The 70,309-nt window shown below is 51.0% G+C and overlaps 1 long non-coding RNA gene across 1 annotated transcript; it reads right to left on the bottom strand.

Moving 5' to 3' along the window:
* Positions 1-48,201: 48,201 nt before the first annotated feature.
* LOC309841066 lies at positions 48,202-66,920 on the bottom strand. Its single transcript, XR_014298917.1, has 3 exons — positions 66,834-66,920; positions 60,901-61,015; positions 48,202-50,452 (listed from the first exon to the last, which is right to left on the bottom strand). It is a non-coding gene; the product is annotated as an uncharacterized lncRNA (long non-coding RNA).
* Positions 66,921-70,309: the final 3,389 nt, after the last annotated feature.

Below are 70,309 nucleotides of genomic sequence, written 5' to 3'. Positions count from 1 at the left end.
AAAGTGGATTGTCACTTTATTACTGAGTTGTAAGAATTTTTATGTAAAAGTCCCTTATCAGATAAACGATTTGCAAAAATGTTATCCCATACTATGGGTTGTCTTCACCTTCTTGAAAGTGTCCCTTGAAGCTGAAAAGTTTTTGATTGTGATGATACACAATTTACCCATTTTCTTTTTTGTTACTTGTGGTTTTGGTGTCATATGTAAGAAACCATGGTCTAACCCAAGGTCACAAAGATTCATACCCATGTTTTCTTTTAAGAGTTTTCTATTTTTAACTGTTACATTTAGATCTTTGATCCATTTTGGGGTGCCCAGGTGGCTCAGTTGGTTAAGTGTCTGCCTTTGGCTCAGGTCATGATCTCAGGGTCCTGGGTTTGAGCCCTGCATTGGGCTCCCTGCTCAGCGGGGACTTTGGTTCTTCCTCTGTCCCTCACTCCACTCATGCTCTCTTTCTCTCTTTCACTCACTCACTTTCTCTCAAATAAACAAATCTTTAAAAATCTTATAAAATCTTGTCTTAAATCTTAAAAAAAAAAATAAAGAGGCAAGTCTTTGATCCACTTTGAGTTAATTTTTGCATATGGTGTGAGGTAGAGAGCCAACTTCATTCTTTTACATGAAGACATGGAGCTGTCCCAGCACTATTTGTTGAAAAGCTCCCTTCCTCTCTGCGTTTCCCTTCGCCTCTCCTCTGCCCACATCTCCATTCCTGAGAAAGGAATATGGGGTCTTTAATTCGCCATGTGACCTTGGCCAGGTCACCCATGTCTCAAAGTCTTAGTTTTCTCCTTCCTAAAAATTTGTAAGGTGAGCATCTTTGCAACTCCTGTCTCAAAGAATATTCTGTGAGGAGTCAACCAGATGATAGAGTAAGTTGGGGGACAAATTTTATAAGCACTTACTATCAGGTGCAGAACCCTGCATTTGTTGGAATGAAAAGATCTCTTCTTTCTTTGTCACATCCACTCCTTGGGATTTTATGTTCACATCCTTGGATACTTGGTCCCTTCCACTTTTAACTGTTTAGTACCCCCTCTCCCTGCCCTCAACAATAGAACGTCCTAAAGCTTGAGGTCAGGCAATCTTTTGTCTTTTCTTTCTTTCTTTCTTTCTTTCTTTCTTTCTTTCTTTCTTTCTTTCTTCTTTTCTTTTCTTAGGCATCTCCAATGTGTTGGGATTGTTTTAGGCTCAGAGTGACTGTCAGCATGCTGAAACATCTCTTTTATGAATAGGGCAGTTGCACTATATTCCGAAAGACAAGGACAGGTAAAGAGTTCAGGCAGAGACATCTGCTTTATGAAGTCTGGAGGTGAGTCCTGGGGATTCCTTGGGCCATGATTCCTCTATCTACCTTCTTCCCTTCACCCATCCATCAGTCAATTAATTAATCAGATTATTTTTATCACTTGCTCTGAATTGTTCAAATACAACCTACTATGTAGCAGGGGAGCTGAAACCCTCTGGACCTCTGGATTTGTGGTGGATTGAGAAGGGAAGATACAAGGATGACTGCCAGTTTCCTTGCTTGTCTCTAAGAAGGGGCTTTGGAACTTCCCTGTCTTTGTCTGAGGAGGTCTGTATATAGATGCAAGGTTGAAAATGGACATCGGGTCAAGTACTGGTCTCACCATCTTTCTGTTAGTTATGGGCCTTGGCCAAGCCATTCAATCTCCCTAAGCTTCAGTTTCCTGGTCTGTAAAATGAAGATAATGTGATAAATTCCTTCACAGGTAGTTGTGAGGATTAACAAAACAGAGTCTATAAAGCACTTGGATGATACCTTGAATAAAATAAATGTTTCAATCAATGTTGAACCTTTTATTTTTATGTCCTTTATTTGTCTGGATTACTCTTCTGGGAGCTTTCTTGTGATGACCTACCTGTCTCTGATGCAATGATATTACTTGTCTGGCTGACAAGTAGGTGGTTCTACACTCAGGCTAGGAATATGGAGGAGGACAGGGGTTCTCACTCAGGGGTTCTCAGGGCTGGACTGAGAACTCAGAGGAGATGGGAAGGAAGGGAAGAGCTCATCCTTGGGACTTCTTTAGAAGTAAAGAGTTGACTCTTTTCTCCTAGCTGGCATCGCCCCTTAGCACTTCTTCCAAAGCAGGTATGATATCCCTTCAAGCCCTTTCTAAAGATGAAGGGCAAGTGATTGGTTGTAGTCTTAGCTGAACTTGGCCTCCATGGTGACCTCTAGGTCATGATAGGACTTGAGAAAGGCTACAAGTAGCCCATATGGTGTCTCCCTGTGAATTTCAAGAGGGTAAATTTCAACCCTCTCTGGTCCAATGAGGCCTAAGCCAAATTTACCACTTAACTGGTGCTTTTTCACAGTTTATAACCTGTACATTAGTAATTGCCCTACTTAGAGGACAAGGGAATCCAGCTTTAACACTTCCTAAAGTATTCGTGAACTCCTGATCCTGTGAGTTTCAACCACAGCTTCATGCTGTAGGAGCCCCTCATGAAAGTGGAGGGAGAGAGTTACAGCTTCATGATCACTGAAGCTGCTTGGGGAGGGGAACTTGAAGGCAAGGAATGAGGGTGTTTCTGAAGGACACCCTGAATTCTAGGGAAAAGTCCAGTGGTGCCTAGAATCCCCCATCTGTACCCCACAGGGTAGTTTCTGATCCTAATGCTGTAGTGCTATAAGTGGGGCTGATTCTTTGTTTTGGGGGATGGCAGAGGGCTCTTGCTAGAAAAATGCAATGAATGACTGGTGGGGGGGTTGCTGCAACATTCTTTCTGAGTTCTTATGTAATAGCTTTCTCTATTTGTTTGGAATGGTGCATAAATTTTGCCCTTTCTCTCAGGAAAGAAAGAAATCACCCAATCACCCACTGCACATCTGCTTCCAGTCATGCCTCTCCCGACACTAGCTCTGCCCACCATCAGTGTGTGTGGTGTGGTGCCATTTTGTCCTGAGATGCCACCACTCTAGCCCTCACCTCCAAGATGAAGATGACGCCCAGTGATCTCTGCGTTGTGGCCTCCACCTCCTTGTTTAGTCCCCTCCCCTGGAGTGTGGGCAGAAACTGCAACCCAACTCCTAGTGAAAGGAATACAGTAAAGGTGGTAGAATGTCACTTCCTGCTTTCATTACATAAGAGGTAACTCCCCTCTTCTAGCTTCTGTCTATTGCCTTCTTGGGTGGCACGGATGCAAGTGGCCATCTTGTGGAGACCCACGTGACAAAGAACTGAGGGCTACTTCAGACCAACAGCCTGCAAGGAACTGAACCCCAACAACAATTGTTTTTGGAAGTGGATCCTTCCCCAGTTGAGCTTCAGATGAGACCCTAGCCCAGACCAACAAGTTGAAGGCAGCTTTGTAAGAAACCCTGAACCAGAGGACCCAGCTAAGCTCTGCCTAAATTCCTGGCCCACAGAAACCATGAGATAATAAATGTTTGTCACTTTAAACCCCTGAGGTTGTAGTGATTTGTTATACAGCAATAGACAACTAATACATCTTCTATGTAAGTCCTTCCTGATGCTACATCATTCTGTCAAAAGGATGTTCTTCCCAGAAAATGGAGTACACTCTTAGATTCTAATGGCTCTAATGGCTGCCTATTATTGTCTGCAGAAGTATACATCTTAGCCTGGGAGTTGTCTGAGGGAGGCTTGAACTAGCTGAGCTTCTCAACCATCCTGGAAAATGTGGCCATCTGGAAACCACTTTATTGGAGGGGATAACACCTAGGAATTGAGAGACAGTAAAGGACAAAAGAACACACATCCCCCAATTGTCTAGGCCCCTACTCACAGTAAAGACTATTTGTATTCTTTGCTAGCCCCCCTGTCTCTAGCATGTAGATGAACATTTCGTAGTTACTCAGTGTTTGCTGACTTACTTGATCCAATTCCTGACAAAGAAGTTCCAGACACCATCAAGGACATCTATTACCTAAATTCTCGGACATCCAGCACAAAGGGCGGGAGCAACGTTGGGTCTTTGAAGACTGTGGTGCCGAGAATGTAAAGGGAGGTATCTGAGCTGAAGAATCCAGATAGGAGGCTACCTGAGAAGGCATCCCACACTGCAAGGGGAAAAAATCTGCCTCATCTGTCTAAAGCTTTCACGAGTCTTCACCTTGACTCAAAAGCCTGAAGGAAACATCAGAATAGTTTTGAAGAGACATTTCACTGATTTCCCAGGGTCCTCCCTTCTCCCTGGAAGAAGATAAGAATAAATCAGACTGGGGGATTGGAAATCTCGGCTGCTGCGCTGTGAGATTTGTTCATATTGGTAAAATTTTCCATTTCCTTCCTCAAAAATTAGAATTGGATGAACAGATCTCAGACATCGGAAGCCCAACAATCTGATTAGGTAGGGGAGGTGAACAGATTCATGCAAGGTTGTACTGTCAATTGTTGCAAGTCTGGTCTAGAACCCAGTGCCCTCTCCGTGTCACTCCTGTGCTGCTCTGCCTCATGAACGGGGCGATTTATAGCCATAGGAGCCAGGGCATTCTAGCAACCACAGCCAGGGACTTCCCACACTCAGGGTGAAGCCCAGCTGAGAACAAATATGGGAGTGCCTGGGACAGTGGCCCATCTCCCTGGCTTCCCTGGAGCTGTAAGAGTTGGGAGTTCATTGGCGGCATGAAGCATCTTGTTCATATTTTCTCGGCTGGGCGGTCCTGGCAACAGCTCTTCATTTCCTGTAAGGGAATGAGTTTTTAATCTCTGAGCTCAGCCTCACTTAGGATGGGGTGGGGGACAGGAAAACGAAATCCTCAAAAATAAGCCTTCTCCCTGTCCTGGGGCACTTGGAGGAGCTGGTGGTGTTGGCATCGCGAACAAGGTACCCTGTCCTCACTGGCATTGGGCAGAGACCTGGGAGGCCTGGAGGAGCCCAGGCAGAGGGAGGCCACCCCCCTGAGAACTTCTGCCCAGGCTTGGGCTCACAGTAGAGAGCCTGGGTCTTTCCTCTTCCATTTTAGGACCGGCTGGAGGTTCAAAATCATTTTCCCCACCCTAGCCATGCTCCATGTTGGATCTCAGTTCAGAGTATGTCTCCTGGGAAGCCTCTTTGACCCCCCAAGTGTGGATAAGGTTCACCTCTTAGGCACGTCCATCGTACCCTGCGCCCTATTCCCAGTTCCATCCATTATGAGAGTTGCCTGCTTGCTTGTCTGCCTTCACTCATGGGCCAGACTCCAATGGCAAGACATCCCTGTAAGAAAATGGTGAACGGTGGGATTGAGCAGAGAGAGACTGATCCTGTCATCACCTCATTTGGTCCCACAAGGCTCTCTGGAGCTGGGACGGACCTTCAGAGTTGCTCCTGATGTGGCAAGATGGCCAACTCTTCTTTCCCCACATGAGCTCCACCCCGCACGTCAGGTGGGGCAATTGCCGGTGAGGGACAGCATGCGAGCCACCCGTGCCCCACATTGCCAGTAGCTGGGGGTGGGTCTGGCAGCCACAAAGGGGGGACGTGGGTCAAGCACAAGAGGATCATTGTGAAGATAGAGACTTTTTGATTGCCATGGTAACATAGATATTACCTTGACATTTAAGGAGCATTCCATAAATATTTGAATGTAAATGAAAGATGGCATTTTGGGGGTCTTTTTTCTTCTCTGGGCTAAAAATTCCAGAGCCTTCAAACATTCATCCTGTAACATGATTTTCACTGTTTGCATCATCCTTGTGTCTACTTGGAGTATATGCTTTTTCATGTAACACCCAGAACTTCTAGCAAGACCCATGGAACAGGGCTGCATTAGCACATTCTTTAGTCTACATGCTGCTTTTCTACATACAGTGCAACCTGAGATTTTTAGCAGCAGCCTCCTTTTGTTCTTGCAGCCTACTAAAATCCAGAAGTTCTTCTTTCCAAGTATGTTCTGCTGGCTTCCATGTCTCACCCTTAGAAGTTTCTGTGGTGTGTGTGTGTGTGGTGTGTGTATGTAGTACGTGTGGTGTATGTGTAGTATGTACATGGTGTGTGTGTGTGCTTCAGTGTATTTGGTGCATGTGTGTGGTTTGCGTATATGTGTGTGTGTGTGTATGGCATATATATATAGTATGTGTGGTGTGTGTGTGTGCTATGTGTATGTATGTATGTATATGTGTGTGTGATGTGTATGTGTGGTATATGCTGTGTATGTATATGTGTGTGTGGTGGGGTATATGTGGGGTGTGTATGGTATATGGTGCGTGTATGTGTACATGGCATGTGTGTGTGTGTGGTGTGTGCATGTGTGTGTTGTGTGGCGTGTGTGTCGTGGGGATGCTTGGGGGTGTGGGTTATTTGTGTATGTGTGTGTGTGGTGTGCATATGTGTGGTATGTGGGGTGTGGGAGTGGTGTGTGTTTGGGGTTTGGGGGGTGTGGTGTGTGTGTGTGGTATGTGATGTTTGTGTGGGGTGTAGTGTGTATGTGTGGTACGTATGTGTGGTGTATGCATGTAAATGGTGTGTTCGGTGGTGTGTGTGTGTGTAAGAGAGAGAACGAGACCTAATTCTGGATCTTGTATTTATTCCTATTAAATTTCATCTTGCCTGATTGGCCCTCTGGGTCGCCTGACTGAGATCTGGGTTTTCTTGACGGAGTTTTCAGTTTCTCAGGCTCATCTGAGAGTCCGACTCTCTCTAAAACAGCCAACACAGACTGTGGTCTCAGCCCTCGCCAGCACTAATCTGACACATTACATGGAAATTTCCCCTTAATCCTCACAGCGACCTATGAGGTAGGCCTTCTTATTTGCCCCATTTTGCAGATAGAGCAACTGAGGATTGGAGAGACGAATTCCTTTTCCCAAAGTTACAAGAGTTAATACATTGTGCAAAAGGGATTCGAACTCATCTATCTGATTCCAACACATGCTTTTAACTACTACAATATACAATCCCTATGTCTTCATCCAAATCATTTAATTATGGAAGGAATAACACAGGGATGATATTATTGAGGAGATAGCATGAAGAAGCATATGGAAGAAGGGATCTCCCAGGGTCAGAGTGAAAATTCTAGAATGTGAGGTGAGGTGACATCATCTATCCCAGCGATATCTTGTTACATATACCAGTTTGCAAGGGACCCAGGAACCCCATGAAGAATAATTCAGATATTTACATATATATCGGTATCCATCTGCAAACCTGAAATTGCAGGGAGGCAAAAGGGAGCAAAAAAAAATTTTAAATGAAAAAAAAAAATCTCAAAGTCAGTACATTGACCAGGGACTTCGTTCATACATTTCCCTTTACCTAGACAGCTCTTTACACTCCCAGCCTCCCCCTCCCACCCTCACCTTTCCACAGCCCTTTGCCTAGCAAATTCCAATCGATCCTTCATTCTCACCTTCAATATCACTGCCTCTAGAAAGCTTTCCCAGATTACCCAGACCCATTAATGTCAGTTGGCGTGTGTTCCTGGAGCACGGTACCCATCTCCCTAATCTTACCACCGCTGTAGTGACGCAGTTTCTCATCAGATTTCTGCTAGACCAGAAGTTCCATGAAAGCAGGGGCCTCATCGGTCATGTTCTCCACTACAACCCTGCCCCTGGCCTGGGCCCGAGCCGGCTGTTCAACGATCGGCGGACAGATTTTGAAAACAGGAGGCGGAAGGAAGAGGCAGCTATCGAGTCTTTCCTAAACTACTCTGCCGCGAGCTGCTCCTCGTTTTATGTCGTCCGTCAATCGCTAGAGCTCACCCCACCTTACCCCCACAACCTGGCTTGGCTTTGCTCGGTGTTCATTTGGACTGGTTTCCACCACCACCTAGCATTGGCAGGAAGGGAGGGTCTGCAGGGCTCAGGTCAGCTTCCCCCCAGGGCATGGCCCTGCCCGTGGATGTGCAGTGGGATATCCAGAGCCCGGGGCCTCCAGCTACACCAGCTCTGTCCTGCTGTGACTCTGGGATATGTTTTTGTCTGCCACAGAGAGTCAGTGTTGGAAGGATTTTTTAAAGATGACAGTCGGCGGGGCGCCTGGGTGGCTCAGTGGGATAAAGCCTCTGCCTACCGCTCAGGTCATGATCCCACGGCCCTGATATCCCTGATATCGAGCCCCACATCCGGCTCTCTGCTCAGCAGGGAGCCTGCTTTCTCCACACTCTCTCTCTGCCTACCTGTGATCTCTGTCTGTCAAATAAATAAATAAAATCTTAAAAAAAAAAAAAAAAAAGATGACAGTCAAGCCACCGCCTTGCCCCGTGACTCTGACAGTGAGGTCAGACCTGGCGAATGGAGGAAGTCACTGCACTAGGCAGTCATCACCAGGGCTCTGTATCTCCATGATGGTCGCACTGGGATCACAGTGCCAGGACAAGGGCTCTCCAGCTGCTCTCCAGGAGCCGGCTGCTGACTTACGTACCCATGGAACGCAGAGACTTCTGGAGTTCTGACCTTACGATTGCTTTCTTAGCCAGTCAGTGCTGACTCTTGGCTGTGTGACAGACGTTACGCTGTGTGCCATCTCATTCATCCTTACAATGCTATTGCAGATAGAGCAGGATCCTATCTCCATCTTGCAAGTGAGAAAAATCACAGCTCGGGGACCTCATACAGCTTCGCCGGTGGAAAATCCAGCCCAAACATCTAGACCTCCTGATCTCAATCTCTCTCTCTCTCTTTCTCTCTCTCTTTTTTTTTTTTTTTTTAATTCAGGTGTTTTATTCTTTTTTTTTTATTTTTTAAAAAAAATTATTTATTTATTTATTTGACAGAGAGAGAGATCACAGGTAGACAGAGAGGCAGGCAGAGGAGGGGGTGGCGGCGGGGGGAGCAGATTCCTCGCTGAGCAGAGAGCCTGATGCAGGGCTCAATCCCAGGACCCTGGGATCACGACCTGAGCCGAAGGCAGAGGCCCCAACCCACTGAGCCAACCAGGTGCCCCCCAGGAGTTTTATTCTTTTTTTTTTTTTTTAAGATTTTATTTATTTGACAGAGAGGGAAATCACAAGTAGGCAGAGAGGCAGGCAGAGAGAAGGGGAAGCAGGCTCCCTGCTGAGCAGAGAGCCCAATGCGGGGCTTGATCCCAGGACCCTGGGATCATGACCTGAGCCGAAGGCAGAGGCTTTAACCCTCTGAGCCACCCAGGCGCCCCCAGGAGTTTTATTCTTAATGGTCTCTGAGATCAACCTCCTTTTTGTCCTTCTTTTTAAGAGAGCCAGGGAGGGGCAGAGGGAGGGACAGAGAGAATCCTTTTTCTTTTTTTTTTTTTAAGACTTTATTTATGTATTTGACAGAGAGAGAGAGAGCATAAGCAAGGGGGGCAGCAGGCAGAGGGAGAGGGAGCAGGGAGCCCGTTGAGGGGCTTGATCTTAGAACCCTGGGATCATGACCTGCACTGAAGGCAGACACTTAACTGACTGAGCCACCCAGGAGGGAGCCACTAGGCCTTCAGGTCGTTTTGAGGTCCTGTGTTCTTCCCACGACAGCCACTACCAGCTCAGGGAAGGCATTATTTCCCGCCATGAGCCTCGGGGGCCACTGGGTATGGAATGTCTTTCTGCCTGGGATGACACGTAGAAGCCAGCAAGATCACCACCCGGCGCACAAGTGAGTCTGGGAGCTGGCAGTTTCCTTCCTCAGCCATGTGAAACTTTTCCAAATATGGGGAGCCATCTGTTGGTGATGTGAGGACTGGGCAGCTTCCCCTCTCATCATTAGCTTGGCAGCGATGGAAAGTGAGTCCAGAAAGCGCCCTTGTGTATCATAAAGGAAATTTAAGCCGTATGTTTCTCATTCATTTACTCTTAAGTCATCAAAATGTTGGTTTTAAAGGGGCTTTTGATGTCCAACTTGCTTTCTGTTTTTTTCATGGGGGAGAGAGAGAGGAAGTCACGATTCTCTAGCTATAAACTGTCCAGTTTGGGGAAAGCTGGAGATGATACAGTACCCCTAAACACTGGAAGGATAGAGGAAGCTCCAGGCAGGGCTCTGCTTTAGGAACCCTGATGGAGGGTTCATTTTCACCCAAAACAAACCAAAAAGCATAGGTTGGACACCATGATGAAGAAACCGTGGCTTTGACGGCATATGACATGCTGGAGATAGCGGATACAGTCCTGGAGCTGGGGTTTGAATCTAAGTGCCCTTCTCTAGAGCTCTTAACCTCTACTGCCTCTTGGAGAAGAAGGGAGGGCATTCCTCAGGCAGGGAGAAAGGGTAATAACTCTCCAAGTAGAGGATACAACCTCTGAGAAGACCCTAAGAAGGGAAGGGCTTGGCACATGTAAGGGACAGAAAGGACAGTGTGGAGAGGTAAGGCTGGCCTGGCTGGCAAGAGTCTTGGGGTCAAGGCAAGGATGTGTTTCCTAAGCTAAGAACAGAGGGAAACTGCTGGAAGGTGGAAAAGCTCTCCAGGGGGCACATGAGGTCAGGGCTGAGAATCACAGGCAGTTGAAGAAAGGAAAAGTGGACACAAGAGAATCCTTGAGGCCAATCCTTGGAAGTTCATCTAATTCACTGTCATGTCCTTAGGGGGTACCAGATCTAAACTGCCATGGACACATGAGCAGATGTCCTGTGTTTGCAGCATCTCAAAGAAGGAGCTCCTATAACCTCACGGGGTCCTCCATTGGCTGGTCCAGGAGCCCTCATCCTAATTCTTTCCCCTACAGTTTCAACTTATTTTTGTTGAGTCTCAAAGGACTGAAAACAGTCAGCATTTGCTCTAATGCAACTTGCCCACACTCTTAGGCAATCGCCAATGGAAAACACTTACGGGACTCGCACTATGTGAAAGGTTCTATGAAGATGGGAATATAAAGAATCCGAAGACATTCTTTGGCTGCAAGTTGCTCTTATCTGGAGAGTAAGGAAAGAAAAAAGAAAACTAGGAACACAAGGCATGGTGTGCTAAGTGCCAAATAAAATCTTCCTCTGGTTCTGCCTTAGGCAGCCCTAGATCGTTCTTTGCCTGTATGCCCATTACTCCTGGGACTTACATCACCTCCACACAGCGATCGTCCCATGAGATGTGGTCACTTGCTTCCATTCTGTCTCCCGTGCTTCTTCAGGCCCAACTGAGTCCCTTCCCTCTCTGTGTGAAGCCCTCACCCCTACCTCAGTACGTAACTTATAACATGTGCTCAATAAGTGTTAGATGATTTATTCAATCAATGGTAGACAGTAAGTTTCTCTTAAGGATTCAGAAGATATTAAAAAAAAAAATTGAACAAAGGTAGTAAAGCACTTACTCTAGGCCTAACATTTCATGGTGGCCAAAGAGAAGCAAAATGATGAAGCAGAAAGTGGTTGGAAGAAGGTCTCTCATAACCAAACTCCAGCTAATTTTTTCCAGGTTGTAGCCATGGCCTCTAACTTGAAACACAATGGATTCTGGGAAAATTGACGAGCAAACTGTTCTAATCTGTGGATAAGTGCTGAGTCATGGAGATCCCAAGTCCATCCTGAGCATTGTCTTGGGTGCGGGAGCACCAGATGTTGTTCTGGTCTTTTGGAGTTTCTTGGGACCCCATTCTTTCCTCTAGAGACTGTGCCCCCTTCTGAGTTAGTCCCTTTCCCTCTTGCTCAAATTAAAACAGCTAATTTTAGATGTTTCCTGATTACTCCTAGCTGGGTCTCATTAGCAGAATTAAAACAGTTGGAACCTCAGCTGGAGAAGGAGCAGCTTTCAGGGGTCCTGGTCTGTTTTTCATCTCCACATTGCTGTTGATGTTGGCTGCCTTGGAGAAAAGCAAAATGAACTCTCTCCTAAGAGAGTGGACCACAGGCTGTTGGCTGAGTGCCTGAACCAGTGGGTGAGGGGTGAAGGAACACATGTCCAAGGGAATGTGACCACCTCTGGTGGCAGACACATGTTTTGCTCCTAACACAACTGGAAAGTGCACAGGCATTCATTTTTTCATCTATATATTCATTCAACATTTAAATGATCACTTCGCCTACACCAGGCTCTCAACTAGTCCCCATCCCTGGTTCTTAGGATACAGAAGCGTTTAATGAATGATTCCTGCTGGCTGTGAGCTCACTGTCAGGTGGGTGTAATAGACAAGCGTATGACTACCAGCCCACGGATCCGTGTAGAGGTATGCAGAGGGCATTGTGGTCATACAATAATAATAACCAGTCATCTTGGAGTGTTGTGTTCCAGGTTCTGTCCAAGGATTTTATATCAGTTCATTCACTGAATCCTCACAATAACCCTGTGAGCAGCGAGGAGAACCACCAAACTTAGTGGAGGGTGGGAAGCAAAGAAGAGGCATGTAAAGGAGGGGAGGCATTGCCAGCAGGTGGAAAGCCATATATAAAGGTGTGGAGGCCCCACGTGCAGGTGGAGTCTGGGGATGTATGTACTTCTTCCTGCAATTTTTTTTTCCTCTGTCACAAAGAAAAAAAAAAGTCAATACAAATATCTTAAGGTTCAACATACTCGTTGAGTCATGAGCTGGATTTTGAACATCTCCAGGGTGTTTTTGTGGTTCCACTGAAGACCATCTCTTGCCATAGCTCTGGTTTCCTGCTGGATTTGCACCTTCTCTAACAGGACAGGACTGTGACTGGGAGCCTCTTAACGGCCCACCTCAGCATCATTGCTTCCCTCTTTCTTGCCCCTTTCCATGTTCCCGTAAGACCCCAGAAACGTTCTTCTCACTTTTGGTCAAGAACCTCTTAGGAGGGCTCCTTTCCCTCCACTAACACAGTTCATCTCCTAATGTCACTGGTCCCTGGGGCCTCTCTCATCTCTTCTCCTAGTGTCCCAGTCATTCTGGGACTGTCCCTAAGCAGAATGAATAGCAAGGAGACTTTGACACGGCTCGTGCGGGCCACCCGAGAGCTCAGTGTCTTCCTGTCCAACAATCTGATGTCCAAAGGGAGATTTCTGTGGAATCTGAACCAAAGGATTGACAGGAAGCCCAAATCCAAGCGTGGACAGTGCAAAAAGATGTTGTAGAGAGAAAGGAAAAGACAGAACCATTTGGGTCACACAAGAGATACTTCTGGAACAACTGAGAAAAGTGAACCTGGAGAGAGAGCAAGGCTGCAAATAGTGACTTTTCCCATCCTGAGTTGGTGGCCCGAGAATCTTGGCACATCTGACCCTCACTCCCACTTTTCAAGAACCTGAAGCTCCTTCTCGGGTTCAAGGACTTTTCCCTCTCTTCTGCATGTCCTTTGTCCCAAGTCATAGAAGGAGATTCTGAGCCCCAGCCTCGGACAAGGGGTCAGGGAGCCCTGAATCTGGCCTCAGAGGGGACAGGACAGTGACTCTCCAGAAAGTCAGCTTTCTTTCTGCCTTGTGTCTTGGCTCTGGGTGATGATCCTCTCCAGAGCACTTCAGGCCTAGAGTCTCTTTTAATGGAAACAAGAGACTCGTAAATCCCCAGGCCAGACTCCCTTGGAAGCTCCTGGCTCAGCCCTGGCCTCCCGGGCTCCCTGCCATGGGGAGCGTCTCCCAATCTCCTCTCCCTCTCCCCAAACAGACTTCACACATTGACTTTTGGCTCTGGTGCAGCATCCTCTACTCATCTGGCTGGAGGCCTTGGATCTGCTCTGGTCACGATGGTTGAACATCTTTGGGATGGACTGAAACTTGGGGTTGCTGGATCTGGAGATGCTGACCCAGCATCCTGGGGACCGGCTTATAGATGAGTCTTTGGAGAAGTTCCAGAGAGCTAGCAAACCAAGAAAAGTTTAAGTGAAATCTACCTACTACCCAGCGCCGAAGTCCCTCCTTTCCTTTTGTGGCCCCATGCCAGGATGCTGCTCCCCACAGCTCCAGCCTGCTGTCCGGGAGTCTGTCTCTCTTCCACTTTGATGAGGGGGCTCTTGGCCCCTCCCCTCCCCTCTTCCTTTTCCAGTCAACCTTGTCCTTCGTCTAGAGGTCATGAGCAGAGACCTCCAGGTGCAGCCAGGGCTGGGATAAGAGGAGTCAATCCCACACTGTCAGGCAGATCTGTCAAGAGGGTTTTAGGGTTTGTAATTAGGAGGGCCAGCTGGGCTCCTTCTTTAGTCTCCCCCCTCCCCCCACCCCCAGTCTGGCTGGTAACTGGACTTCTTAAGATGGAACCAAAAATGAAAGGAAGGAAGAAAGAAAGAAAGACAGAGAAAGAAAGAAGGAAGGAAAAAAAGGGAAAGAAAGAGAGAGAAAAAGAAAGAGAAAGAGAAAGGAAGGAAGGAAGGAGAGAAAGAAGGAAGAAAGAAAGAAGGAAGGAGAGGGAGGGAGGAAGGAAAGAAACGAAAACCACTAACCATCACTTCTTCCCTATGTTCTCAAAATCACCTTGTCCTGGGTTTCTCTTCTTGAATCTTGGGTCTTGGGTCTTTTCTGACAGAGGAAACTGATTCCTGGAAGTTGTCAGAGGAGGGAAATGTCTTTCCTTTGTGTTACAGCAGGTCAGCCGTGGGGCCAGGGCTGGAAACCCAGCTCCCCACGCTCTATCCTTGACTGGAGCCAACGGGGTGGGGTGGAAATCATCTGGAAGGCCCTGGAGGCTGGTCAGGCTCAGGCCCTAACTTGCAGGGTGACCTTGGACCCTCTGGGGTCTCAGTTTTGTCACAGGGATAGGAGAATTCCTCTGCTTTTGAGGTACTCCAGAAAAGCAACTGCAAGAAAAGAAGAGATTATTACCTGCAGCAATGTGTGTCAGGCCAGTTCAGAGGAAACTGGGTTCTAGAAAAGTGTTTCTTGCCGGTTAGGACAAATCTGAAGTCCCCTGGGGAGGAGGTGGGGGGGATGGGAGGTCTTTCTCCACCTGCTCTCCCTTGCTGCTACAACTCTCTGTCTGCCCCTCCTGGGCCTCACTGTCTTTAGATCTCACTGTCTCTGTGGGAAACTCCTGCTTCGGGCCCCAATTACTGGAACCTTCAGGAAAGTTTAATTGAATATTTGTATTGAAAACAGGAGCCAGGGCCCATGGCCCCAATTCGAGGAAGCCTGGGGACAAGAGGAGAGCTGTGTTGGCTTTTCCTTCCAGATTAGAGACCTTCCATTGTTCTGAGAGCAAGAGTGGGGCTGGGGGATCTTTCACTGGCTCTGCAGAGCAGAAGTTAGGGTGCTCTGGACTCTGGGGCCCAGCCTGGATCTTGGGAGCCGGGGATGACCGGCTGCTCGGCCCAGCAGTGGGGCGGACGGCTTGGGTTCGCATGTATGCACAAGGCACAGTGACAAGCACCTCTGTGCAAGGCCCTTGGCCAAGTGTGTGTGCCTCTGGGCATGTGAGACAGAAGCATCATTAGTGACCCCAGGGCCATGTGACTGTGCATTTTTATTGAGGCCTAAGAAAAGCCATCCACCTCTGTCTCCCTGGAAGGCACAAGATGCCTCTCTGGTGAGCCGTTGGCCTCCAGCCTCCTCACAGCTGGGACCTGCCTTTCTGGGCCTGGCTCGCCTGGGGAGGAGTTGGAACAGGGAATCGAAGGGGCTCCCTCTTCTCTCACGGTGAGAGCTACAATGACTCCAAACCCTGGCGTCCTCTGGTCCTGCTCCTCACCTTGACTATAATAAATATGACTATTCATTATCTGAGCGGATTCGAGAGGCGGGGCGACTTGCCCTGGGTCGGGGTGGGGGGGTGGTGTCTCCTGTCCCTCAGGTGCACTCATGTGTAGGGTCTTGCCAGGTAAGAGTTACCACAGGCCATGATTTCATAGCCAAGGACGGTTTGGTCATATTATTTGCTTTCTCAAGGCCCCGCAGCCGGCTCCAGCTGGAACTTGAACACGCGTTCCAAACCCCACGTTCCCCTTATGCCATACTGAGAGGCAGAACCAGGGGGTGGGGGGCAGAGGCTTTGGGGCTGGGCTAGACACCTGAAAATTTGGTCCTTCTACTTCTTTTTCTGAAGAAAGATTGTGAAATGAGGTGTAAATTCCTCAGTCAAACCTCCCCTTCCCCTCCCTATCCATCCTCGGAGGCCAGGCGGGAGTTGAGATAACCACAGCTGTCATCACTGAGGGCCTACTATGCGCCAAGCCCACTGTCCATGCTTCATATGGGTAACACATGTGGTCCTCGTCACAGCCATTGGAAGGGCGTCCTTCACCCGATTTTAAGAGGGAAGCAGAGGCACGGAGATGTGGGGTGGTACTCACTCAGGGAGCGAGGGGCCTCCCTCCAGGGACCTGGAGGTCACTGCCAAGCAGCCCAAGTCAGCTTCCCCTCCACCTCACTGTCTCTCCAAGGCGGCCTCTGCTGTGGTCAGAGGGAGAGAGAAGGGGAGGGCTGCCATTCTCTGGTCCCCAGGCTGTGCCACTTCCCTTAGCTCCTGGCAACCCAGAGATGAGAAGAGGCAAGATTCGACTTGCTTTGGACGCAGAGGCATCTCCCTCTTCTGGTGCCTGGCTGGCCAGGGTTCCAGGGCAGTGAGCTTCCTTAGTGCAGTCCTGGGAGAGGGGGGTGGGGGTGGGGGAGGGTGTAGGCAGTGGCCTTGGTGGGAGGAGCACACTCACGGGGCAGGATGTGGGCAGCTCTCGTGTGTTACTGGACCTGGAAGGGAGGTGACAACACACGGAGACACCAGCATATCCTATGTAGTCCCTTTGCCTCCTTGTCGGAGAGGACCTGGGGTTCAAGGGGGATGGGAACACGGGAGGAGCCTGAGTAACGGACCCGGGAGTTCGGGTCCCCACCTGTGATGTTCCCCACGCATGGGCTACGCAGCAGCACGAGCTTAAATCCACTCCAGAAGCCAAGCAGACCTGGGAGGGTGCTGAGGCGGGCTCCCTTTGCAGTAAGAAATGCCGCGGTTTCTGTATCAGCTGAGACTTGTGACTGTCCTGGAAGCGTCTGGCTCAGGACCCACAGGCTTGGAGCAGAGAACACGGTGGAGAGAAAAACCACGTGTGAACCGTGGCCGCGGGGGCGCTCAACCATTCTGCTGCCCCCTCGCCCTCCTCCACCCTCTGGACCTGCCCTGCTGCCCTCCCCTCACTCCTGCCAGAGCCCAATACACAGCCCAGCTGCAGGACCGTCAGCCTGTCCTCGTGTCCTCCAGCTCCTGCACAGACGGACCCTGGCCATCCACGGGGACCCAGAGGGCGGGGTGGGGCGGGAGGAAACAGAAGCTGGAATTTAAATAGAGTCAAGGCCACTCTGCAGAGGGGGTGGGGGTGGATGGAAGGGGAGGAGAAGCTGGGGGGGCTCTGGGGAGAAGAGGCTGGGGATGAGGGCCTTTGGGCCATTTGGGCAAGGGGGGGTTATGTAAATAACATGCAAATGGACCCTTTATTGTGTTTGATCAATAGCCAGGCATTTTTTATCTTAGACTGGAAGCTTTGGTCTCCATGGGTCCCAGCAGGTCACCAGGTGGGAGGGGGCTGTGGGCTCCACAAAAGAAGGATGGGAAGGGAGGAATCATCACTTTTGTCTGCCCAGGAGCTGTCACACCGAAGGGACTAACTCAGGGGGGACTGGCGGCAGATAGACCCCGGGGAGCCCCTCCCGGTGGGCCGGCTGCCGGCAGCACTGACATTTACAGGCTGGGTGTGCTGGGGGCTGGTGGGGAGGGCAGGTTGGGCTGGCCTGATGGATAGGGCTGGCAGCAGCTCTAGCCACCCTGCTGGGGGTCGGGGGCCCAGGCTCTACGGAGCAAGGTCAGGCTGAGGGCGGAGGGAGCTCCTGTAGCCAAAATGTTGGGGGGGGCAGTAGGGTGGGGGGCGCGTTAGGAAGGACTGGCAATGGGAGGTGGGTGTCTGGGTATTTCCGAGCACAGAAGCTGGCAGGTGGAGGGAAGAGCAGGTCCCTTGCGGGGGCAATTAAGCTACACTCTGGGGGGACTTGGCCAGAGAGGACCAGGTTGGGCTGTGGTTTTAGTCCCGAAGGACTAATGTGCCCATATTTGGTGTAGCTATTAGGGTGCCTGTGCTGGGGTGTAAATGCAAAATATAGGCAAAGCAGATATTGCTATTCTTGTCAGGATCTTCTGCTCTACCCCCAAACACACACACACACACACACTCTTCCTTCCATTAGAAAAGGAATCTGGTTTCCATGGAAACCTGGCCACATAACTAAAGTGTCTGAATTTACATCCTAGAACATAAAATAAAGTCTCTCCTCCCACCTGTATACTTTCCAGTGTTCCAGAATGCGATGCCCGAATTCGCCCCTGCTCAGTCCCAGAAAGTTCACCCTCTCCTTTCATGCCTGCTCAGGGCCCTCATTATATCTGAGAATTGCAGGGTGGGACTGGGGGGCGGTCTGCCGGTTCCTGCCTTGTGCTTGCAAAACTGGGGCCCACTTGCATGTCGTCAGAAGTAGGAGACCACCACAAGCCCTACCAGAGGCGGTCCCGTAGCTCAGGCTGTCTGTCCAGAGCTGGGGGAGATCTGTGAGTCTGAGCTGCAAAGAGCTGGGAGGTGTGCGGTGGGTGGTTCCGGACTTCTGTAGGAACACAGGAAGTAGTGGTCATTGTCGTCTCCCTTTCCAGCCCATTTTACAACCTGTGTTGTTGCATCAGCATCATCTCCCAGAAGGTGGACGGGAATCCTGGGCATTTGCTCTACTTGCTGGCAAGAAGCTTGCTTCATCAAGGTTGAATGCTCTCTGGGACGGTTTAGGGTTTGAGGCAATAGAGCTGGGGCGGGGGCCAGCAGCCAGCTGTCCAACCAGCCACCTCCTCACTTCATAAATTCCCCTGCCACTTCCCCGGGATACCTTGAGTTTGACCTGGGTGTGGGGAGCCAAGTCCTTTCTTTGTCCCCTAATAAACAGCCTCAGCCACTGCTGGCCTCCAGCTGTTCTGCAGCCTTTTGGGCCCCTCCCCCACTCACCCTAGAGGTTCTTTCTCCCTGTGAAGTCTCATTAACTGGAGGCTTGGGGCCAAGGCAGCGTTCCTGCAGACCACCTTTCTCCTTATTAGTGCAATCATTTCTGTTCCATGTGATGGCCCGAGCTTCTCCTGGAAGCCCGTCTGCACAGAGGCTCCTCTGAGGCTTCTAGAAAGCACTGCCTGTGTTCTTAGAGTGACCAGAGCATTTCTCCCTTGCTGGGGGCATGGGGAGAATTTGCTAGGTCTTCTCAGGGCCCACGGAAGGCAGCTACTTTTGGATCAGCTCCGAGATGGGTTGGTCTCTCAACACCTCCAAAAGATGCCTCTGCCCTTCTTTGCAAAGAAATCTCTTTCCTCACAGCATTTGCCCACGGGAGACCTGGAAGCTCAGTTTGCCCAGAAGGTATGTCTCTGTGTGCCCAGGTTCCATTCCTTGTCACAGCTCTTTTCCTCCCTAAAATTCAGTGCAAAACCTGAGCTGGGTGAGAAAAATCTCAAGAGGAGACTTGGGATGATCTTTGCAGGTGGTGTTAAAAAGAAAACCGCAGGGAGGCCTGGGTGGCTCAGTTGATTAAGCCGCTGCCTTCAGCTCAGGTCATGATTCCAAGGTCCTGGGATCGAGTCCCTCATCGGGCTCCTTGCTCGGCAGGGAGCCTGCTTCTCTCGCTGCCTCTGCCTGCCTTTCTGCCTGCTTGTGTGTACTCTCTCTATATATATCTGACAAATAAATAAAATCTTTAAAAAAAAAAAAAAGAAAGAAAACCGCAGGCCCAAGATGGCGTCGCTTAGGCCAAGTCACCAAACTGAGGCTTAATTAAAGTAATTGCCATTTCAACCTTCCCTAGAATCCTAAGTCTTAACCAGTCAGTTAGGAATTTTCTGATCAGCACCAATGAGGTAATCTGCACATGGACCCTCTCCATGCCTCAAAGATGAGGTAATAATTTACCTACTAAGACCTCCCTGCCCACCCACCTCCCCACCACCACCAAAGGAAGGTGATCTGGTCCCGGCCAGATCAAGAAAAATCCTTTCTTTTCTTCTGCTAATAACTTTTTTGCCCAGCCTCCTTTCTATAAAAACCTTCTATTTTGTACAGGTCCTCAGACCTCCCCTTCACTAGCTAGATGGGGTACTGTCTGATTCATGCATTGCTTAATAAAGCCAATCTGGGGGGTGCCTGGGTAGCCCGCTGAGTGGGTTAAGCATCGGCCTTCAGCTCAGGTCGTGATCCCAGGGTCCTGGGATCGGGTCCTGCACTGGGCTCTCTGCTCAGTGAGGGGCCTGCTTCTCCCTCTGCCAGCTGCTCTCTCTGCTTATGCTCTCTCTCTTTCTCTCTAACAAATAAATAAAATCTAAAAAACCCAGAACAGAAGAAGCCATTCAGATCTTCAGATTTGCTCAGTTAAACTTGTGTTCTCCCAGGACATCTAAGCGGAGACTGGACTTTAGGCTCTCATGTGCATGGCTTCCTAACTCCCCCCCGCCCCCCTCAAGACTTCAGTCTCCAAAATCCAAAGTGCTGTTCTACCTCCTTTTCCTAGAAATAGATGGGTGGTGGTAAAGAGTTAAAGATGTGCTGTCAGACAGGCCTGGGTTCAAATCCCGATACTGTCACTTACTGGCTGGGTGTCTGGGGGATGTTTCTGAACCTCTCGGAGCCTCAGTTTCTACATCCGGAAATGGAGTAACATGGCCCATAAGGTTGCCGTGAGCATCACAAGAGAGAATGGACGTCAGGCACACAAGGTAGCTGTTATCCCAAGGACAAGGCTCGGGCATGTGTCTGTGGAGTCCCAGGGAGGATTTTGCTGCTATTCTACATGCGCCGGGAATGAATGTATTTCCCCCTCTTGCTCCCACGCAGGGAAGTCCCAGAACCCGGAAGTTGGTTTCAACAGAAAAGTTATTTGTCTTCTAAAGAAGACATGCTGGGAGGCAGTCTCTGAGAGGATCCACAGGCACTGGGAATATTGGTTATCCCGGGAGCAGGAAGGGGAGCTCAGGGTGAGACGTGGGATGGGAGGGATGATTTCCATCGTATGTCCTTTTGCCTCTTTTGTTCTATGCCTACCTCATATAAAACCTATTTTAAAGAATTAATAACGTTCAAAATTGAAATGTTAGAAAAATTAAAAAGGAGACATAGTGAGGGGCGCCTGGGTGACTCAGTCGTTAAGCGTCTGCCTTCGGCTTGGGTCATGATCCCAGGGTCCTGGGATGGAGCCCTTCATCGGGCTCCCTGCTCTGTGGGGACCCTGCTTCTCCCTCTCCCACTCCCCCTGCTTGTGTTCCCTCTCTTGCTGTTTCTGTCAAATAAATAAATAAAATCTTTTTAAAAATTTAAAAAAAAAAAAAAAAAAAAGGAGACATTGTGGGAGAGAAACTCCCCAAGCTTTCTTAATTCCAGATACTTGGCTGTTGGAGTTAAGCAAAGGGCTCATTGTGAGGGGTTCTTACAGAGGAGAAAAGAGGTGAGCACCGGGGATACAGGGTCTAGGGCCCTGGGAGGTCCTGGGGACCTGTGTGGAGTAATTTCCTCAGTGGGTTTTTTTTTTTAATTTTTATTTTTTATCTAAGCGTCTTGTCCCGGCGGCTCCTCCGGGCACTGGACACAGGCCCTCGGTGTCAGTGGGTACCCTGTGCTGTACTATGCCAGGGCTCAGAGGAACAGCAACCACATACTCTGGAGGCCGCCTTAGTGAACCCTCTCACTGCCAGCTGCCCTTGTTGGCTTTGTGTTTCCTCAAGGCTTAGCCCAGATCCTGCCTCCACCTCCGGGAAGCCCTCCTGTTCCCACCTAGTCAGAATCCACCCATGCCCTCACACTTGATCCCCTTTTCTAATTCTTTCTCTGATCTTGTTTTATGTTATCCTTAGCCATTTGGGTGCCAGTCCTGGCTATACGCTTCGAAGCCACTTGAGGACATAGGGCAAGGCTCATACAAGTTCTAGAATTCCCAACCCAGTGCCTGGAATCTGAGAAGCTCTCCCCCATGCTTGTGAAGGTGAGGGAAGGAGGGAGGTGGGGAGTAGCTCTTAGGCCTTAGGACCTCCCAGACAGGTCCCGATATGTCCTGATTCTTTGAGCCTCAGTTTTCCATCTATAAAATAAGGGTTGCAATCATGGAACCCACCTGTGAAAGATCAGCTAGGTGGTACTAAAGGCCCCTGTTGGATGCTGAGTACATTTGGGCAGTGCTAGCTCTCATTTTGAGACCATATGCAACCTTGGACTTCCTGTCAGTTCAATCGCATACAGATTTTGCCTTTCTACCATTCCCTACGTGGCTTCTTGATGTCGTAGGTCATAAACGCAGCCAGCATTAGGCTGGGCCTCGCTTCAGTGCTCCTTACCCTAAGGGTTCAGCCCTTGGTCCCTTTCCACCACCGCTCTCCAGCGATACCTCAAGGCAAAGCTGCCTGAATCCACCCCGCCTGCCAAGGGGACATGGGGCCAGTGCTTGAGGTGTGACCGGTGGAGGCCTGTCTGGGGCACCCACCTGTGAGCAGGGCAATGCCCTGCTGAAATCCTGACCTCATATCTTCCCTTCCAACCTGCATTTCACACCCCCTTTCTGCTTTCCCTCCTTTCTCCTTCACTCTTGCTTTCCTCTTCTCCAAATGCTCCATGGGCTTAAATCTGTAGATGAATGAGGGACAGGCGGCAGGAATGTGTGTCTGATGGGAGGTGGGTGGATATGGGAGGAATATCCATTGCCCTCACTGACCACCTGTTTCTGGCCTGTCTTCTGGTCTTGCTCCTGGCAGGAGACCACGGGTTACACTGAGTGAGACCAGGCTCCTTTTCATCCCATTGATGGTTCGATCCTGGTCCTCCTTACTCCGTCACCAAGAGGCCCACTGGAGAAAGGGTCTGGCTGAGGTTCTTCTGTGAGTAGAACATTTCCATGTTATGGGTAATGGGGCCTTAAATTTCATGTCCACAGAACCCATGAATAGTCCACGGAATGAGATCCTCAGTCCTTTTCTCAGAAAGAGGGCATCTTCTCCCATAGTCCAGAGTCTTGGCGTTGGGGACACGCAGGACAGCATCACCAAAGGTGACACTCGACCCATCCTGGGGCTTCTTCTTTCCTATCTTCGATGACAGAACAAACCCTCCGATCTCCCCAGGGCAGCAGAGACCCAGCGCAGAAACCACAGCTGCGGACAAGGGTGCCACACCTGTGCCAAACACCTTTCCCAGCTGCAGCTCCTCCTCCTCCTCCTCCTTACTTTGGCCTCTTCTCTATCTGGTCTGTAATCCTCAGTCAGAGTGGAAGTGCCTTCAGATTTATATGGTGCTATTTACTGGCCCTCTGCCAATTAGTGACACTTTGAAATTCCCTTATATGACGCACTGCTGCTCTGACAATAAACAAGTCATTAGCTGGGTCGGAGGGCAGCTTCCAGATGGATTTGATTCATTGTTTCTGAACCAGCTCAAGAGGCTCATTAAGATGCAGGGTCCCTAGTCCAAGGCTCAGGAAACCCCTAAAGCAGGGGGTGCAGATGGGGCTTCTGCGCACTCAGGCGCTGGGTCACTGGGTCACCTGCTTTCCCCTCTGATCCCCCCCAAGGCTCATCATCACCCCACCGCTGGGGGAGGGGATACTAATCACACCCACAGACTCTATCCTCCTTCCCTAAGACACAGACACAGCCCTCCGCAGGGAGTGCCTCTGGCCCTGGCAGGCCAGCCCCTGCCTCCAGCTTACAGATGTAGAATCTGATGCTCCAGAAAGGGGAAGTGACTTTCCCAAGTTCACCTGACTCATGAGTACTTGAGATGAGACTAGAACGAGCTCTTACTCTTGGTTTAAATCTCAACTTATGACCCACATTACGTCCTAGGAAAAAAAACCAAAACAATAATTTGAAGAAATGCAGGGTGGTGTCCTAGGCCAGACCTTTGTCTAACTTCTGCCTTCCTCCTCCTCTGACCTCCTCCCATACACCACCTCCTCTCAACCTGGCTCATGGGATTCTGCATAGATAAAAGGGTCACGTGTTGGAGTCCAAGGGTCTTGTATGTTTGAGCAGATACATGAGCAACCTTGTGACACAGCACTGAGCTAGGTGTTGTGGGAGAAGCAAAGATGAATTCAACAGGCTTGGTCTGTTTGCAAAAACTCATGAACTAGAATGCAGAACACAATGAAAATGTTACCGGGAGGTAAACACAGAACTAAAAGCCTGAGTGGCAAGTTCTACAAGCTGAAGCCATGATGATCAGGCCACAGGGGATAGGAGGTTGGATAGAGCCCTAGGTGCTGGGGGACTAGGGTTTTGATACTGAAATGGGGGTAGGTGACCTGACCTCTAGTTCACAGATCATAAAAGACAGGGAGCTAAAATGAAGACCTCTGCAAAAGCTGGGACCTTGGAAGGGAAGGCATCCTCAGAGAAATCACAATTAGAAAAATATCACTCACAGGCTTAGGGTAGGACAATTAGAAGCTCTGAATAGAAAAAAGCTCTCTAGTGAGAAATAGGAACTCCAGGCCCAAACCAAATATAACTACAGTGTCATAATTTTCACTATTGGAATTCCTGGGCTGAGAAATTAAAGTAAAAATAGGTTCCAGACGAGTAAAACTCATGGTGTATCAGGAGAAGGAATCATGAGACTGTTCTAGAAGAACGTGTTTTCAGGGCAACAGCATTCTCTCAGCAAAATATACTCCCCTTTGAAGTTGTACTGACAATAAAACAAATTGCAAACCACATGAGGAAGTGATATGTCATTAGGGAAAGTCAGAAAACATGTCAAGTTAGTTTAGCATTCTAATAATGTAAGATAGAGAACATTTTTAACTTTTTAATATAAATAGAGAAACTTTAAGCTATCTGTTTCAGATGGTTAAAAAGATGAACAAGAGGGGTGTCTGGGTGGCTCAGAGGTTTAAGCCTCTGCCTTTGGCTCAGGTCGTGATCCTAGAGTCCTGGGATCGAGCCCCGCATCGGGCTCTCTGCTTAGCGGAGAGCCTGCTTCTCCCCGTCTCTCTCTCTGCCTGCCTCTTTGCCTACTTGTGATCTCTGTCAAATAAAGAAATAAAATCTTCAAAAAAAATTAAAAAAAAAAAAAGATGAACAAGAAATACAAACCGTAAAGGATAGGATATTTTGAAAGAGAACGGGCAAATTGATAAACAAATAAATAATACTTTCTAGAAATGAAAAAGATAATCATGGAAATAAAAGCTCACCAGATGTGCCAAACAGCAGATTAGACAAAGCTGAACAGAGAATCAGTGAACTGAAAGACAGAGCAGAGGAAATTACTCCAAATGCCCCACAGAAAGATGAAGAGAGAGAAAATATGAAAGAAGTTAAGAGGCACAGAGGCCAGAACAAGACGGTCCAAATGACCCCTACAAGGGTTTGCAGAAGGAGAATGGAGAGAATGGGGGGATGGCAATGTTCAGTTTTACAGAATTGATGGGAGACATTTGTTCTTAGATTGAAGAAATATTGGGAGTTCTGAGGGAGACCCATAAGAATAAATTCATATTCAGCTATGTCCCCTGAGTGAAACTGGGCTCAAAGAAGCACAACCAGTGGGTCAGGGACCAAGAGAAAGGACAGCTTCATTTTGCGCAAAAGTGTCGGGGAATGTTTATGGATCACTAAGGCTCCAAGGGCGGAGTAGAGCTTTAAGAGGCAGAGAGAATATGGGGAGGTCAGCAAGGAGACCCAGAGAGTAGGAAAATATGAAGTTTCAACCTGTTTGGCTAGTTTCTGAGCAGATTTTCCCCCATTTTTTTTGGGATAAAGCTACCTGGACTTTGGATGCCTGTTCACTCAAGGTTTTGGGCATCCCTCCATACTCTGTGCCTTCACTCAAACCCCATCTGTGTTCATCCTGCTCAGGTCCCCGACTCTGTCCCTGAGGTCATCTTGACTCCACAGTCCCAGGAAGGTGTGGGCTTCCCCTGCTCATCTTCTGGAGACCACTCCTAACCCTATTGCCCTCTGAGGCCTCCCCCTCCTTTTGGGGGCTGAAATTGGACTCTGCAACCTTCCTTCTGTCTCCTTGGGGTCCTTCAGGGCATGAAGGGCCCCTGCTCTGAAGTGGACAGCGGGGGCTTGCCGTGCTACATCTGGGTCTTGTTAGTGGTGCCAGTGGCTTCCAAGGAACAGAAAAACCTGGCCATGGTAATTGGCTCATGAAAGCTGCATGTTGCCGGAGGGGGAGGGAGGGTCTGCAGAGGAAGGGGAGAGGGCTTAATGGGAAGCAAATGCCATGGAAGAGCCTAGTGCGGACCGCCCCCCCCCCCATTCATGGCCATTAGCATTCCTCAGACACCTGTAGGCACTTGGCCCTGGCTGGGGATGGGATGTGCTTAGTCCTCCCTGCTGGGGCACAGAACAGAAAGATGCAGTTTGGTTCCAATTAAGGGGGCAGGGAGCAGGGCTGGATGGGAGGCGGGAGACCCCTTTCTTGTCTCTTTGGAGAGCGTGTGGTTTTATGTGGCCGTTGTCAAGTTCTCTTCCACCTATGGTTATTTACGGTGACAGCCAAATAACAGTGGGCTTGGCTTGGGGGACCCGATGAACCTAGGTCTGACTACAGATGACCCCTTTCCTGGCTTTGCAACCATAGAAAAAGCATTGAATCGCAGGTGACCTTGGCCCCTTCTCTGTAATAATGAAGGAATAATGTCTATCAAACACAGTTCCTTTGAAGAATAAATAAAATAGACCATTTGAAGACACCTGTGATAAAATGGATGCTCAGAAAGTATTCATTCCTTTATCCTTGGCTTGGTAAGTATCTTTAAGGGAAGAACAGTGTCTTACGTGTCTTTGCAGTCCCAGAGGTGCCAAATGCCAGTCACACAAAATCCATGATTGAGTAAAGGAGGGAGTGACTATCCTCCTCACGGACCTCCCCGACCTTCACACTGGTACAGGTCAAAGGTCCACTCAGAAGCCTGAGAGGCAGGGAAGGAAAACTCTGAGTCCCCCAAAGAGTCATGGAAATGACCATGGAGGCAAGCTGTTGACCAACTGGTAAAAAGGTGAATCTCCTTGAGGCCTCTTGAAGAACTCACTCCATCTAAACATTGAGAGATTCCAGATGCCTCTCACAGGGAGCAGGGAATGGTGGCTGGGAGGAAGGGTGTGCTGCCCTGGCAGAGGGAGTGAGCCTGGCCCAGGGAAGGATGCCCTCTCCCTGACTTCTCCCTCCCTGGGCATGCAGGTGCTGTGGTGGGAAAAGGCAGGGAGTGGGGGCTCTCCTGAGGCTGGAGGAGGGGTTGGCTTTCCTCCAGCTGCAAGGGCCCCTCTGGCCGGGGCTCCTGTCCACCTGCTCGCCAGCTGCTGGTGCAGCCCTGGTCTCCTGCCGCATCTCCCGTGCATCCCGAGTCTGTTGCCCTTCGGAGCCAAACATCAGCAGAGTACATCTACTGGCCGTTTATTTTCTGTTTGTCTTGGGTGTGACACAATCTCCATTTTTCACTTTAATGACTTCTTTCTTTATTATTATTGTCTCAACCATTCTGTTTATTTGCTTTCCCCTTGCCCCAACCACTTTCCCTCTCTTCTCCCAGATTGGCCTCGGGGCCCATGCCAGCCTGCCCTGCGCCCCTTCCTTCCCCTGGCTCCCAGCCTGGCCATCTTCCATGGCATCCCAGGGCCCCACTCTTCCTGCTGGGAACCTCACTCAAACCAGATGTGACTTCCTTCTTCTCTACCTCCTCCTTCCCCTGATTTTCCAAGGGCTGCAGTGGGGAGATGGGGAGGAGAGGGCTTCCACCCACATCCTGCTCTCCACCTGCTCCGGCTTCCCTGCCCTGCTCTGCAGGCCATGCCAAGGAAGGGCAGGAGAGCAGTGCATGACAGGACATCTGTTTAGTGCCAAAAGTGAGGGGTGGTGGGCGCGGCTGGGCAGGACTGTTACTCCTGGGAGCTTAGCCAACAGGTGGCCTTGGTCCGCTCTGCAACACAGCTGCCCTGGAAGGGTTGGGGCACAATCCATGAGATTAAATGTCCCACAGTCTTTGACTATGCTTTGCATCAAGTCTCCTCTGCCCAAATATTGCCTGATTTGCAATATCTTACAACTGGCTGGTACTTATGGGCTAGGAAAGGCCTTTCTATCCACTGTCCCAACCACCCACTCCATAGCCCTAGGACAGAGGAGTGTCCAGCATCATTTAGCAGATAAAGGTCAAGTAGAGATTGGAACCCAAATCTGGTCTGATGTGAAGAGTAGCTGATTGGCTTAAAAACCGGGCCTGCTTTCTCCACCTGGCCCCACCCGACCGAGGCTTCAGCCCACCTGGGACACAACTCTCTGTTTCTGGAATCATTTCTACCTCTGGCCACCAAGCGTCATTGGAATTTGACCTCTGGGATTACCATCAGGATTGTCAGAGGTGATGTTATGGCTCTCACTGGGCGAGGAATATTGGGGAAGGCAACAGAGGCTGGGGAGGGGTCTGCCATCAGAAGGGGAAGGGTGGTCAAGTCTTCACCCTGTAAAAAGTCACCCACCAACTAGCTCAACCAGAGGCCAGGCCACATTTCTTTGGGGCCCGAGCTTTTATCATGCGGTGGTGGGTGGGAGGCTCACTTGAAGCAAAAGAATTCACAAGTATGATCCAAAGTTACCAGGACCTTTCGCAAGGCCTTGCAAGGAGCCTGTGCAAAGATCATTCCCTTCTGGGAAAATCCACCTGCAAACACAGCCTGAGCAAGTTCAGACTGAATACAGAGGAGGAGCCTCAGGGAAAGCTGTCGTTTGGAACAGACCAGAACAGTGAGTGGCTCTCAACCCTTGGTGAGCCTAAGGCACACCTGGCCATATGTTAAAATGCAGGCCGTGCATGGTGCCCAGGAATTCTGCTCTGGTGGATCTGGGGTGGAGACTTGGGGCCTGCATTCTAGAAAACTCTTTAGAGGATTTTGATCCTGGACCTCTGGGGATCACGCCGTAGGAAACACTGGTCCAGTGCCGGCACGGTCACAGGAAGGTGGAGAATGGGAGAGCCCTGGCCACAGCCATAGAGCAGATCAGTAGCTGAGGCCAAGCTGGGATCTGGGTCCTGGGTTCCCGGTCACTGCTCGTTCAGCCTGCCAGGCTATTTCTGGCCAAACTCACTTCTGGCAGAAGGTTAGTAACATGAGAGTGAGAGTAGCTGGGGTGAAGTACGGGGAGGCAAGAAGGTAAGTGAGGTAACTTTGTGAGGGACAATGTATGCAGCCATCTTGGGACTCTCGAAAGGTGACAGAATCCTGGGCCCAAAGGCAGTGCCCAGGTCACTGGGGAGGGGACCTTTAATTGCGGGCAGGTGCCTTAAGAGTGGAGCAGAGCCTCTCCCAGAATGGAATGTCAATGGAATGGTGGCTCAAAGCCTTCCGGAGCCCCCCAGGTCAAAGGTCCCCATCAAAGGATCCAACTGTGAGTCCACATGACCCCTCTCATTAAGCCAGAAATGCTGACTGACTCGTTGTGATAGGAGGTTTGTTTGTTTATTTGCTCTGGCTGGAGGTTTGGTCTAAATATGCAAATGACTCTCATCTGCCCATTCATGAATCCTGAATCCAGAGTCTCCTTGTGAGGGCCTGGTACCCTGGGGAGGAGACACTGAAGTGGGAGGAGCCCTGAAGGACTGAGGGGACAACGGGAATGGAGACAACAGAGAGTTCCTTCAGAGAGTTCCTTCCGGGAAACACAGCTTCCTCTTGGGTCTGGGCAGGAGCCTCCCCGGCAGAGGATCCCCGCTGCTCACTTGCCCCCTGAGGAACCCTGAGGCGAGCTCCCTGAGGAGCTCCCTGAGGAGCCCTGAGAAGGCATCCCTCAGCCTTCTCCATGGACCCTGCCAGGCCTGGTCCTGTGGGGCAGGCCAACAGCCCCAGAAGGTGGAGGGAGCCCGCAAGCACTCTCCCCAGCTAAAGGGAGGAAGATGCGGCTCGAAGTTTCTAGAGGAGCCCAGTTGGCCTGAGAGAGCCAGGGTCAGATGCTCTTGACTGTGGCCTTGTCACCGCACAACCCCGGCGGTGCCCGTCCCAAAGCATTCTAGAGTTGTGTGACCAGGCGGCCTGCTCTGGAGGGCCTGGTTTTGTCTTCCCTTGCTGCCTGCTCCTGGGGAGAAAGGGCAAGGACGGTGGAGGGAGAAGGCAGGCCTGCAGGGGCACTTGCCTGCTCAGCACCAGCTGTGTATCAGGCTCTGGGCTGGGCTGTTCAGGTGGGCAGGCAGAGGCAGGAGAGAAGGACAGAGAGCAGGGCCGGGGGCGGGACAGAGAAGCCTCCAGAGGAGGGCCAGCCCCCTTGAAAGCTGCTATTGTTTGAGGTCTCTGCTCAGAGAAGGCCCCGAGTAAAAAGAGCTTGTTAGAGAAGGCCAGGCTGGAGACAAGCCGCTCTCAGAGAGCCAGTGAACCGTGCGAAATGACTTAAACTAACAGCCCTGACTGCACTGGGCTGGAACCCAGGAGTCAGTGTGCTCATCAGAAATTCATAGAAGGTGCCCCGCGGCTCGGCTTTCTCTGGCTGCCTTGTTCATTGAGCGTTTTTTTCTTTCCAGTCCCCCGGCTCTGAAAGGGAGACAGGGGCTGCCTGATGGGAAAGATCAAGTGGCCTTTGAAAACCTCTCTCTGAGTTTATTAAACCCTGGGGCCAGGGCAGGCCGACCTGGAGGCCCAGCCAGGCCTGGCTCCGCCCCCCAACCCCCCAGCTCCCCGCGGAGAACCTGGTCTGTTCTCCTGTCCCAAACTTGGCAGGCCTGTGCCTGGGACAAGGGAACAGGAGGCGGGGTGCGGGGGAGAGAGGGTCCTGGAGGAACGGTAGTGAAGACACTCAACTTTTCCCAGAAAACATGGGAGACTCGGTGTGTGTTGGGGGGTGGCTGGCTGGGCAGAGGTAGAGACCCTTCGCCCACGCAAATGACACAGACCTTCTCTCCCTCAGCCCCCCAGGACACTCTCTGCCTCCCCCTGGGACTGTACACTCCTCCATCTCTCCAGAGTGTTTGTGCTGAAGGGCCACGCGGAGGAAAGTGGGAGGAGGCAGGGGCTGGAGGGTCTCTAGGCCGGATCCCAGTTCAGTGACCAAGTAAGGGCAAGAATGAGGCTTCTCAGAGGCAGGCTCAAGTTTCCAGGATCTGGAGCCCCTCAGTGATGGACAGAGAGGTAAGAGATCACACCTGCTGAGGCTGCTCCCCAGCCCCCAACTCCACAAGGACTGGCCTGGGCTGAGTCAGCTCACAGAAGCCTCCAGCTGAAGGTAGACACTCAGCACCAAAAACCCCAATGAAAGTGCTTGGTAAATTGTGATGCTCCGACTCAGCATGAAGGACAGTTACGGTAGATTCACTCCTTTCACAAATCCTTTCTGAGGGCCTTGCCCGGGCCCAATACTATTCTAGATGCTGCATGTAAGTGGGGAGCAAGGCAGTGGTCCACGTTGTTGGGTAAGGGGCCGAGAACTCTGAGAGCATCAGCTCAGTCATAAACATGTGCGATTTCTTTCTTTCTTTTTTTTTTTTTTAAAGGTTTTATTTATTTATTTAACAGAGAGAGAAATCACAAGTAGGCAGAGGGGCAGGCGGAGGGGGGCAGGGGGGGCAGATTCCCCGCTGTGCAGAGAGCCGGATGCGGGGCTCGATCCCAGGACCCTGAGATCATCACCTGAGCTGAAGGCAGAGGCTTAACCCACTGAGCCACCCAGGTGCCCCAGACACATGCGATTTCCAAACCCGGCTGAGCAGCTTACCTGCCTGGTGAGCCCAGGCGTGGCCTGGACTCATCTCAGTCTGGGGAAGGAAGGAGGGAAGCGCAGGAGCGGTCTGTCCTCCACATTCAGGCAGACCAGCTCCCTTGACCAGTTTCTTTCCTGGGGATCCAAGTTCAGTTTCTTTTGAAAAGACGTTCCTGCTTATTTCAAAAGTTGAAAACCATCCACTGAAACCCCTTTCGCTCATTGTAATCTTTTCGGTCTTGTTCCATTTATTGTGTCCTCTTCCCAGGTCCTGCCAAGGCAAGCAGCGCCCCCTGCCATCCCCGCCCTCGCTGGATGCCTCCCATGGAAGGAGGCTGATCTTTCGCAAGCCAGCTTTGGATTCAGATTCCTGTCCCACCTCTGTCCCCTTTTACGCTTCCCCTTTAAACAAGGTCAAAGTTCTTTAAAGTTTTCCCCAAGAGTCTTCTTCCCAGGAACAATAGAGAATAAACACATGGGAGTGGTCTGTAGATAAAAGCTATCCCTGGACCCTGGGGAGGCTACAGGGTACACGAGTGGCCCTAGTCCCCACATTTGCGGGCCTCCTTCTCCTGGGCCCAGGCAGCTAACGGGTGCGTTTGAAGGACTTAGCTCCCAAGCCAAGGCCAGCCCTAGTTTCCTGCTGGAACTATGGGCCCGCGTGTTGTCCTATAGATCAGGGAAGCGAGGAAGGAGACTGGGATGGGTTGTAATGTTGAGTTAAACAACCAACCCAGTCTGGACTGGCACGGAGATCTCGGCTCTCCTATCACCACTTCCCAGTTTGGGGGTAGCTACCTGGAGCACTCTGTTTACGCAGATCCTGAAACTATGTTGCTGTTTATAATAATAATAGTAATAATATTAATTAATTTATAATTTAAATAAATTTACTATAAAAATAACTTATAATTATTAATATTATTATTGTTGTTTTTGTTATTCTGAGGGTGTTACTTTTGGCTAGTGATGCCTGCTGTGGGCAGAGCTGGGGGAATGGTGACATCTATGCCTTTTCTTCGTGTTGGAAAGAGTGGAGGCTTCCCAATACTCATTCGGATCCTATTTTTTCTGACCCCAAAAAACGAGAACACGCGATCTGACTCCAGGCCGGAACGCTTGGATTTGGGAACTGGGCCCCAGAGTCAGTGCATGTATTCATTGTTTGCCCCTTCCTAGAATCATAGTTCTTAAAGCTGCTGTTCTTAAAGTTCTTAAAGTTATATACAGTTCTTATATCTTATATCTTATAGTTCTTAGGGTTTCTCTGAGAGGTTCTACCTTAGCGGTTTCCAAACTTTTGCAGGTGTATAGCAGTCAGCCTTGCCTTCAAGGGCTTCCTACTACAGAAGCAGCAGCAAATACAGCAGGTAACTCCGAGCTGCTCTGCTTGGAACAGGGTGTGTGAGCTTCCTCCTGGCCACTGTCTCCCTGTCCTCTCCCTGCTCCCTCTGTTGCCTTCCAAAGAGTAACTTGTGCTCCTCGGAACCCATGGGAAGCTACCAATGTTCTCCTTCTGTTTTTAGGAGACTATTTTAAAAATACTTCTGGTGGGGTGCCTGCGTGGCTCAGTGGGTTAAAATCTCTGCCTTCGGCTCAGGACGTGATCCCAGGGTCCTGGGATCAAGGCCCGAGTAGAGCTCTCTGCTCACCAGGGAGCCTGCCTATCTGCCTACTTGTGATCTCTGTCTGTCAAATAAATAAAAATAAAATAAAATAAAATACTTCTGGAGAGGTAAAGGAATCAAGACCCAGGCGTTCAAGTTAATTGCTAAGTTATGCATTTACATTCCTTCATGCTCAAATTCTCTAGTGCCCTTGCCCCCAGCAGTGATGGACCTCCTACTTCCCCCCCTCCACCCCCTGCCTCATCTTGGCTGTCCCAGCACCCCGCTGTGCACCCCTGGATAACCTGGCTACGCTCACCCTGCCTCTCCATGCCCACAGCTCCCTTGGGATCCCAAGTCTTGGTCCTCAGCCTGGGCTGCTTCTTAGTGTCCTTGGCCCCTTCCTCTTTTCTATCACATGTCCACCTCCCCTCACTCTGTGGGCCCAGAGTGGCCCCCAAATTCTCTGCCTGTGGGATAGGTCAGGGGACTATAGCAGCCCAGGACTTGAGCCCTCCACTATGTTCTGGGACTGACTTTGCTTTGTCCTCCTGTTCCCCTGTTCTCCAGTTCCCCTGCAGGCACGCTCTTTTGCAGAACGCTCCCCCTGTCTGGTTCTCTCACCCCCTACTCTGTCTTCTGTGCTCCCTCAAATGCCCTTCTGCCCACACTTTTCCCCTCCATTTCATTTTAAGAGCCTTTCGGAAACCGTTCTCTTCCCCAGGAGCCTCCCTGAATTGAAGGGAGGTCACCCCATTCATTCTCCCTGAGCCTAAAGCCCACCGGCGAATCGTGCTGGGCACCACGCCAGGGTGAGTTTATTTTGTTCTTGGGTGCTGAGCTCTGGTGTCTTCCTGATTTATTTTGCGGTGTGTGTGTCCTCTGCGTCTGTCCACATTTGCACGGCTGTGTGGGGAGCACAGCCCTGCGGGCAGGCATTTAATAGAGGACAATGAGAAAAGTAAACAGGGCAGCCGTGTTCGCATGGGCCAGGCTGGAACCCATGTGGGAGGAGGTGGGATAGAGGAGTTTCTCCTTGATGGGGAGCTTCGGGCCTATGTCTGCTGGACTTGCCCGTCCCCACCCAAGTCTCTGCGTCCTGGGTCCAGGTCCGGGGCTCGGCTGTGCTGACAGTCCTCTCCTCACCTCCCCACCCTTCACCTCTCTAAAGAACTGGGCTGAGTTTCAGTGTCTGTCAGCTAGTTCAGGGGGAGGGAAACATTAAACACTGCGAACAGTGCTTCTTGGTGCTGGGTAAACTCAGCACACCACAGTTTACTTTGCTGTCAGAAATCCCTTAGCTTACCGCAGAGCAGAACCCCTAAAGAACCAGGACCCCCACCATCGCCCTCCTCATTCTGCGCTCACCCCAGGAGACCCGCCTCCCTCTCCTTCCAGCCCTAGACCCTTCTAAAGTGCCTGCCCTGCTCTGTGCCCCCCACCCTCCATCTATCGCTCCTTCTTATGTGTCCCCCCTACCCCACCCCATCTCCTCCTCCTGACCCTTTCCACCCGACTCTGGTTCTTCCTGAATCCTCCTCTGCCCCTGGTGTCCAGCAGCCTGAGGCCAGAGGAGCTCCCCTCTCAAGGCAGAGATGGGGGCAAGGAGAGATGAGGTCCAGGCACCTTGCGGGAGGCAGAGAGAGACCAGAAGGCACCCTCATTTTTTTCCCTCCTCACTCTGGATAACAAACCATGGATTGGGGTGAGGGAGGCAGCAGATCAGGCAAAGGCTTAGAACTGGTATCAGGAGATTGGAGAAGCATGAAGGGCAGCAGCCGCTCTCTTCAGTTTCCCCCGGGGCAGGGGTGCCTTGAGGTGTTTTGAGTTTGGGACCTAGCTTTGCATTAACTTGAATGTTCTTCAACACGACAGCTCCAAACCTCCCTGGCGGCCTCTCCTGGCCCCCACCTCTTCTCTGAAATTTGCAGCCTGAGCCAGGTTTTCTCTTTGGCTCCACTTGGAAGCTCAAACCTTCTGGGCTTGAGATGAAACACATGGTGCTCTGGAATGTGGCTACCAGCCAAGGGAATGCTCGGAGGCCCCCGCAGAATTTGCAGCCATCTGCCTGGGGTTGAGCTGGGGGTGCGTAACAGACCATTAGGGGCCAGGAAGGAGCAATGGAAGCCGAGGGCACTTTCCTTCGTTCTATCTCACTTTGAACCAGCGCCTCTTTCAACACTCCACTACATCCCGATGTACTGTATTTCCGCCCCTGGGGAGACCCAAAGCCAGGCTTGACCTCAGATGCCACGGGCCCAAGGCACTGGCTCCAAAGTGAACAGGTGCTGATTAGCAAGGCATTTTGCATATTCTTTGAATGTTATTCATTTCCTGCCAAAAGACACAGGCGATTTCCCCTGCCTTCTTCCCTCTGGAAACCGCATTTTCGGCTCTTCCTCCCCAACTCCAAAGAACTAATTGTCTTTGTCCTTCTGAAGGCTGTTGCTGACCCCACTCCTATAGCTTCGTCTGTCCTCAGTGACCCTGGTGACCCAGCTGGAAAGTCCTCAGCTGGATGAATCCTGGATCCCAGCCTGCCCTCTCTGGTGTGGTCGGAGGGAGCATCACCCTCAGCCTCTAGGAAGCTCAGGAAGAAATTGGCTTCTTTAATCCTGACCCCTGTCTACGAGGAAGGCCCCGTCTTGACTTCTTGGATGGCGACAGGGCCAGGCTGGAGGGCCTCTAGCAGGAATTAATCTTCCGGGATGGTTGGATTGTCATGGGAGAGAAGTGGCTGGTGGATACCCAACCAAGGTCATGGGTCACACAGCTCCATTCCATGGAAATCTGGGGGTGAGGAGCAAGGAGATAGGCTTAGGGAATTCTTAGGGGTTGGAAAGGATCTTTAAATTACTTAATTCAATACTCCATTACTATTATTTATTATTATCTTTTAACTATGGATAATCTAAGACCCAGAGGGCCAAAGTGATTTTCTGAGGCCTTTCTCTCGGTTAGCAGCAGAGCTGGAATCAGAAGCCAGGACTCTTGACTACAGAACATTACCTCTTTATGCATTCTTTCGAGAAATTCCACCATATCCCTGGAATGCCGTGGAGGGGACCACTGCTTTAGTGGACCTTCTGTCTCCACAGGCTCTGCTGAGAGGGATGGCTTCACAGAGGGTGAATGTTACCTGTCTCTTGGATGAACCCCAGCACCACAGGGGGATTAGACATGGCCTGGGAGGGATATGTTTGTGGCCCAGAGGACTATTTCCCCTCTTTCAGGCTCTGCTACCTATAAGCACGTGTTCTAGTACTTGGCCACAATGAATGCAACCAAGAATAAATGCTCAAAGCCAGCCAATGCATTGGTTGGAGGAGAGCCATTTGGTGTTTCTCTCTTTAGAGTTTGAAATAGAAAAGCACATACTCTGTAGCCATTTAGTCCTAGAGAACTCAACTAAACCACTGAGGACTTGGGATGGGGCCATAAAATAAAACCACAGGCAAACCAAAATCATGCACAGAGATGAGTTGAGATAGGAGCCCAAGAGGAGAGAGAACTATGGGGTTTGGTCCTTCATTTATTGGGAATCCCTTGGTGCCTACCTAGCTGTCTCTCTCTGTATATACATTTCATATGTGCATGGGTTTCTGCCCCTTCTGAGCAAAAGCACTTTGACCGGAAGGGATGAGATCAGGAGCATTTTAACTTAAGAGTCCCCCAACAAGCCCAACTTGAATGAGGTTGGAAAGCTGCTGTTAAGGTGCAAGGCACAGTCCCACTCTGTCATGGGAGAGATGGGACTTCTGACAGACCCATGAGTTAGGGACTGCTTCTCTCTGGTGTGGCATAATGAGGGGAGGAGAATCTAGTCACCATATGTTCCTCCCTCCACCTTCCTTTAGGGAAAATGCTCAGATGCTTTGGGGTCCCTTGACTTGACCAGCCCCCTGTCTCCTGTTTCACCTCCTGGAGAATGTTGTAACTTTCACCTGCTGGAGAAACGTCCTCTGCTAGCCTCCTGTCTTTTATCCTTTGCCCTGGGAGTACCAGTGTGTTAGGGGATGATGGGGTTGATGAAGACAATGGAAAGATGTTCCATTGATTGCCAGAATGTGGGCTTGAGGGAACAAAGACACGGTCAGCTCCACATAAGTTGGCTCAAGGACTTCAGGGTTGGGAAGGAGGTGACAGACCCATGAGTGTGCCCCACACTGGCTCCGAGCAGAGAGAGAAAGCAGTCCCATCTCAGGATTCGCTGGCACCCTCCCATCTGGAAGACAGAGCTGTGTCTTGCTACAAAGCTACATCTGTCAGCCAGATGAGCGGTACCTGTAAAAACTTCCCACATCAAGCCTTGTGGGGCTAATGCCTCTTCCAGAGCCTGCTGACAACAGGAAAACGATTCCAGGACTACGATTCCCAAGAGACTCGGCATAGATTCTTGCCCTTGAGAAAGGAGCGGGGAGTTTGATGTTGCCCACAGGTCCACAGACACTCCTGCCCCCGCAACTGGCCATGGGAGAGGGCCAGAACCAATGAGGGGAAAGATTAGGAAACAAAAGCAGATTCCCAAAAAAGAGGGCCTCTTTGGGAACATCGGTCCCGGCCACTTACAGAGTTCCTCCAGCGTGCCCGGCCTCTGACGGACAGGACGTCTCTGGGTTCTCAGACCCTGCAGAACATGCTTACCGACCTCCTTGTAGAGCAGAAGGAGCTGTGGCTCTGAAGGGGGGTCCCGGGACTGCCATGGTACCTGCTGCTTCGTGTCTTCCGGATACCCGGAGACCCATGCGGGGAGACCTTGATCAAATCAGAGCACAAAGCGGGAATGTCAGCCTCAAACCTTGATCTTGGCTTTCTTGGAACTGATAGTCTAAAGAGACTGGAAAGGCTAAGAGCCCTGTTCCTGAAAGTTACATGGGTGGGTTTTTTTTGTTTTGTTTTGTTTTTAAAGATTTTATTTATTTATTTGACAGAGATCATAAGTAGGCAGAGAGGCAGGCAGGGGTGGGGGTGGGAAGCAAGCTCCCTGCTGAGCAGAGAGCCCGATGCGGGGATCGATCCCAGGACCCTGAGATCATGACCTGAGCCGAAGGCAGAGGCTTTAACCCACTGAGCCACCCAGGCGCCCCTTGTTTTGTTTTTTAACAAACACACCAAAGCCTGACTCTCCAAACACACGTACCGTGCCTTCACCAGCAGATCTCTGGGAAAGCTGTGCTCTTGGGAGCTGCTCTTGCTCGGAACAGTTTTCGAACTCCCCTTTAGCAAGATGGCCTTCGGGGCTTCCAGTACATTCCTTTGAAAATCCCCAGCTGCGGCAAAATCTCTCTCTTCAATTTGCTGGGGCAGGTTTGATTTTGGGGGCAAGAGCCAGAAGTCATTTCAGATTTGGGTGAGAGTCATCAAATTGGGGAGTATTACTATTTGTATCATTTGGGGTCCACATGAGGTGCAACTCCAACGCTGAAAAGGCCTGAAAAAAGTGGAGCCTTTGGGGTCCTTTTGAGAGATGGGCTGAGGAGTCCCACAGTGACTGAAATGCCAACAGCCTTGCAGGGGGCTTGGGGTGGGGCTTGAATAAGATCTGAAGTTTCTTCAGAGGGAGAGGCCCTGATCAAACCCAATCAGGGCCTAAGTAAAAACACACACGGTTCCATAAAGTGGCCTGGGAAAGATGCCACGTTAATAAAAGGGAAAAATGCGGAGGAATGTGTGAGGAGGGAGCCGTTAAGAAAATGCAAGGGCCCATAAACTCCGCTGTGCAAATGCCCCCCACCCCCCTCCATCGCGGATCCAACTTGGTTCTCATTAGAACTCAGGAAAAGCCTGAAAGAAACCAGCTTCTTCGCGGAGCGGCCGAGGGCAGAGCTGGATACCTGGCTCATGTCTTGCCTTTGCTGATCCCTGATGTGTCCCTGGCCCAGACACCTCCCTCCAACCTGTCTCTGGGTCTGACTGCCCTCGAGGACTAAAGTTCCTCCTCGGGGTGTCTCTTTAGTCCTGCAGCCTTGGCAGGCCAGGGTGCTTGGTGTAAGGAAGGGGGGTGGAGGGAATGAGGAGAAGCAGGGACCCCTGTTTCCACGCTGGCGCGTTCTGAAACACTATTTATGTAATAGGAGTCATTTTCCCCTTCATCTCCCCAAAATTGGCCTCGGGGACCAGCCAGTCCGTTGGCAGCTGGCCAAAGCCTTATCATGTTTCCAGGCCCCAAGCAAACAGGAAATGCACTCCAACTGTAGTCAGAGGGTTAGCTCTCAGTGGAACTTCCCCATAGTCAGGAGTCAGCTGTGAACAGTTCAGAAGATGTGGAGGAGACCCCAGCTAAAGGCTGAAGGAGCCCCTGGTGTGGGCAGCAGATGGGAGAGACAGTGCGTGATCAGGAAAACAAAACTGAGATAGAAAACCTGCACAGGTAACTAAGTAATGACAGCACAAAAGATCGAGTCTGCACTCAGTATTTAGGAGGCTAGAAGGAAAGAAACGGGAATGACTAGACTAGCTGGGGTCCCAGGGTATCACTTACTGCAGTTTTGAGGGGAAGATAAATCTCGCAGCAGAGATCTGCCTGGAGCCAAGAGAAGGCTTCCGGTGGCTGTGACGATGGCGGGGGGGGGGGGGGGGGGGGGCAAGGGGTGGGAGCAGCGGAGGGGTGATATTTGAGCTTAAGTGGCAGCATTTACATGCACGGTAATAGAAGGGGGCAGCTGAGCTTGGGGGACAGGCAGTAGGGGACGTCTTATAGCAGTGCAGAGTTCAGACTAGCACAAGTAGTACAAAGAGTTTGTGCAAATGGTTTGGGTGCAGGAAGGACGGTTGTTAGGGGATCCCTGCTGGAGTGGTTAACACAGAAAGAGGTGACCTAGGAGGCCACCAAATCACCCAGAGTTTTGTGAAAACTGAGTGTACTCTTGCCTCCGTGACTGGGAGCAGGTGTCCTTGGTCCACGGGGTTCCTTCCAGGCTAGGACACTTGACTGCTTGCTCTGACATAGATGTTGGCCGAACGCTTCATGCCCTGCCCCCCAGTTCTGGGGTTTGTGGTCAGATGCAGAGCGGGACTGATCTTCTGTGCTTAGGAATCTGTGCTGGGAGCCAAGGAGCAGGAAGCAGCCGAGATGCCTCCAATTAATACGGCAACTTGAACACCCTCTCAAAGAAAACTGGGCCGGGAGATCTGACAGAATCTCCATGGTCCAGCCGGACAGCTGGCAGCAGCTGCAGGGCCCCTTGGGTCTCCCTGAGCACAGGGATTGTGAGGAACCTTCAGCCCTGGCTAGCAGACATCCTGTGAGATCAGTCGAATCGCCATTCTGTCTGGTACAGTTGCCGTGGTGGGGCCGTCATCATTGACCAATGAGAATCAAGGGCAGGGGCCTTCAGGAGCTCATATTCTCACCTAAAACGGTCGCCATGACGTGTTGTGGAAGGCTGGAAAAAGCAGCCAGGAAGGAAGGGACCTGTTGGGTGGAGCTTGGGGACAGGGTTCTCCTGTCATCTTTGGAGTGGCCCGCTAGCCAAGGCCTCCCCACTCCCGGCCCAAGCTCCAGGGGACATTCAAGGCGCAGCAGGTCAATTTTCAAAAATCACCTGGGAACTTATCCCTCCTCAACAGGACGCCCAAGCTGGAACTGAGTCAAAGTACTACAGAGTTTTAGGGCTGGAAGTGACGTCCGAGATCATCCTGTACACCTGTTGCATGCTGCAGTATCACACCCCCATTAATGTCAGAGTCAGAACTTCAAACTCAGGTCTCCTGACCTGACGACCAGCAGTCAGTCCATCACTAATCTGGATAACCCAGCTTCAACCCCTTTGACCTAGCTCTCCAGAGGCCAGCATGGGTGAAGGCTAAGGTAAAAGGGGCAGGAATTGGGCAATAATAGTGTATGCATTTCAACAGGAGGTGATTGACCCACAAATGAGATGCAGAGTTTGGGGTGAATGAGCGTTCCAGGCTTTGCAGAGTGAGCAGCAGTGGACAGCGTATGGGGTTGTGAGTCAACAAACCTTGGTTTAGTTTCTTATTCTATCACTTAGTCACCACGTAACCCAGAAAACATTATTTAGGGGCACTTGGATGGCTCAGTGGGTTAGGCCTCTGCCTTTGGCTCAGGTCATGATCTCAGGGTCCTGGGATTGAGCCCCGCATCAGGCTCTCTGCTCAGCAGGGAGCCTGATTGCCCCTCTCTCTCTGCCTGCTTCTCTGCCTGCTTGTGATCTCTCTCTGTCAGATAAATAAATAAAATCTTTTAAAAAAAGAAAGAAAGATAAAGAAAGAAAGAAAAGCATTACTTAATCTCTTGGAGCCACAGTTCATTCATCTGTTAAGTGGGGGCTAATAATACTGTGGGATTCTTGTGAAAAATAGTGTATGTAATAAAGTACTTTGCACACAGGGACGGCCAGACATAGATTCACAGTTATTCTGATCGTTGGGGATTATCAGGGCTTGAGCTGTTGAGTTTGGAGGCTGGAATAGCTACGGTTGAGATTCTCTAAGTTCTCTGAGCTTCTCAGTAGAAGAGGGAAATCCAATCTTAGAAATGTTTCTGCTCAGCAGTAGGAGCTGAATTAGGGAGGGCAAAATCCAGGCCAAGGCCAGGCCAAATCCCCCAAGGCCAGGGTGGAAGATCTGCTACACAGTGAGAAGCCTTTGAGGGAAGGGTGGCAGCTCTGGTTCCTGCCCCAAGCATCCAAGCCTCCTGGAGATGACATCTTTTGCAGGACAAAGGAAGCCTGAACAGGAGCCCTATCAGCTGTCTCGGGGAGGGGTGAAGCTGGGAGAAGGGGAGAGTTTGGAAAGGAGGCTGCCTGCTATGAGGCCCACACGCTTTAGCCAAAGCTACTTGGAGTCACTTGCGCAAAGGCACCGTTGGCATCCCCTGTAACAGGCCTGATGGCGTTGCCCTCCTGACTTTTGGTACCAGCCTCCGGTAGGAGGCATGAAATGGGGGGTGCAGCATAGGGTCCCAGAAGGGGCAGGGTTGGGAGAAGAGAGGGTCCTGTCGTGATCCAGCCCAGAGCAGCAGGTTTTCATAGGTAAAAACCCTGCTGTGCCGGCTGAGGTCATTCCTGGCACTGAGTCCCCACTCTCTGCAGACGCCTTGCAGGTCTGTTCTAATATCCACAGCAGCCACATTCCTAACCAGGGTGGGTAACAGGCTTTCTGGACAAGACTGCTTTCCATCAAAAATTATGCCAATTCACCAGGGTCAGATATTTCAGAGAGAACGGAGGGTTTTTTTTGGGGGGGGGGGTGTTGTTTGTTTTGTTTTGTTTTTTAAGGATGAAAATAAAAATTTGTAGGGAATGACTAAAAGCAGGACCCAGAGTGGAGCAAGGTCCTGTAGGCAGGAGCAGGGAGGAGGACGGAGTGACTCAGGCAGGAGGGATCTGGGATCATAAGTGAGCCAGAGAAAGGGACAAACAGTTTAGGCGTTGGGGGCTGGGAAAGAGCCCTATTTTGGGTCTGGCCCAGCCAGGTCTGTCTCAGATCCTGATGAGTTTACCTGCTACCGTGACTCATTCATCCATCCACTCAGCCCACACTTGATTTCTGCTCTATGCCAAGTGCTGTGCTAGCAATACAAAGAAGCTACATCTGTTATCTGTGTCTGTGTAACAAATTCCCATAAAATGAGCGGCTTAACACAACACACGTTTATTATCTCACACTTTCTGCGGGCCAGGAATCTGGGCATGGCCTCGCTGGGCTCTCTGTCTCCACATCTCTCGCAGAGCTGTGATCAAGGTTTTGACCGAGGCTGGGGGCTGGTCCGAAGGCCCAGCTGGGGAAGGATCTACTTTCACGCTCACGCGGTAGGTGGCAAAATTCAGTCCCTCGAAGGTTGTTGCACTGACGGCCTTGGTCCCTACCTTGCTGTCAGCTAGAAAGATTCCTCTGAATTCCTTGCCTGGGCTTCTCCTGCCTGGTCGCTGGCTTCTTCAAAGTGTGCAGGCTGAGAGGCAACGGAGTCCGGAGTCCGCTAGCAAGTTAGAAGTCATGATTTTAAGTTACCTGATAATAGAAGCACATCTTATCTTCTTGGCCTGATTCTATTGGTTAGAAGCAAGTCACAGGTCCCACCCATGTTCAAGGGTGGGGGGAATCTCATGAGGCTGTGAAAACCAGGACTCGGGGATTGTCAGGGACCACCTAGGAGTCTGCCCAACACAAAAGTCAGGTGTTTCCTGTCTGCAGGTGACTCGGAGTTAAACAATGAAGGTAGTTCTAACAGTTCTGGGGAATGCGGCCTATTGAATGCCCACAGTGCACCAGGAACTGAGCTGGGGAGGTCCCTTTATGCACACTTGCTCAGTCTCCATGAGGTAGATACATTTAGTATCTTCTTTTGAGGGGAGGGAACAGAGTCTCAGTGAGCTCACTTTAGCAAGACGTGTAGATGTTTTTGAACTTAAATTTGTCAGACTTCAAAGGCTTTGTTCGTACTCCCTTCATTACAGGCTTCCCAGATGAGTGGCAGGATGACATGGACAGTGTTGTAACAGTCCCTGTGTTTGGGGGCACGGAGCAGGCTTTCAGAGGTGATGACATGGAAGAAGCAATGGAAAGAACAGCAACAGGATCCTAGAGGGGTTCCGGGGAATGGAGTCGGCATCTGACAGACGACCTTCCTCTCTTTAGACATTCTCCCAGCCTTATCTCCCTCTTTCCTTCTTTTCTTATCAATCAGGACATAAATATTAACTCTGTCCCTAGATTCGGAGTGTGGTAGGAGACATTCATATATTGGTTCCCTGCTCTAAAGGTGCCTACAAAGAGCCAAAACCCAAACCCAAACCCAACAAACGGCAATCGGACTCAGGGGGTCAGGGAACCCGGCCTCAGTACTGCACAACAGAATTAACATGGGTTCACGCAAGTGGGGAAGCAGACCCAAGGAGAGAAGTGTCCAGGCACTTGCTAGGAAGAAACAGCAGCAAGTGCAAACCCAACAGCTGTTTGAAAGCACTCCGAGCAGATCTGGAAGCCAGTGGCTGTTTGGATTAGCTTTCTAATTGGCTGAGTGTTAGCAAAGCCTTGTGTGTATACAATGGGAATAGTTAATCTTGTCTATTTGTATATCCACTCATGTTCTGTCACTCCCTGATCTTCTTAGAGGTCTGCCTCTTACTGTCGGTTTTCGGCCAAGAGAGGGTTTATAGCTAAGGGACCCTTCCTACGCTTCCCCTGGCACAGGTGGGCAGCAGGAGGAAAGCCAAAAAGAGTACTATGATGCCAACCAACCAGGGCTTCCCTAATGACCCCCTCATCACAGCCCGCCTGCCTTGCCACACGCATCCCAGGCCAGTCCCTCTTCCTGCAACGCCCGCCTCCCTGCCACCCCCATTCCAGTCATCAAACCCACATACATCATGACACTTTGTGACAAACCTGGAAGTTAGGCTGTATCACTCCGAATGAGAGACCTGAGAGAGGTTAGGTGACTTGCCTGGTGTCACCCACACAGCTAGGAAGCGGCTGAGCCAAGATTGAACTTAGGTCCAGCACTCGGGGTCCCCTGTATTGTCATTGCTGGCCTACCCTCCCCCACATCACGTTCATCATAGAACATCCTTGCTCAAGAAGCCAGAAGGGCTCCCTTTGGCCCACTGTGTTAATTGTCCACATGCCTTTGCCGGCATCTTGGGGTCCTTCATTCTTCAGTACTTGTCCTCCCTTCCCCCCATAAACCCATGTCACCTCTGCTGTGGGCTTCTGCAGTGTGAGGCCAGGGTCCCTGACTCCCACCATCAGATTGTAGGCACCTTTAGATCAGCAACCAAGATCTGAACTTCTCCCACCAGACCCAGACGGCACAAAGTAAGTATTTATGCCCTGACTGACAGTGGAGGAGTGAAAGATGAAGATAGGGCTGGGAGGACATCGAGGGTAGGAAGGTCTTCTCTCGGGCGCAGAAATGACCCCTCTAGCTGAGGGGCTTCCTGTCTCTATCATTATTCACTCACCTCCTCTGTCTCTCTGGGCCACTTCCTTCCCTATCTTTGACTTTTTGGCGTCTGTTAATGATTTTCTTTTCTTTGTGACCTAAGCATGGTCCAAAAGTCCTTCTTATAATTGCTCTAGGCTCAGCTGGTCAGACATGCTTAAACACATGCATTCGGGGCGCAGGGAGGGGGAAGAAGAATTCTTTACATATAATGATGCTCCTGTCGAAGATTCGGCAAGGTTATGGCTAGGACATGGTCTAGTCTTCAGCGACGCCCCATAAATGGGACTGATGCAACCACATCATATTTTGGGACGTTCATTCAGAGAATCCTAAGGGGATGACCATGCAAATGAGGAAGAGAGGAAGTCGGAGAAGCGTTAATTTCCTCTAATCTCTACCAATCGCGTATGTAACTACGGCTACGGCAGGCTCAGCGTCTCCCACGGGCCAGACACTTTACCGGATGCTCTACGGAAACCATTGCATGTCATCTTCAAAACAGTTCTGTAGAGTAGCGTTGGGATTATCCCTGGGGAAACTGAGGCTCACAGAGATTAAATCGCTTGTTCAAGGTTACACAGGAAGTGTAAGAGCCAGGAGTTGAACCCAGGCTGCACAACCCCAGAAACTTGACCTTTAATTTCTGATGCCAGTGGGTGATCTCATGGGTGTGTGTGAGTGTGTGTGTGTGTGTAGAGGGTTTCAGGCTGGGACTTGCGCCGAGAGAAAGACAGAAGCTTGAGTTTCCTCCTTTTCTAGGAAGGGGCCTGGGGTGTGGGCTCCTTCCCCACCTAGCACAGCCCTTGGCTGTGCAACTTCGCAGAAGTGGGCAGCTGGCAGGAGCCCTGCATTTTTTAGGCCCCAGGCTGCCTCCTTATCTCAGGGAGCCTTGATTTACGTTCCTCTATCTTATCTTTGCACCCGGCCCTGGTGATGGATTTCACCTTCGGCATTTGGAGGCTTGCTCCTTGCCAAAAGCTCTGCCCCCGCTTCCCCCCTCCCCAAGACGGATTGACGAGACAGCCCTGGGCTCACTCTTACAGCCGCCCTCCACCTCCTGCCTCCCCCAGCTCAGGCGGAGAGAGGAGGACGATGCTCTTTCTGATTGGAGAAGGAGAGGGGGGACCCAGCCCCTGCCCAGGCCTGTCCTCACCGGAGATGAGTTAGGGGAGGGGGAGGGGGACAAATAATAGTAGGAGGCTGGTCCTACTTTCCTCTTTGTTTTGAATGTTCACCTGCCTTTTCAAATTTAATCTCCACGACCCCTAAATGAAACTGCTGTTGTAGTCCCTTTTTACAGATAAGGAAACTGAGGCTCCACAAGGCTAAGGTCACAGAGACCATATGTGCCTGCCATGTATCTTCTGGCAAAATCCTTTGCATCTTTCATAAAACATCAAGGAGGACAGAGTTCTATCTCTTTGGAGCTACGCCTACCCCACACCTTCCCTTCATGTTTTACTTCTTCAAAACTGACCCATTGGTGAGGTCACAGCAGTCCATACTTTTGCAAGGGTGGGTTCCAAGGGAGGGAGCGTGGCCCGCGGGAAGGGGAGTGGGAAGGCGGGTGGTGTTGAGTTAAGGCCTGAGCTGGAGTGAGTAAGGTATGCTTGAGGCGAGAAACCGCACTAAGAGATGGTGCAAGATTAACCCCCTTCTCGTGCCTGGAAGGGAATCACCAATGAACCAGTTTATTAATGAACAAGCACTAGGAGCCTTCAGTAGGCATTGGTCGGGTGACACACAGTCATACAAGGCCAAGAGTCAAGAGAACAGAAGGCAAGTAAACATTTATCGAGGTTCCCTGTGTGCCAGGCTGGGGCTAGGGCATTTGCTTATCTGATCTGATTTGCCTAACAGTCTTATACAGGGGGGTCCATGATCCTCAATTCGGAAAACGTGGAGGCTCAGAAAGACCGGGTCATTTGCTTCCGGTCTTAAAGCTGATAGTTGTAGAACAATGATTTGAACCCCAGGTTATCTGACCCTAAATCTGTTAGTAAACTAGAAACTTCTCTCTTGTCTGTAACTTAGGAAGTGTCTCCTGCGGACTCAGAGCTGCACCTCGTAGCGGGCAGCCTAACTCGGTAACCTGTACAACCTAACCCAGCCTGCCTACATCCGCAAGACTTCAGAGGGAAGAGAGAGCTAGTTAGCAGGAGACATTCAGCTTACTTGTGGAAAGAACGCCAGATGTGCCCTTGCTGATAGCAGGCAAATCTTTAAGGACCTGGACCGTGCCTTGTTCATCTTTGTGTTACTAGGGCCTAATGCGGCTCCTGACCTGTTAGCAGGGGCTCAACAAATGTAGGCTACTGGCTTGGACTGAGGAAACTTTAGTTTTCGGGGTTCAAAACCCTAGAAGCAGGGCACTTGGGTGGCTGTCGGTTGAGTGTCCAACTCTTGGTTTCGGCTTAGGTCATGATCTCAAGGTCGTGAGATCGAGCCCCGCACTGCGCTCCATGCTGGCTGTGGAGCCTATTTGGGGTTCTCTTTCTCTGGCTCCTTCTGCCCATCCCCCCACCCCTCAACCCCCACTCGCACATGTGTACTTTGTCTCTTAAAAACAAAACAAAACATAGAAACTTAATCTGTGGACAGGCCCAAGGTATACAGATTCATTGAGTAGAATTCAAGGAAAACTAATGAAGGGACAGACACTCTGAGCAAGGAGGAAATAGGTAGATGGGGCATTTGGAGATGCTGTTATAGAAGGTACATCTTTGCTGGCGTCAAGGAGACTTGGTTTCTAGTCCCAGCTCTGTCACTTACCAGTTGAGGGACTTGGGGCACGTTGTTTCCTGTCCATGAGGCCCACTTTATTCTTTTGTAAAGTGAAACATTGGGCCGGTATTCTAATAGCCCTTTTACCTCTTAACATACTATGAATTTTGAATCATTAGCAAGAGAGTTTCACCTCCGACAAGGATGCGTTAGGGGCTGTCTGGTCCAAAGACAAGCATGGACTAGGTGGCATTTGCAAGGTCTTTTCAAGCCTGGGGGGCTGGCTGATTTTAAAGAGGATGCAGCCTCCCATTTCTAAATCTCCTCTCCACAGACATTTGACTCAGTCTTCAGAGCCATCGGAGAAGCTGCAGGGTGCAAAGTGGCTCATCCGGAGGGGTGGGGGGTGGGGATCAAGAGCAGGAAAACCACCACTCTTGTGGGTAATTCTCAGCTCCCCAGTGTGCTGGCCACCTCCCACCCAGGACTAATTTGCACTGCTAATCTGTTATGTCTTTCTTGGTAATTTAGCACTTTCAGACAGTTATGGTTAGATTCTGTTTATTTTTCTAAACCTCACAAAAGCCCCATAATACAGCAAGGGAGTTGAGCTGGAGAAAAAGAGGGGGAGGGGAAGTTTTTCTAGAAATATAAACTCAAAGTTCAAATGCTCTTCTCCATCTGCAGGACAGCTGTCGTGGTACCCCGTCCATCCCGAGAGCTCCAGCATTCCATTTCAAGGCTCTCTTGCTGACCCCCTCCCACCGTCATTTCTATGACAGAATGTGGCCTTGAGATCAAGGAATGGCAAGCTGCTGCTACAGACACCTGACACAAAGTCTCATCGCCCTCGCCTATCTCTTTCTCCTCTCCATCCTCACTGTGGGGTCAGGATGTGGGTCATTCTTTTCTTTTATCCAAGGGAGGAGAAAGGGAATGAGGGCTGGAAAGATACTGCACCCTTATGTGGCTGAGTAGGCGGAAGTTTGGGGTCCAAGTGGGGCAGTGCTTAACCTAAGCTAACCTAACCTAATTCCAACCTAACTTTAAACTAACCCTAACCTAACCTAACCTAATCCTAACTTAATCTAACCTAACCTAACTTAATCCTAACTTAACCCTAACCTACCCTACCCCACCCCAGCCTAACCTAATCTAATCTACCCTAACCTAAACTAGCCCTAATCTAACTAGCCTCAACCTAACCCTAAACTACTCTACCCTATCCTAACCTAACCTAACTTAACCTAACCTAACCTAACCTAACCTAACCTAATGCCCCGGGGAGATGTCTTGTTTTCCTCCCCAGAAGGTGGCCATGTGTCTAATTTCCCAGCTCTGGCTGGGAATGGTGGGAGAAATTGGTATCAGAGCATTTTTGCTGACTGGCTGGCTGGCTGGCTGGATGACAGCTTAGAGAACAGACTGAAGTTTAAGCAAGAAACGGGAAGACCAAGGCCAAGACCATTTAGTTCACCAGACACCCCGATGCCCCTTGGGAAGAAGAAAGGTGGCATGGAAGAGGCAGCCAGGGATGAGTTTCAACTGAGGCATAAAGGACTGTTTAAATAGGATCTGAAAGGCCATCAGTCATCACCTAATCCAAAGCTTTGTTTTGGGGGGTATGGCATCAAAACTCCAGGGCACAGTGACTTTAGTGACCTCCTTAAGATCACAGAATGAGAGTGAGGACTTGGGTCTCTTGACTATTTGGTCCCTGGAAAAATGTTGGTCTCCTCTTCCCAATATCACCTTCAACTCATTCATTCCAGAAAAGCCCCTTACTAAACCTCTTTTTGGGGCTTCTTAACATTAACATGATCTGAATTTATCTTGAATTAAGGTCCTTGAAGGATGCTGGCATTTGCCTTGTGGTCTCGGGACTGCGCCTACTTAAAATAGAAAGGGTGAGTGAGGATAACAGAGGCCAGCCCTACAAGGTGCCAAGCCTTGCTTCCTAGAAGTCTGTTCCAGTGGTCTGCCGTCATGGGACTTTATGTAGCCTTGAGCAAAGGTGCTCAGACCATGTTCAGTGATCAGGAACTTGGAAGATGTAATCCACATGGGGCAGACTCACTGGTTTCTAGATTATACTAGAGTTTGATTCTTGGGATGGTTTGAGATGTATTCTGCTTTTTTTTCCTTTTTTCCCTAAGTTTTAGATGGCCAAGCTGTCTTATACAGAATAAACAGCTACCCTGAGAGAAGGAAGGAAGATTCAAATATAGACATAGGGGCTTCTCCCTTAGGTTCACCTTGGGACAGGAGGCAGGCAGCAGACCAAAACCTCAGAAACAGCCTTTAATTCCTCTAACTCCTGGCTCCCCTTCGGTTTGTACTTCTGATATGCTGAGCCCTACCAAGGACAATCACCGGGCCCAGAAGATGGGCTCACCCCAGATTTATGGCACACCGCCCTCCCCCACCCCGGGAATACACAGAGGTCCCAGCAGGTAAGTGCCCCAGGCCATTCCAGATTTTTACTACTCTTCTCAAGACCTCAAACCCTCTTTCTCAATGGTTTTCTGTTTTCCAGAAAGAAGGGAGTCCATCAAGAAAGATTTTCCTCCACCATCTGTCACACTTTACAAACCTCTGGGCCTCAGCAGAGCTTCTCCTCAGTGAGGGCCACTTCTGAAGGGCCATCCCAGCTTCAGAGCTCTCTGCTCTTCCAACCACATCGTCCTTCAGCTTTTCTCTCTGCCAGTTCTGCTTCTTTTGCTCCCTCACTCAGCAGGTGTCGTTCCCCAGTAATTCTCCTGTGTGAAAATCTCAGAGTCTGTTTTTGGTGGAACCTGATCAGAGACAAGAGCGTTTTGGGTTGAGGGGCCTTGTTCTCTGGGAACTTATCCCCCCTTTTTCCTGAATCTTCAACCTCCATCTCTCCTTAGCATATGAACTTGTTTAAGTCTTTCCTATATTAGGAAAACTCAAATGAAACCTTCCTTCCACCTGACGTCCCTGTAGCCAGTTTCCATTGAGCTGGTCTTTCTGTTTTTTTTTTTTTTTTTTAAGATTTTGTTTTATTTTATTTTAATTTATTTATATTTAGATATTAATTTAATTTTTATTATTAATTTTAATTTTGTATTATATATTTATATTTTATTTATTAATTTTATTTGACAGAGAGAGACACACACATACACATAGCGTGAGAGGGAACACAGTGGGAGGATAGGGAGAGGGAGACGCAGGCGTCCTGCAGACCAGGGAGACAGACGCGGGGCTCGATGCTAGGACCCTGGGATCATGACCTGATCCAAAGGCAGATGCTTAACGACTGAGCCACCCAGGCACCCTAAACATATGCGATGGACAACAAGAGACAGCAGATGCCAGGGAATGAACCTGGGGCCTCATACTTGCAAAGCATGTGCGCTACCACTGAGCTACATCCCCATAGCCCCTTCAGCCAGTCTTAATGACACTCAGTCATATCCCCACACAGCAGTGAGAGAGACACTTTTATGAAACAAAATCTTGTCCATCATTCCTTTCCTCAAACTTCTTCGGTGCCTTCTTATCACTCTCAGGATAAAATCTAAATTCTAAAGCATGGCATTAAAAAAAAAAAAGTCCTGTGTGATCTGATTTGTGTCTGTCAGTCCAGCCAGATCTCACTTCTCCTTCCCACTCCGCCTCTTCAGGCTACAGGAACATTGAAATTCATTGTTCTCTCCCAAAGCATAGTGGGTTTTTCTTACGGCTCTGCATCTTTGCGCTCTTTCCCTCCGCAGCCTCCATTCCCACTTCTTGGCTTGTCCACCAGGAAGATGCCCCTTCATACTTCCGGGTGCAGCGCATGCGTCGTCTCCTCCTGGGAGCTCTCCCTGACTTTTCAAGGCGAACTCAGAGTGCCCTTTCCCTCACTTCCCCCTCCTGCATGTCCCACCTGCCCCCAACCCCGTAGGAGAACCATCTTACTAGAGTATTGCTAATTTGAAGTAGGAGCCACCACTCACCTCTTTACGTCTACATTTCTCAAGAGCAGTGTCCATATCTTCCCATCACTCCGCCTCCTAGACAGAGTGCAGGGCCTGGCATGTAATGGGCGCTCAATAAATGTTTAATGAGCTAAAATGCCTAGCTTTTATCGGACGCTTTCAGTAAGGCCAGGCAAAACATCTGTGATGCTGTGTAGCTCAGACGATTCCAATCACCTTACAAGGTGGGAGTCGTTATTCCCATTTTAAAGATGAGAAAACTGAGACTCAGAGGGTCAGGCAGCAGTCCCAAGTTGGGAAGTGGTACAGAACTTAACGCTCGTTGCTGTTTGTGGTTGTTCGTGCCACTAAACTTTCCATGGAGGCGCTTTGCCTCTCGCCCCTCCACCAGCCCCCAACCAGCCAGTTGGGGCCTCTGCCCATCAACTCGGGCACGGAGGCCTGCACTTGGCCAAGAAGTTTCTGGCATTCACAGTTCGGCGGTCTTTTCTTCTGTGTCAAAATCCTCTCTCACTGCTGGAGTCCCACAGCCCTGCTCAGACTCTTCCAGACCTGATGCCCAGTTTCCTGGTTTCCCAGCTGAGTTCTGCTTCCTGAAGCCTACAGACTTGGAGCCAGCAACGCTCAACAATGCTTGGTTTCTCAGACTTGGCTGCCTGGATAGGTCTGTCTTGGGCCTTCAGTTTTGGTGTACACCCCAGTCTATATCCCTGGCTCTGAGCTGAATGCTTCCTGTGTAGACCCAGCCCTCTTGTATGCCAGGCCTTGATCTGGCACCCTTCTTGCCTTGTCCTGAGTCAAGACCTTGTTATCTGCTCACTCTGACAGCAGCTCAGGAACCAGACAATCAGAGAAGGCAGAGAAAAGGGGTGGGGTGGGGAAATGCTTAGAAAGGCCCAGGAATGCTGATGAGGGATGTGAGGGATGTACTGAAGCTCATGGGCATGGGGAGTTACCCTGGAAGTCCTCATCCTCCCCTGCCTCCCCACCCTGCCCCCGGCACCTAGGGTTGGAGAGCTCATGCCTGAACTCTGGAGCCACAGGCCCACTTTCCATGCTTTTGCTCAGTGCCTGCTTGTTTCTCATTATGGCAAAGCTACAATGAAAATACAGGTAATAGGCTCCTGACTAACAGGACTGATATTTTGTACTCCTTTTTATTGCTATGGTAATGGTCATCAGTACCTGACTGTAATTCATTATAATTACAATTAACTGTATGCAGTTACTGAGGAATAACACTTGAACTTTATTATTATTTTTTTTTGAGATTTTATTTATTTATTCGACAGAGGCAAGTAGGCAAAGAGGCAGGCAGAAAGAGGGAGATGCAGGCTCCCCACTGAGCAAAAAGCCTGATGTGGGGCTTGATCGTAGGACCCGGAGATCATGACCTGAGCTAAAGGCAGAGACTTAACCAACTGAGCCACCCAAGCACCTCCAACACTTGGACTGTAGGAATATACCAGGGCCAGATTGATCTGAAGCTATTTTAATGATAATGCCTCAATTTTGTAGGTCATTAAAAAAAAAAAAGATTTTATTTACTTATTTGAGAGAGAGAGCGAGGGAGAAAGAGAGATCACAAGCAGGGGAGAAGGGGAGAGGGAGAAGCAGGACTGGATCCCGGGACTGTGGGATCATGACCTGAGTGGAAGGCGGATGCTGAGCTCCTCAGGCGCCCTGGAGGTCATGTTTAACAGAGTGCACTTTCACATGTATTATCTGGTTCCAACTTGGTTAATGCAGTTTGTTGTGGGTTTTTTCTGACGCTGAAGGAGATCAGAGCAGGGACTGAACACCACAGCCTATGCACCCACCACTGTTGAAGGCAGCCGTGCTGGGCTAGAGATGTGGTGTATGGCATCTGATTAATCTTTACAAAAGATGGAAATTGTAGAGGCAGAAGAAACTAGGTAGATTGCCTACTGTCCCACAGCTCATAACAGAAAAGCTGGGACCTGCAACCAGATAGGCCTGATGCTGACGCTTACACGGGGCTGCTGTGCTTTGGTGCCCAACGCGAGGCCTGGCCTCTGTCTGTGGCTGTCACCACTTGTCTCCCATTGCGATCTGGGCTTTAAAGCAGCATTAAACACCACCCCATCCTCACCCCTCGAGTGTTCTCATCTTCTTATGTGTCGAACACGACTCCCTGCCGTTAACCTCCAGTTCCTTTGGCCTGAGATGATTTTGCCTTTCTTGCTCCTTAGCTGGAGCACTGACTCTGACGTTCCCATCTGACTTACTGATGAGGGGGTACCTGGCATTCGATGCCGCAGGAAGTCGCTCTTCTCAAGGAGAAGACAGGCAGCTCCAAGGTCATGGCAAAGGCTATGGTGACTGTGAGGGGGGTCCTCCTCTGTGTTGCCCAGGCCTTGATGAGAACATCATTCCAGTGGGGCACATGTGGCTTAGTGGTTAAGCGTCTGCCTTTGGCTCAGGTCATGATCGTGGGGTCCTGGGATTGAAGCCCGAATTGAGCTCCCTGCTCAGCGGGGAACCTGCTTCTCCCTCTGCCCCCGGCTTCTGCTCTCTCTGTATCTCAAATCAATAATTAAAATCTTAACAGAAAGAGGAGGAAGAGAAGGGGGGGGGGTTGGAGGAGGAGAAGGAGAAGAACCTCATTCCAGAACTAGGCAAGGACTTTACTGTCTTAAGTGTCATCTCTTGACACCGCCACATGGATGGTGTTTATCTCCTTTAGACTGGCCACAAAGGATGATCAGGGGAAGGGGCCTTTCGTGGGGAAGTGGAAAGAATTCTGGTCCAGAGCTCTGACCCTGCCTCTGTAGGTCCGATGCTCAGGTCTTGGCAAGTGTCCTTGTCTCCCCGGACATCCATCGGTAGAACTCATCACTGTATCACCCTGAAGGTCTTCTGGTCTCCCTGCCATCCTGGGGTCCCTCAGGTCCCCCACAGGGGGGACCATTCCAAGGGCTACCCTCGGCGGTTCTTGGAGGCTATCCTCCTGCACAGGCAGACGCAGAGCAGAGCGAGCCTCCAGTCTGGCTGTCTGAGCCCCTGAGGTCCCCGGTCACCCCAGCACCCTGGCAGCAGGTGGCAGTCTCGGTCACAGCGTTAAAGGAAGCCTGTGTGGGTGAGAGGCTGGAGCCCTGTCGGGGCTCCATGGACGGCGGGGAGCACCAGCGAGTGCCTGTGAGTGAGTGTGTGCAAGCGTGCAGCGCGCGAGTGTTTATTTATTCTAGGAGCGGTTGCTAAGTCGGGGTGTTTGCCAGGAGAGAGCTGCCTGAGAGCTGTGTTTGTTTACTTAGCAGAGAGCGGGGAAGGACAAGGAGAGAGACAAGTGTAGGCTCCATTGATTTAGAGCTGGTCCGGGGACCACTTGGAATGGTCCCCCTCTGTGGGCACTGCTGCTTCTAGAGAGCCCCTCCCCCCAGGGACACAGGCTCTGGTTTGCCTTCCTTGGCAGCTGTTTCTACTCCTGACCTCCCTCCCATAGGCCGGGGTTGAAGTGCCTATGCCCCACCAGTGCAGCTGGCCCACCTTCCCTTCATGCTGGGGGTCTCTGGGGCACAGGGCCCTGAGAAAATGTGGAGGATCCAGAGGAGGGGCGTGGCCTAACGACAGAATGCGTTCCTAACCTGGGTTCCCCTGACCAATCACCTCACGGTCTTTGGCAGGTTCTGGGAACTCCCGTTCCTCATCTACAGACCCACTCCGGAGTCCTCTTGCGGACACACAGTTGTATCTTTCAAGAAGACTGGCAGACACGGACTGCTTTCTTCTCATCCCACTGAGCCCGTGGGTGCAAAGTCCTGCTCCTGTCAGTCCACTTTCATCCCTGCGCCAAGCGCTGCCACCCCTTAACTTGGACTTGGTTTTCCAACAGGCGGTACATCTGTGCAGGACTCCTGCCCCCCTGTGCTTGGTCTTCCAGGGTTTGCAGTGGGTCTATGTTCCCTGTCTTCAAGAGAGAGAGAGAGAGAGAGAGCAAGAGAGAGAAGACAGACCAACAAGAGACCCTCCTGACTCCCTGTCCACCCTCCGCCAAGGGCCAGGAAGGCATATTTCCTCAGTAGTTGGAGCTGGCTGAGTTGCTGGCTCACTATCCCAGCTGGGTGGCCCCAGGGACTCCCCAGAAGCCTCGACCCCCACCCCCTCCGGCCCCAGCAGTGTGTCTGCTAGTCTCCCAGCGATCACTGGCTCCCCAGACCCAGGCTGGCTGGCAGCCAGGGGTGGTGTTCTGGCTCTCGTACCAGCCAAAGGGGGTGGCAGGAAGGCCCTGCTAATCCCCTAGAGAAGACTTCTTGGCTCTCGGAGAGGAGTGGCTGCCTGCGAGCTGCCCCTACCCCAGGGCCATGGAGCCCTGTACCCCAAAGTCCTTTAGGCAGGCTTTATGCCTTGGTGTTCTGCGCACACCACCAAGGGGATTGGGCTGGAATCCCAGGGGGCTCTGTGGAGAGGGAAGGAAGACTGACTTCTTCCTACTTTAAAGGTTAAGGCTCTTTTTTAATCTATAGTTTACCCCTGTTCCTCTCAAAAACCCTGAAGAATTATGAAGCAAGAGGGTAGGTGGATGCTCTGTTCCAGGCTCTAGCGTCCTCTGGCTCCCGTTAGCCCTTGGACATCCCCAGCGACATTGGGAGTTGTGACCAGGACTGCCAAAGGCTACTAATTCCTTCTGCTCCTCCTCCAGCTGTCACCCTGCCACCCACCTCTGCCCCCTACACACACAAACACACACACAGACTCAGCTTTCTGTCCCTGAGGCGGCCTGTTCCCCTGGTGCCACATAGAAACAGATGAAGAGCTGGAAAAATTGCCCCAGGGCCAAAGAGAATCAATATGGAAAAAGCAGGGAGAGAGTGAAACCAGATACAGAAGAGGCGGCCAGCCGGGGAGGTGGTACTCCGCCTGGCAGACCTCCTGCTGTCCTCCCAAGGAACCAAGGGCTGAGCTAGGGGCCTTGGTCTGCCTTTCTCCCTCCTTGCTCAGCTGGCATGCCTCCTTCAAGATGCTGCCAGGCCCATGCTCCTTCAGGGGTCCTGCTTAGTTTTGGATCCAGGAAAGAGTAATCCTCCTCCATGAGCCAATCCCTCCCCGAGCTTGGCTGTTACTGGGTAAGCTAGACACCAAGGGTCTAACTACTCTTGCTTTCCCTTTCCTTCTTCTCCCATCCCTCCCAGCATGGTACTCTCCCAACATGGTACCAAAGTAAGGCTTCGAGTTTGGGAGGTGAGCAGGCTGCATTTCATTGTTCCCAGCAGCAAAGAGGCAGCAATTCTGGTCTCAGTTCAAGAGATCTCTACATTCCCCAGGGAGCTGGTACCACCTACCTCGTTTGACCCTAGAAGGTCATTTAAGGGCTGCTTCCAGGCCTGGCTCAGCGCCCTCGATGCAGGAGGGACCAACGCTGTGGCACTGAAGAGGTTCAGGAGCATGGGTCAGCAAATGGAACTGCCCCCCGAGTACCCCCCACCCCAGGCCACACTTTGGTGCTGGCATTCCCAAGGGGAGTGCTCCAAACCAAGCTAGGCGCACCGTGTCCTGGTGGACCCTTCCCAAACCATTTCTATCATGCATCGTTTCTCAGAAAGTTTCCAAGATGGGAACTCGCAGCTGAAGCTGGTCGGAAAATCTGGATGTTATGTCTTTAGAGAAACCAGGAAGTCTCCTCACATGAACCTTGCCTGCAACCTCTCCCCACTCCCTTGGCCTGTCCAGTCGTCTCTGCCTGAGTCATGGCAGCAACCAGTCACCAGAACGGGGAGCTTTACGAGGTGCCGGCCGAGTGCTCCCCCGTATGCCAGGACATTTGCTCCTCCTAAGGCCCTTCCTGATACATTATTGCCAGCTCTACCCAGAAGAAACGAGAACTCGGGCCCAGGGACATCATGCGGCCTGCCTGAGGATGTGCAGGCAGTGGGCAGTGGGACCTGACTGGAAGTCTCGAGTTCTTACCACAGGATCCTTTCTGTTAGCAACCCAGAGACATGTGTGGGGGAGTTGGCGGGAAGGGACAGACTTGGTTGGCTTCTAGCGGGTCTTTGGTGTGGCCTCAGGAGCAGGGAGAGCTGGTGAGGGGCTCTCTGAGAGGTACCTCACCTTCTTCCACCCCAGATCTGCCTGCTGTGTGTCTGCCAAGAGCCCCCCATTCCTCCCCTGTATCTCCACGTCTTCCTTGTCTTTGCTTTGGGGGCGAGGGGTCGCCCCACAGAGGCGACAGTGTTCTCAGGGCACCTTGGTCCTGTGCTGCCTCATGTACCCCATCTAGGCTTTGGCGTCACCGCTGGGCCTGACTCTGTTGGGGGGCTCCTTGAGCTTGCAAAGAAAGGACCCAGACTCTTCTCGGTCCTCAGACTTATCATGTGACCTCCAACCCAAAGTCAGACCCTTCTGGGCCTTCGCATTCTGGATCGGAAGGCTATGGGAACCCAGAGCTGGACTCGGGCAGATAGAGGTGAGGTGAGAGGCATGAAATGTACCCTGTTTTCCTGAGCAGAAACCTCTCCCAGGCCCATCCATTCCCCAGGGCAGTTGTTCCCTCCACCCGATGACCTTAGAACCCCCTCCGCCAGGCCTCTCGGGGAAGGTGATTGCAAAAGCCAAGTTTATCCCAAGTAATGCAATGAGTACATTGCGGGGTGGGGGAGGGGGTAGGGAGGTGGGGGTGGGTGGAGGGAGGAGGTTTTATACAAAACACATGTTATTGCCACTATTCTAGTTATCTTGGATATTTCCTGCATGTTTGTCACCATGGTAACGGACTCAGCACGAAACCTTGTTTGCTGGACCCTGGGGTCCAGCATAACGGCCATGTGGTGTCAATTTGGACCTCTTGGTGCTTTTCTGTCTCTCTGTCTGTCTCCCCCAGCTCCCCCGTCTGTCTTTTCATCTTTGTCTGTCCTCAGCCTGTCTCTGGGCCTCTCTGTTTTCTCCTTCCCAGAAATAGATGTTCCTGCATCCCTGCTCTGCCCGCCCCAGCCCCTCCCGGCAGCCCTTGACTGAGGATGTCCCAGAACGGACGAGGAGGCTGCATCCCAGAGGAAAAGCAGGAGGCTGGCTGCAGTGGAGAAAGGGCTCAGCCAGCCCTGGGCTCTTGGTTTGGAATAGATCTGTGCTACCTACCTGCCAGGAAGGGTGGGCGTGGGCCTGGGAAACATCGGTAAAAGGGATGTGGGCTTCTGATGCTGACTTTCCCTGTGTGGGGCGTGTGGCATTCCCACCTCTCCAAGCCATTGTTCCCCAGACTTTTGGGGAAGAGATAGGTATAGAATGACAGGAAAGGGGAGGGAAGCTCAAAGTCATGTGAGAGAAGCAAGCAAAAAGTGAGGGTCCCCCTAGAAGGGAGAAGCTTGGCAGTGAAAGGTCTGTGAGACCTCTAGGCTCTCTGGTTTCCCTGGGGCTCTCCCCATTTCTGGGCTGGGACAGAGCCATGGCAGACAGCAGTGGGAGCAGCTGGCAACAGAGAGGGTGTTGACAGGGACAGTGCGTGAGGAAGTTGGGCCAGCCGTCTGGAAAAGGCTATGTGAGCAGACAGAATGTAAACAGGCTGCCCCATGGGAGGTGAAGGTGTCTCCTGGCCACCCCTCCACCCAGGTCCCGTTCCCATTGTGCCCAGGAAGCCAGGCCTGGACACCTCTTGCCAGCCTCTCTCTACCGTGTTTCCTGCATCCACACCCCTTTGGCCTTTGGGCTAAGATTAAGTGTGCAACAACTTTTCCAGATCCCTTTCCCAACCTCCACATTTGTCCTCGGCTCTTTCTTATTGTGTGGGATCCCCACTCCCTGAGCAAAGTGGGCCTGGGGGTTGTAACAGACCCAGATCTCCGGGCAGGGCTGGTCACCCCCACGGGACTGCTCAGAGGAGAGGGACGTAGAGAAGACAGAGGCCGGGCTAGGCAGCCGTGGGGCTCTGAGAACAGACTCCTGTTGCCCAGGCGGTATCCACAAGGGTGTGCCATGTCAGCCTTCTCTGGCCCGGTGTCTGCCAAGGAGGGGTAATCCTCTGGATGGGTCCGAGCAGCAGGAAAAAGTGGGAAAGGGCAGTTTGAGGGGTCAGCCAATTGGAGGCAGGGGTCCTTTGGACTTTGGGGTGACACAGGGGCAAGGGGCCGATCCCAAGGGGAGGGACTGCCTAGAATTAGGGGGTGTGTTGGAGCTCCAGGCATGAATCCCACCCAGGAAAGGGATTCAGGATGACCTCCAGTCCAGGGGGAATTGGGCAACCAAATTGGAAACTGAGGCAGGACCAAGTAGGCAGAGATTCAGGGGAGATAGTGGACTGGCCAGCCTCAGAGAGCCTGGTGTTGGCAAAGAGCGTGACTTCTGGAACCAGACAGACATGGCTAATGTCCAGCTCCACTCCTCAGCCTTGGGCACATCAGAGAACTCTCTGAACCTCAATTTCTCACCTGTAAATGGAGAAACCCCGATTTTGTATTCTCTTAAGGAGTAATTAAGATGTTCTCCAGAAAGTTCCCCGAATCGTGTCTCAAACGACATGGAGGGTGCTTGGTAGTATTCTCCTTTCCCTGGAAAGAGAGGATGATACTTCCATACCTTCCCCGTAAGACCAACATGCTTCTTGTTTTTGTCAGGATTGTTCCTAACCCTGTCTGGCTGTACTGGGGACAGAACCAGGACCCTTGGCTAAGAGGAGACTTTGGGATTTCGAGCCTCGAAGGTGGCAGCAAGGGGTGGGATTGGCTGTCTCCTCCTGGGAGCACAAGAGGGCAGCTGTGAGAGTCTCTGGTGGCGGCGGGGGGGGGGGGTGGGTGGGAGTGGGGTGCCGTATCCTGGAAACCAAGTCACAGGGTCCAAATCTACCCGCTTCCTTAGGGGAGCTGTGCAAGCCTGGCTGAGGAGGTCTCCGTGGATGACAAGCGAAGGGGCATTCCCTCTCCCGAAGCTGTAGAAGACACTAGCAGCCAGCTGACAGACAACCCGGGGCCCCTGAGTTAGAGTCTAGAGTCCCAGGGAACCAGGGCACCTGGTTGTGGGGGGCGGGGGTGGTAGACCCCTGACGCAGGCAGCAGGAATCAGCGCGTGAAGCCAGGAGTGGGGACCGAGGGGCACGTGCATGGGATCGATAGCTGAGCCTGGCAAGGAGCTCTGGGCAGGCGCGGGCAGGCCTCGCTGTGGGAACTGGCAGAGTCCCCCTTGTGCCTCTGGCTCTGAGGGTGGGACACCCAAGTGTGCCAGGCTGGGCGGACCCACGCAGGGCCTGCCTCAGGGACAACCCATCTTTCCGGGGCTAAGGGTCTTATTGGCCTCTCCAACTCTGCCCAAAGCCCAAGGCCACAGACTTCACTCCTCACGCTGCCCTCTACCTGGTGTGAGTCAGCAGTCTTCTGCAAGCCTGTTTTCCTGTTGGACCAATGACTCCACGTGAGAGAGAAATGAGTTGTGAAGAGGGTTCCAGTGCTTCCAGAGGAGAGGGTGGGCCTGGGAGACAGCACACAGAAGACAGAAGAAGGGCGGTGAGGTGTGAGGCCCAGCAGGGTTCCAGCTTACCCCACAGCGCTGCTGAAGGGGTGCAGATAGCTGAGGGAGGGGCTTTTCAGCCCTCTCTGTCCTCAGCCCTCTCCACAGAGACCACATCTCAAGACTCAAGTGTCCCCTCCCAGTGACTCAGGCTTTGGCTGCCCTCCTGCCCACACCCAAGGCTGGGTCCAGTGCCCTGAAACAGGAAGGGCTGTGGTGAGAGTGCAGGGGTGGGGGACTGCTCCAGCCTCCCCGCTGTCAAGGCCTTGGGCAGAGACAGGCCTAGGCAGAGAGGGCCTGTGCACCTTCCTGGCCGTGTCCCCCTGCGCCACCTCAGGACTGTGAGTTTGCACAGGGGCCGGGATCTGTGCTCCTCCCCCAGCCCTGAGCCCCGCAGGTTGGTTGTTTCTCATTAGCAAAGTGTAGGATGTCACCACCACCAAGGGGATGTATATATTTGTTCTATTTGCTGGAACCACAGGTAGATAGCGCTTGGGACACGAGGACTGAGCCAGGGACAGGGCCTGAGGGACCTGGGCAGGGGCTGCTGGTCTATGGGGCCATGCCATTTGGGGGCCACGGGAAACCAGGTCCCTGCTAGATCCCAAAGGTGCCTAAGCAAAAATGGGGGGGGGGGAGAAAGGAGGAACCAATGACAGGGGATTGTAGTTATTGTAACATTATATTATAATCACACCGAGGGACTGTGATTATAGTTATTGGTTGTAATTGTTATTAATAACAAAGACTAGCATTCACTTACTGATGACCAGCCTGTGCTGGGTGGTTCTTACTTCTACACTGCATCTTTCATTCTCACAGAAACTCGATTCTAAAGAGGAGGACACCAAAGCTGAGGAAAGTTAATAATTGATCTCCTTCTCACAGTAATGAGGCCTTACAGATGGCATCTGAACCCAGGTTCACTGGTATCCTGACATCTTGTCCCCAAGGACACCGTCTGATAAAGCCTATGGGCGCTTTCTCGGAATTACGTTGTTGTTGTTTAAATACATGAGGGACGCCTGGGTAGCTCAGTCGATAACATCCAGCTCTTGGTTTCAGCTCAGGTCGTGATCCTGGAGTCATGGGATCGATCCCTGCATCCGGACTCTCTGCTCAATGTGGAGTCCGCTTGGGATTCTCCCCTCTCCCTCCACCCCTCTTCTCCCTGCTTGCATACTCTCTCTCTCCCTTTCTTTCTGAAATAAATAAATAAATAGAATCCTTTAAAAAAATACATTGAATTTACAAAGGAAACCAATTATATCGAAATGTAGTGTCCAAACATTAGAAATACATAATATGGCAATGTCTGTTCTTCTTTATTAACACATTAAATAACAATATTTCAAAATAGTGATGAATGCAAATAATATTTTGTGATACCAGCAAAAACTGCTATGTGATTTCTATTCATAACAAAGTCACAGGTACTGACAATATTTATATTTTTAATTGAAGGAAGTTCTAAGTACGAGAGGACAGTGAAAATAAGGGTGTGACTTTTTTCCTTCCCATCAAAGTTCCCAGACCCTTAGAATTTTATCTGTTGATGCCCAGGGGTCTAGACTCCAGGTTAAGAACCCTTGCTTTGGAGGGAAATTGTTACAACCTGCATGCAGGGTGTTGGGCAGGCCCCCTAGAAACCTTCTGTTTGCTTTGGTGGTAGAAGGTGTGCAGACCATTTCCGGCCAACGGACCTCTACACCAGAAGAGGATGTTTCACTTCACTTCATGGCCCAGCTCTGAACTGCTCTGTCCCAGTGACCTAGTTGGGATTTACGGTTACTGGATTTAGCAAATAAAAACACAAAAGGCCTACCTAAATTTGATTTACAGAAAAACAATGAAGTGTTTATTTTATTTTCTTTCTAAGTAGGCTCCACACCCAGCATGGAGTCTAGTCCAGGGAGTGAACTCATCACCCGAGATCAAGACCCAAGCTGAGATCAGGAGTCGGATGCTTAACCAACTAAACCACCCAGGCACCTCTGAAGTTGTTTTTTTTGTTTGTTTGTTTTAGTATAAGTATACCCCCGGCAGTATTTGGGATATATTTATATTATTTTTTTTATTGTTCGATAACAGATTTCCACAAAGGTAGCAACTTAGCAAAAACACATTAGCTCGTAGTTCTGAGGGTCAGAAGACTCACAGGCTGAAATCTAGGTGCCCTTTTCTGGAAGGCTAGGGGATGAATCTGCCTCCCAGTTCAGTTGGGTTGTTGCTGAATTCAGTTCCTCGTGGTTATAGGACTCAATTCCCTGCTGCCTCACTAGCTGTCCGTCAGGGTGCCCTCAGCTCCCAGAGAACATCCACGTTGCTTGTCCTGTGCCCCTGCCCTCTGCAAGCCAGCAAGGATAGGAAATTGTTCTCCTGCTTCAAAACACGGACTTCCCTCCTGCCACTGCCTAGAGGACACACTTCACTTCGGAGGGGCTCATGGTGATGACATTATGCTCATCTCGATCACTTCTCTTCTGTCGCACAACCTAAGAGTCTGGGGAGGAACACCGAGAGACGGAAGTCATGCAGCAACTTAAGCTCCGCCTGCCACGCTGACACTGACACCGTATCTGCTGTTCATGGCTGCCTGGGGGACCTGGATGCTACCGGCAGCCTAGTGGGGCCGTACCCGCCGCGGACATGTCCTCAGGACCAGGGGCAACACTTCTCTCTTCTCAAACTCCATTTTCTCTTAGAGAACATAACTCTTTCTTTCTTTCTTTTTTTTTTTTTAAAGATTTTATTTATTTATTTGAGAGAGAGAGACAGTGAGAGAGAGCGTGAGCGAGGAGAAGGTCAGAGGGAGAAGCAGACTCCCCATGCAGCTGGGAGCCCGATGCGGGACTCGATCCCGGGACTCCGGGATCATGACCTGAGCTGAAGGCAGTTGTCCAACCAACTGAGCCACCCAGGCGTCCCAGAACATAACTCTTTCAAATCCACGTGTGCAAATTGAGCGCCGGCCGCTGTGCACCCAGCGGGGACAGGGGCCTTTCTCTGCCTTGTCCCTTTCTCTGCCTTGCCACATCCCAAGTGTGAAGGTGGGGGCAGACATAGGCATCCGTCCGAGCTGGTAAGTAAGAGGCTGGTTGAGAAAAGTGCCACACGGCACTGGTGGGGGAGACAGATAACCAGCATACCTTGGTGAATGGCAGAGGGAGAGGGATTTTGCTCTTTGAATAGGGAGGGACTGGGGGAGATCGGCTTCGCTCAGGATGAGGTTCAACTTCAATAAGACTTTGACGACTTGTAGAGGCAAACATCAGGAGGGCGTTTGGGTCAGAGGGGACAGCAGAAGCAAAGCCAGGTGGGGAAGGGAGCCGGGGTACAATGAGGTGGCCTGTGCCACGGGGGTCAGGACACGGGGGGCTGGGGGGCAGGGAAGAGGGGAGAAGGAGGAACATAGTCCAAGAAGGTGATAGGAGTCAGACTGGAGTCTTGGAAAACTCCACCAGCAGGCAAGGGTGTGCAAGCCGCAGAGTGCCCCTGCTGGGAACACAGCTGCCATAGAATGCTGCTGTCCCCTTGACTGTGGTGGCAAGTAGGGCTATGACGGGGCAGCTGGGAAGCAGCCTCGCACAGTGGACAGAATGCTGGCCTAGGGGCTGGCTTTGCCAGTTACTCACGGACAGACTCTGGGCCACGCTGGGAACATTGAGAAATAGTCAGGAGCCAGTGTGATTTGAGCAGAGTAGGTAAGGGGTGAAGTGTCTGTGTGTGTGTCTGTGTGTGTGTGTGTGTGTGTGTGTGTGTGTGTGTGTGTAGAATGACACGGGGCCTTGCAGGCCCTTAGAGATGTTGGCTTGTATCCTGAGTAAGAAGGGAAGCCAACAAAAGGTTCTGAGCAGAGCTCCAACGTGATCTAAGTGTTAGATGGTAAGCAGAGCTGCTCGGAGGGGCAGTTTGGGCCTGTGCTACCAGGCAGGGTGTGGACTACAGGAACCCTAAGTTACAAGGTCTCTGGCCACAAAGAATGTGCACTGTCCTGCAGAGACATAACAGTGAGCAGTGGTAGGACCCAGGGCCGTAAGACAGAAGAACCTGGGTCTGAGTCTGCTCACTACCACTTCCCAGCCTAGAAAGTTCCTGAGGTCTCAGTTATCTCAACAGGAACCCGATAATGACTATCCCTGTCTGATGGGGTTTTTGCAAAGACTGGCTCACCCTCAAGTGCCTGACACAGAAAAAGATCGCAGCTGATGGGATAATGTTAATAATGGTACCAGGCACATTCAGTTCCTCGTCAAGCAGTGCAGATAATAGCGGCCAATGGTATTGGAGGCTGTGAACTCCTCAAGGTAGGGGAGATAGGCTAGCCTCCAAAGGTGCTAGGAATCAGGAGGAGGAAGGGTAACGGGACCCAGCAACAGCCCAGAGGCAGGAATGAGCACAGCGTGGTCTCCACCAAGATATACAAGGTAGAGCCTGGAACAACTCGGGGGGTGATGTAGGGTATGGGCAGGTGCCAAATGAGGCTGATGGGAAGGCTGGAATCAGAAATGTTTGAACATGAGTTGCCTAATTGGAGGAGACTGGGAGTGGGAGAGAGACTAGTCTTGGGAGGGTGGGAGGGAGGAGGGGGACAGGCCCACGACCTGGCTCATACTTTCCCCATGGTGGGGTCGGGGGTGGGGTGGGATGGGGGTGGGCCCTTGGCAGGTGTCCCAACGCCCAGGATTGCCACATAGAATGAGGTGGGCCAGTTTTTCCTGAAACTAGATCTTTCAAGCAGCTGTCCTCAGCCTGAGGGACCATGGCGAGGGGCAGGGGACGGAATCAGGCTGTTCCTTCCCAAGGCAGCATTTCTATCAGCTTCACTCCAGGGCTGACTCCCTGCGAGAATGGAAGCTGACTTAGGGATGGAGGGAGCAATGGCAGGGCCCCCCCTCAAAACCCAGGAAAGCCCTCAAGGGCAAGTGAGAGGGTACCACCTCCTTTAGGTGCAGCCTCCAACTTTCTCTCTTCCAGCCTTAAGGTGTGGCTGAAAGCAGAAAGCCTCAGATCTTGCATTTGGGTCTGTGAGCCTCTGAAGAGCTCAGCGCTGGTGATTCCCAACTCGGACACACCAAGGACCAAGTGTCTCTGGAGTTAGTAAAGGAGGTTGGGAGCTATTCTAGTGTTTATTTAAAAGACTCATAGAAAACATGTATTTTCTGCAATAAGGCTAACTCCTCCCCATCTTTCAGATGTAGGCCTAAATATCACCCTCTGAGAAGCTTTCTTTGACTTTTTCTTTTTTCAGATTTTAATTTTAAGTAATTTCCGCACCCAGTGTGGGGCTCAAATTCAAACTCACGACCCCAAGAGTCACACTCTCCACCAATGGAGCCAACCAGGTGCCCCCTAGACTTTTTGTGGAAGTCAGGCTCCCAGCGGGAAAAATGGCTCATTCAAACCCAGGAGGTGAGGAAAGTTTAAGAACGATCTTTGACAAAGCCATTGGCAGGACTGAGTGACAGTAACTAGGGGGGACATGACAGGTAGAGCACCCCAAGCGTCATTCTCCATAGGCCTAATGGGACAAAGGAAGCCGGCGGTTACTGGAACCCGGTAAACGCTATAGCCATAAGAAGGGGCTGCCTGACCAGCACTGTGGCCTTCAGCACAGGGGTGCAGCCTCAGCCCACCCATGCTGGCTGACCCTGGAGGAAGCAGACTCGCCCTCCTAGGGCCAGGGCCTCCCACTGGTGAAAACCCAACTGGAAGCTCAAGGCGGAGTAATATGGGCATAGAATAATCTGGAGGTACAGCAGGAGAATATCTAGCATACCTCTTGCATTATTCTGTTCTAGCTTCCATAACAAAATACCACAGATGGGGTGGCCCAATCAACAGAAATTTCTAGACGCTAAAGTCTAAGATCACAGTGTTGGCCAATTGAGTTCCTGGTAGGGAGTCTCCTCCTGGCTTGGCGACTGCCACTGTGACCTCACAGTGCACATGTGGTGGAGACAGGAAGAGGGGGTCTGGTGTCTCTTCTTATAAGGGCACTAATCCCATTGTGAGGGCCCCACACTCGTGACCTCATCTGACCCCATTACTTCCCAAAGGCCCATCTCCAGTACCATCAAACTGGGGGTTAGGTCTTCAATGTACATCCTTGGGGGACACAACTTTTAGTCCATAGCGCCCCCCCAAGGCTGCATTCTGTGCCTCCTGAATCTCCCATCCTACCTTAGGCTTACCCAGAGCATGATGTTACCATACTGTGTAGTAGTGGTGTTTTCTTATCGGCACCTCCTACAAGACTCAGTCTTCTCCAGGGCTAAGGCCAGAGTGTATTCATATGTACTCAGTAAGATTCACTGGGAAGATGAGTTAGAAGGTGGTTCAGACTAATGAAAACATCTCATTTCCTCACTTTGGCTGGGATGACATCATCTCAATGTGGCAAAGGCTATTATCTCCTGTAATCAGAAGCTTGGATTACCAGTGAGGTAGGCCCTTGATTAGTAAAACATGAGGCAAGAGTTAGTGATTTAATGAATTCAATTTGTTTTGTGGACAAGAATCCTTCAAAACAATTCATGGGGGTGAGAGGGAGAAGAGGAGTCCTTCGTGCTGAAAATCTCCAAAAATACCCCATCAGTCATGATGCGTGGGCCACTCTAAGAGCACTTACTTATTTTGTATGACTCAGACCAGGCTGGCAGGTGGTCCTCCAGGCCAACCAGGCCCCCATTACAAATGGCATTAGTGAAGCCATTGAAGTGTCTGCTTCCCTCTGTCTCCACTGTCCCTCTGCAACCTAAGCCACTGCCCACTTCCAGTAGGAATGACGTCTTACCACCCCCTTCCTTTCCCAGGCCTCCTTACCAGAACCCTGGCTTGGGTATCTCACCTGCCTGGTTTGAATCCTGGGTCTGCCACTCACCTACTGTGTGACTTTGGATGACTTACTTAACTTCTCTGGGCCTCAGTTTCCCCCATTTGTAAAACTAGGATAACTGTGCAGATGGAAGAAAAGGTATTGTACGTCTAGCCCGGACATCTGTTCCGGCAGGCTGACAGACCCCACCTCTTCCACTCCTGGCCACCCCTCCTCCTTTCTTTTCTCTGCCCACTCACACCAGGGTGTACCGTTAATCCCCCCTACTCAAAACCTCACACTGGCTCCATGTTTCCCTTGGAATATGATCTAGGGGCCTTAGACCCTCCCCCGTCACAGCTGTTCTCCACTCTGGGCCGGGACAATATTCCTCCCACTTTTTACCTGTCATATTTCAGAGCTTACCATCCTTCGCTCAGCCCTCCTCAGGCTCCCGAGTCCCCTGTTAGGTTCTCATGAGGGCCTAGACTCTTCCATCACTGCTCTCATTGCAAGTAGGCGAGACTCACTGTGACTCTATGCAGGACGGATCTCCATCCCACGGGGGTGCTTCATGAGAGCAGGAACCTTGATGGCTTTCTCTGCTGTTGGATCCCCAGTGGCCTGTGCAGCTCACTCCAATACATATCTGTTGAATGAATAACAAAGCGAAAAGGCTTTCCTGGAATACCAACAAGTGTGCTGGCTAGACAAAGACTGACATAGAGAACTTTTCAGAACAACACAGGATAATTTGTGTGGACCTGTCTCCAGAGAGAGGCTCCTGTCAAGCTTGGGACTTGAGGATTTCAAAGTAAGGAGGAAAGGGTGCTAAATAACTCATGAAAACCGGGCTTAGGGGTGCTTAGCTGGCTCAGTTGGTAAGGCATCTGCCTTTGGCTCGGGTCACGATCCCAGAGTCCTGTGTCAGACTCCGTATTGGCAGGGGGTCTGCTTCTCCGTCTCTCTCGGCCACTCCCCCTACTTGTGCGGTTTCTCTCGCCATCAAATAAGTAAATAAAAAGAAAGAAAGAAAAAGGAAACTGGACTTAAGTCCTCACATTCCAGGGGGAAGTGAATCGCACAGGAAAAGTCATATTTGTCAGGCATCTGAACATGCCAGAAACCTCTCCTACAACATCTTTTTAAATCTTTACGGTTATCCTTGTTTTACAAGTGAGGAGGAAACTGAGACCCCAATGAGTTAAGTTGCCCATCCAAAGTCACACAACAAACAAGGGGCATGGTCAGGATCGCAGCCAGGCAAGTGAGGTGTGAAAGCTGGTGTTCCCGTAAGGAGGCCTGGGAAGGTGTGGGGGGGGGGTGGTAAGATGGCACCGCCAGACCAAGTGGGCAGCTGTTTAAATGGGCCTTATGACAGAAAAGCACCTTATCTATGAAAACGGGGTTTTTCTGAGACTGAGGCTGCTGCAGGTCCCTGGAGATGGCCCCAAATTGGACAAACCCCAGAATGAGGGTCTGGACCCCACTGCAATCATCTGCCCTTAGAAGGAGCAGCAGAGCTGTAGACTGGGGGCCATCCTTCCCCAGCCAAGGGCCCCTACAGCATGTCACAGGGGCACAGGTAAGGAGCGAGGTGGTGCGTGGTGTGTGAGGGGGGGCAGTATCAGAGCAGGGGTCATTCCTGCCGGGCTGACCTCAGCTGGGTAATGTGATCAGCCTGTCATGGTTCTGAGCCCTGATTTGGGAAGAACAAAGGGGCCAGGCCCCTCAGCCTCCTCTAGCCCAGGAATGCAGCTGGGGCCAGGCCGTGACCAATCAGGAATGCAGGTTAGGAGCGGGGTGAATGCTGTGTGCACAGCCAGGCTTTCATGGCTGATGGGAGCTCGGCTCACAGAGCTAGGCTGACAGGCCTCTGCGCTTCCAGCTTTGATATCCCAGCCCTGCCTTGGGGGGAGCCACGTATCCCCAAGCTGTCCACCCCGCTGTGGCCCTCGAGGTGGTGGTGGGGAGGGGCAGTGGAGGGTCCAAATCCACTCCCACCCCCCATTGCAACCCGGCAGTGTTCCCAGGTTCCAGCATCTCCTTGTCCCCGTCTCTCTGTCTCAGGAGTCAGAGAGAGAGGCAGGGGAGAGAAGGGAGAGCCATCGAGGGTCCTGTCTGCTCCTTAGGGCTGGGGCAACCTGAAGGCCTAGACAGACAGATGTCCCACGGGAGAGGCTGCCAGCCTCAGCCAGACACTGCTCAAAATGGGCACGGAAACCTCTAGACGCTACCCCCTCCAGGGAGATGAATAATGTTGAGGGTAAATAAGGTTGGGGACATCTGACTCCTGGGTTGGAAGCTGAATGCGGTCCGCATTCCGAAGTTCTTCACCTCCCCTCCCTTCATAGATTCCCACTGGCCTGTGGGATCCGTGTGGGGTCCTCTGGGCCAGCCCAATTACCCACAATCCCCTCCCTCCGGCCTCCTCTCCC

The sequence above is a fragment of the Mustela nivalis genome (assembly GCF_964662115.1).
Source record: "Mustela nivalis genome assembly, chromosome: 9".
Lineage (NCBI taxonomy): Eukaryota > Metazoa > Chordata > Mammalia > Carnivora > Mustelidae > Mustela > Mustela nivalis.
This window is presented reverse-complemented; position numbering and strand designations above follow the sequence as displayed.